We start from the raw sequence: 51324 nt of genomic DNA on the forward strand, positions 1-51324 counted from the left end.
CTCCCCGGGCGACGGACGGAGAATCCCTTCGACCCAAACTATGTGGATGTGACGTATGACTTTATCATTAAGAGGAAGCCTCTCTTTTATACCATCAACCTCATCATCCCTTGTGTGCTTATCACCTCCTTAGCCATCCTGGTGTTCTACCTGCCGTCGGACTGCGGGGAAAAGATGACGCTGTGCATTTCTGTCCTGCTCGCTTTGACCGTGTTCTTGCTGCTGATCTCAAAAATTGTCCCCCCGACATCGCTCGACGTCCCTCTGATTGGAAAGTACCTGATGTTTACAATGATACTGGTGACATTCTCCATTGTCACCAGCGTCTGTGTGTTGAATGTCCACCACAGATCTCCCAGCACACACGCAATGCCACCGTGGGTGAAGCTGGTCTTCCTCCAAAGGCTGCCAAGCTTTCTGTTCATGAGGCGCCCCGAGAATAACTCAGCCAGACAACGGCTGCACAGCCATAAGAGGAATAAAACAGAGACTGTTTGTCCTGATCAGTCCAACCTGTACAAGGGCTCTACCTACTTTGTGAACACAGCCTCGGCCAAAAAGTATGACCTGAACCTGACCGATAACCCCGATCCTGTCAGCAGCCATCAAGATGTCAGACTACGAGCGTCAGTAAAGTTTTCTCCCGAAGTCCAAGAGGCTATCGACGGCGTCAGTTTCATTGCAGAACATATGAGAAGTGAGGACAACAATGAGAGTGTAAGTGCCACCAAAAGCCTTTTCTGTTTGTCACCCAGTCTCACAGTTATCCATCTTTCCCCCCTGGAAATCTGAGGCGCTTGTGAAGAAGAGAAATAAGGTTCTGTTCCCACAGCCATTTCAGAGTAGTGGTTATTCATTCACTTAGTTCTAAGATCTCTGTCATTATTTTATTTATTTTATTTTATCTGTTATCACATTTATATCCTGCCTTTTTTCCTCTAAGGAACCCAAGGCAGCATACATGATCCCCCTCCTCTCCATTTTATCCTCACAACAACCCTGTGAGGTAGGTTAGACTGAGAATCAGTGACTGGCCTGAAGTCACCGAAAAACTACTAAAACGGGGTGTGTGTGTGGGGGAGGAACCTCTTTCAGCCTGAGGGACGAATTCAGATTCGGAGGGGCGGGGGCAAAGCCAAAGGGGGTGAGGCCAAAAGAGGGTGAGGCCAAAAATAAAAAAGGGGGTGAGGCTGAAAATCAACAAACGAAACATACCAGCATATTTTAGCTTGAAGCTCTCACTGCCTGTAACAAAGCCTTAGGAGAGGCATTTCAACCTTATAGAATGGGTGGGAAACCTCACAGGAGCTGGGAAACCACCAAATGACTGACAGTTGGGGGAAAGGGGCATGGCCATCTGGGGAACCCCAGATGACTGGATGGAGACCCTAGGCAGGCCGCATGTGGCCCCTGGGCCTCAGGTTCCACACTCCTGCACTAAAAGAAATCTCACAATGAAGTTTATGGGGCCACGACTGCAACCCTGTGCATAGTTACCTGGGAAGTAAACGCAGCTGAACTCAGTGGCAATTGTTCTAAGGTCAGCTTGTAAAACACACTGAGCTGAAACAAGAGTCGTCTCTGCTCCTGCTCTGAAAAACATCCTGGAGTCGTGCTCCCCTGTGTCCCCCACGACACCATTGCTGCTTGGCCACTCTGGGAGGCCAGATGCCAGATTAGATGGGCCTTTGGTCTGATCCAGCAGGGCTCTTCTTTTGTCCTTCTGGGACCGTCCCTGGTAAATAGAGCCCTTTCTGACTTCGAAGCCTCGGGTTGCTTCTTTGGCAATTTCTTTGCTGGCATGTAAAATGTCTGAGAATGAACTAAGAAACTATAAATTCTGTAAAAGCCATGCAAGGAGAGACCATTAAGAAATCAGGGCAGGCGAGTGGAGTGGGGGGCGGGCGGGAAGGAGAAGTACTTTATTAAATTGGTGCTTTATTAAATGTATTTAATTTGTTTATTCTTCCAGGTCATTGAAGACTGGAAATACGTTGCCATGGTAGTGGACAGGCTGTTTCTCTGGATATTTGTCTTCGTTTGCGTTGTGGGGACTGTTGGGTTATTCCTGCAGCCGCTTTTTCAAAACCACTCGCCTGCCGTGAGCCCTTAAACCGGCTCAATCCAAGACCAGCGAGGGCTTACTCACAGACTGGGCTGGATTCTGCTTTGAGTTCCACAAATGTAGTTTCAAAGTCCAGTCATTTACTCAGAATTTTTTACTGGGGGGTGGGGAATCTGTACTGGATTTAATTGACGTCTTTAAAACGGGCTTATATCCATCCTTATCCTGGAGGCACAAGGCGAGCGACATCTTGAGCAAAAAATAACAATGAAATCATTGTCCATTTAATAATGCGCTATTTAACTCCAGTCACCAAATGTCCAAACAGATTCTTGTCTTACATCGCTTGCCAATTATAGTCAGGCTAGGACTTTGGTGAACCTTGAGTGCCATACATGCCGAGGAGCTTCGGAGAAAATGTCTCTGTTTATGCGCCCCTTTAAGCTGGAACTTCTTGAACTGTTTAGCCGTTTTGTTTATTTGGCCTTTTCAGCACAATACAGATGTTGAGGGGTTACATCTTCATTAAGGTCATTAAACATTTGTCTTCAGCTGCTTGTTCAAGATCCAAACTGGGTCATGATGGGCCATCCTCGAAGGTGGGTCGCACCAAGGACATAACGATGATGTTCATTTGTATTTTTAAGCTATTTTTTTAAGGGAAGGGGAAAGAGTACAGTACTATTCAGCTGTTACTCTGAATGCGCATGGGGGAACAGGACCGGAACTGTTCCCCCCTGCAAAACCTACTAAGGGCGCAATCCTACAGGAATAGGAGGCTGCCTCCGAACTCGGAGGTGACCTCCTATCCAAAGCAAGGAAGGGGAAGCACGGGGGGATTGTTCCCTCTGCGCCTCTCCTGCCCTGCGATGTTCTGCTAGATAGCCATTTTCGGCTGTCTAGCAGCAGGGAGGCCGACCGGGAGAGGAGGGTGCTGTATGACACATTGGATGTGTTGTACACGCAGCTCCGCTCTCCCTGCCCCAGAACACCCCCAGCCCCACCCCTTTTCAGCCACTCCACGCTCCTCTTCCGAGCGTGGAGGACCGGGCTTCTCCACGCTGCCTCCGAGGCAGCACGGACATGGGGGGAGGTTGGTTTTCTGGGAACCAACCTTGGAGCACGGGCTCCAAGGTCGGTTCCCAGAAAACAGCATATCCTATGGCCATCTAGCCGCTGTCTAGCGGCCATAGGATTGCTCCCTCCATGTGTTTGGCATAATATCTGAAAGAGCCCTATGAACATCTGATTAAAGTTCAGAACAATTTCAACCGGAGCATATGAGCATACAAATTGTACATGCCTAGGCGGTGTATACGTGACTGGGGACCCTTTCATAGGCAGTGTGCCTAGTTTGTACACTCATATGCCTGGGTTGAACATAATGCTTATCCATAGTTCAGCATTACGGGAACAAGCATAGGCATGCCTTGGGGTTGCAGGCTCTCTTCTTCCCTCTCCTACTCCAGTGTGGCTGCAAAGAGGAGCTTGGAGGCTTTCACACCTGACAAACTGTGGCTAATCTGAACTATGGTTTGTTGGAATGAGCCAACTTCAAACCACAGTTGTAGAAGCTGGCTTGTTTCAACAAACCATAGTTAAACTTACCCGCAGTTTAGGGTTCAGACTTAACACCAAACTGTGGTTAATCTAAAGTAGAAGCAGAAGCTTCTGATCTCCTCCTTGTGATCATGCCAGAGTGTCCTGTTCCTGCCATCCCTGCCACACAGGTAAATTTCTGCCTTATCAGGAGCAGTTCAGGGATCTGTCTAGCAGGGCAGCCAGCAGGGCAGCTGTCCAGCACAGAACACAGAAAGAAAGATGTTGCTTCAGCAAGGGCTAGGCTCCAACTGAGCAGCTTGAGAGGAGAATCTGATGCCCCACCCCTTCCCGGCTTATCATTAAAGCCCCGATCCAGAGCACAGTTCCTTCTCTTGAGCAGGACTCAGGGATATTTGACCTGCTGCCGGACAGAGAGTGTGCCTCTGGCTCTGGGTGCACATCCAGTTACGCTACTGCCTTTGTCCCTGCAGTCCAGGGGTGATCCTGGTGGGCCTAGAGCAAGGCGATGGGACCAGGTCAAGTGCTTTGGTTCTTCTACTGCCACGGCCTCCTCTGACCCTCACAACCACTAGGACCAGCGACAGGATCCTCCTCCAAGGTCTCATCAAGTTCCAGAGTTATCCTGCAAGGAAGATGGTGGGATATGATGCAGAGGAGGAGAGGACAAGAGCATGGAGGTGCACACAAGGCCTATGCTCTCTGCAGCCCTGTCCTTGTAGTACTAAACCATGGTTTGGCATTACAGGCGGGCCAGGCTTCTGGCTATTTCAGAAACGATGGTGAGCAGGTGTAAGGGTCAGGGGCAGTGGACATGTTCCTCTTCTGCATGCATTCAGAGTAATGTCTGAAGCTAGGGCTGCTTTCCCCAACCCGATGCCCTTCCGATGTGTTGGCCGTGTTGGCTGGGGATGATGGGAGGTGCAGTCCAAGAAATCTGGAGAGCACCATGTTGGAGAATGCTGTCCTAGGGTAAGGCATCAATATCGAGGGGGCATGGAGAGAAATAGGGAAACACTGGGAGGCACAGAGAAAAATAAGCAGAAAGGTGGAGAGAGAGGGCTCCTTCACACAGAGCGTTCATCCTGCTATTGAGATTGCTCACTCACAGACGTTTGAGGGTCCTTTTCATGATGTCGTCAACCTCCAGGCACATCCAGAGGTACTTCCTGGTTATTCCATCTCAAACAGGTCTGGAACTGATGAACTATCTTCTTAAGTCGGAATGTTAATGAGATTAAAACAGCCACTCGATGGTGCTGTTTCACTGAGTTCTATGGAACCTTGAAAATGAAACACTTCCCCTCTCAGCAATCGCATGGTCACTGTCTGGGAGCCTCTGTAAATGCGGAAAGGATCCACAGCGGGAGGACCGCAGGTTTTTTCTTTAATGTAAAGGCAGCCAGAGAGAGAGAGCTGTAAAAAAGGGAAGTGGACACATAACGAGTTGGAGCTAGAGATGGTTTTCAGGTCTGAAAAGGTCGCAACTACTGCATTAAAATGCTTTATTTTAATCTTTTAAAGGAATGGGAGGAGGTACGTGTGCAGTGTGCTGACTTTGATCTGAGTGCACAAGGATTGCCTATTAAAAATAGTTTTTTACTTAAACACTTCCCTTATTTCACACGTTAGTCCAGTATTTGTTTCCATAAACAGCATCTCACCTGACTGATCATCCAAATGCGTTACTTTTGCAAAAAAGCGATCGCCCAAAGACAATTGGGCCATGGCAAAGAGAAACATGCACAAACATGCTCATATCCCAGGCACCGTCATAATACAGTTACACACTCCTGGCTTCCCCAAGCGGTGAGAGGTTCAAGAGGGAGGCACTACCAGGGATGCACGTGAACTGGGAAGCAAATCTCCCTGTGTTCGGTGGTGCTTACTCCCAGGCAAGTGTTCTTTGGACTGCAGTGGGTTGGATGACAGAGCACTGGAGACCTAAGCTGTCTTTGTAATCTTTACATTTCGTATCACATTTGTATCCCACCTTTTTTCTTCTTGCAAGGAACGCAAGGTAGCTTACTTGGTCCTCCTCTCCATTTCATCCTCACAACAACCCTGTGAGGTAGGTTGGGCTGAGAGTCGGTGACTGGCCCGAAGTCACCCAGTGAGCTTCATGGGCAAGTGGGGACTAGAACCCGGGTCTCCAGAGTCCCAGTCCAACGCTCGAACCGCTACACCGCACTTACTTTATTTACAAATATATACAAACATATATACAAAAATATAACAAATGTATTTGCTTCTAAGAATTCCAGTCCGTAGGATTGCACTGGCCAGCTGCAGCAGGCAAAGAGGTACTCCTGCCAATAGATTCCCACCCCACACAAGTATAAATTGGGCAGCTTCTTCAAGGCTGTACCCTCATTTGAGCAAAGTCCAGATATAAACGAAACACTCTCCCACTCTCTCGTCCATCTCCAAGCCAAGCTAGATATTACCTAGGACAGGGGTATTGAACCTCAGGCCTGCAGTCCCAACCTGGCCATCTGGGGTTCGCTTCTGTTTTTTCAGAGCACTGTCCCAGTTTTTCTTAGAATGGGGAAAATGGGGTATTAATTTAGAACGGGGAAAATGGCACTATTTCTCCTTGTGTATCTGATCATTTCTTGAGCACACTCCGGGAGAGAGCGGAGGACAGGAAGGCTGGCGTGCTATGGTCCATGGGGTCACAAAGAGTCGGACACAACTTAATGACTGAACAACAACATCTGATCATTTGGTGGTTTCCTGGCTTTTGTGCAGTTTTTCCCCATTCTAAAAGGTTGACATGCCTCTTGTAAAGCTTAGTTACTGGCAGTAAGAAGTTCAAGCTAAAGTATGCTGATACTTTTTGGTATTTTGGTCTGCTCCTTTTGCCTTTGGCTCCACCCACCAATGGAATATGGGCCCCGAGAGCTCTCTGAAAATGGAATTTGACCGTCAGACTGAAAGATGATAAACACCCCTGACATAGGAGATCTGTTGCTGGATCTCCCCCACATACTTTTCCTAAAAGCAGCTGTGATATGAGCAGCAACACAGGAGGAAAGGGTTAACTCCCCCCCCCCCGCTCACTGCAGTCCAAATCCAAATTTCCCCACCAACACCACCAGCTGTTTTTAGGAGAAGAAAATTAGGTGGGGCAAACAATCACAGATCTCTTACTTCATCATAGCAATCTTAATTTTCCCACATGCCAGCTTTTAGGAAGCCAAAACAGCACCACCCAGACACAAGAGTGAAGATAGCAGCAGGCTCCTGGAAACCCCAAGGTTTGCAAATGTATGAAAAATCTTTTTAAGAAAAAAAAAAAAGCGGGAGGGGGAATACCACAAACAGCCCAGTTAAGACAAAAGGGCTTTTCTACACAATCGCTGTATCTACTTTTGGTTTCATCGCAGCATTGAGATCTGAGCTCTACACAAAGAGCTTTTCCTTTCCTGCTTTTCTGCTACATAACCTCTAGGTGGAGCAGTGCTAAAGTGGAATAGCTCAGATACACAAGGAGAAACAGTGCCATTTTCTCTGTTCTAAATTAATACCCCATTTTCCCCATTCTAAAAAAACCCGGGACAGCGCTCTGAAAAAACACAAGCAAAACTGGAGGATCATGACATTGTCTAAAGAGCCCAGAAACAAGTGTGAATAAGGACTCATGAGCATACAATACATGCCTTGTGTAGAAAAGCTCTAAGTTTGTTATGTGGCCGCAGAATGCTGGCTATCCCATTCAAAAACACAGAGATCTTCAAAACCTTCAGGAGACATCCAATCCCACTGGTGAAACACCAACTGACCATCCTGGACTATTGATCCACAATCTGCCTAACAAAGAAATTGTTGGGAACAGCCATAACAATACAATTTTTGATATGCTGGCATTATCATACCATTTCTTCCTAACAGCGATTTATTTATTTGTTGATTTAAAACATTTTTACTCCACCCTCTGGCCAGAAAGCCTCCTAGAGTGGCTGACATATCAACAATTTTTGTTTTATTTTTTAATTTTTAAGATAGTCTCTGTCCTCAGGTTTACAATCTAAAAGACTTGACGCAAAAGGAAAATGGGTGGGGAGGAGAGAGGCAAACAAATCAACTAAGGTACTAATTCCAGGTACAAAGTTCTTATCACAACCAGCTGGAATGGAACCAGTTCAAAGACTGAGGGAGCCAAACGTTGCTGGTCCTTCAGCTGGGCTATGGAGTCACTCTGGTCTGCACCTCCCTCTCTTCTCTCCGCAAAGCCTGATGAAATCGCAATTGACAATAGCAAGAGAGGCCAAGTTGGAGGCAACTATAGGAAACAGGATGCTCAACTCAATCAGCCTTTGGTCTGATCCAACAGTTCATGTTCTTAAATGAGCAGTTTCAGGAAGGACAAGAGGTTTGTCAACCAGATGGGATGCTAGAGAGAAAAACACAGTGGCATAGTGGTAAATTTAGAAGTGCAGGCCCTCATCATGACAATCCCCAGCTGGGACCAACTGCTCTTTGACTCTCCTCCCCTTCCAGAAGTGCTTCCATTGCTACATTTCCCAATGGTCCTGTTGCCCAGCTTACATTCATAGTCACCAATGGTATAGTGGTAATTTTTGAAGTGCAGGCACTCATTACAGTCCCTGTAGCCATGCTCCCAGGAGGACCCAAAAATGCAGGCAGCTCTGTTGATCCATATCAACAAGCAAGCTCTAGGGCTTTCTTCACACAGAGCTTTTATTTTGCTATTGAGATGGCTCTCTCACAGACATTTGCAGGCTCTTTACACGACGCCATGACCCTCCAGGGCATTTCCTGCACTAAATGCCCTTTCTCCCGCTTTTAAATAGATCGCAGATAATGAGCTATCAAATTGCCCCGTTGTGTTCCGCTTGAGTTCCCTCCGTGAAAAGAGGAAAAGCGGCAAGAAGAGGAGCGAGATCAATGAAAGATAATGGAAGACTCAGATACAGGGAGAAGGAGAAGGAGGGGGAAGGGGGTGGGGGAGAAGGAAGCACATGAAAAAGGGAGTCGTTGTGATCCTGCATTTAAAATGGAAGCAGAAAGCCCCATTGTAAATGCAGTATTTTAGGCTGGTATAGAGATGCCCTAGGAGTTTGCATCTGCTAGGAGAAGGTCTTTTCTAAGGGGAATGGGTCTGAATTGCCCATTCAAAGCCAAGCTGCCCCAAAATACTTTGCAATACAACAGGGAACAATATTTCCCTGTTGTATTCCCAGTTGCCAGGGAAATTCATCCCAAGTGCAAAACTGCAGATCTTTAACCAAAACAGCTAACAGCCAGCCAAAAACTGGGGTCACCACAGACCGCCTCTAGCCTGGGCCGTCACATCGCGTTTCAGAAGTGCTGTAAGCACTGTTGTAGGCATCCCTTAAGGTCCAGTGCATTGGCCCTTCTCTTCTTTGGAGACTGTTGCCCTAAAGTGAAGAGGAGAAAATTGGGCATTTAGTTGTTTGTTTGTTTGTTTGTTTGTTTGTTTGAAGAAGAGCTGTGCGCAGATGGCCTCTCAAAATTCTCCACCTCGTTTGTGGGCAGAGAAATTTGGGAGACGATTTCACCCAATTTCTCCAGGGGAAGGAGAAATTCTCAACAGTTTCTCCAAGGCAGGGCTCCCCATTGGCAGGGCTTTTGGCGGAAAAGCTTCTTTCTTTTTTGGCAAAGGCTTCTGGGTTTTTGGTGCTGCAACAGCATCAACTGTCTTGGCAGGCTGGCCCCCATTTCACATCCCCTGCAATGTTTGGCTCCCTCCGTCTTTGAACTGGTTCCATTCCAGCTGGTTGTAATAAGAACTTCGTACCTGGAATTAGTACAAGGAGTGTTGTGTCCAGCTCCAGGGATGAGGTGGAGTTAGTGCTCTGCCATAATCTGTCCTCCAATTTCCTGAAAGTTTTGTGTCCCCCCACCCCCCAGAAAGGGGTTTCCATTGTTTGGCCTCATTCTCAGGGTGTTTTATTTTTGTGATATTTTTTAGTGTACCTAATCACAACTAGCCTCCCAGGCTGCCTGCACGACATCCTGATCTGAGAAAGCCCTGAGGAATTACCTCATGTTGTCTCCACAGGGCTTTAGTTGAAGTGTAGGAAGTAGAGGAGGCTACAGGCTGCCAGAGAGATGACTGCACAATGAAAAATAGGACACTTGCGCTCACACCTCGGCCACCTCCTAAGTGAGGTAAGCCCAAGAAACCCAAACCCAACCCCTGAGAATTTCTCTGAAATTTCTTCAGTATTGAACTTCTTATTGAAAGCCATTTCTCTTCCATCAAATTGAATGAGAAAGGTAGAAAAAAATGTGGGAGAAATTTTTGCCACAATGCCAGTTTGAAGCATTTCCCACTCTCCCTGTTCTTCAGCTGTCAAGGCTCTCACAAAATAATCGCAAATCATTAATAAATAATACAATAATAAAAATAAGAGCAAATCATTAAAACAGTCAAAAGTACAGAGGTTGTGATTTTATTTATGCATGTATGTATGTATGTATTTATTTATTTCATTTCTATACTGCCCAATAGCCGAAGCTCTCTGGGCGGTTCACAAAAATTAAAACCACCACCATTGGGATGATGACAGTTCCCCTTGCCAGCTTCTCCTTCTCATCCTCCTCCTCCTCTGTGAGGGGTAGATGGGCCTTGTAGTAAAAGTACTCATATGGGAACAAAATTTGAAATGGCCCCCCTGGTGCCACTTGGTTCCTGGCTCTGAAAGGCTGAAGATGACCATCCCAGGTTCCAAGCTTCAGCCAATGACCCAGATTCCACTCTCTCGCCCTTTCCGCTTCTGTCCTGCCCATAAAACGGAAATCCATAACCATCCAGGACCTGTGGTGGCTCATTCATTAACGGTGTCCAATTCTCCGCCCTGCTCCAAAGTGCTTCCTTTTCGAGGGCCACACGAAGTCAATCATCTCCCTTAGGTCAATGTCCATTTCATCTGCAATTCAATTATCCCGTTTTCATTAAGTTGGAAAAAGAGCTCTTGCTGGCATGAAGTTCAGAGGAAGGTTCTGATCCTGCCCATGCAGCCGACTGCAAGAGCTCCTTGCATTATCAGATTACCAGCATCGCTTATGCATCAGTGAACGGCCTTTTTCTTTTTTGCCTGTGCAACGGTGGCGGGGAGCATTTTGCGCCTACAGTAGCTAGCTACATCTCTTTGGCCGACAAGACAATTCTCATCTCTTGCTGTGGGCAGCCAGAAAAGGGGCAGGGCTGTAATTACAGAGCGAGAGAGACATAGAGAGAGAGACAGCGCGCTCCCTAGTACAGAACTATGGTTCAGGGTCCTTCTCAGTGCCCATAGACTGCATCCACCAGAAGCTAGGTGGTCTATTTTGCAAGTCTGTCTGTACGATGCTGCCAGCTGACTGTATCTCCAGAAGGCTCTGTGGATGAGTGACAAATTCATAGCAAAATGGGGAGGACTCAGAAGCTGCTTCTGGTTATTGCTATTTTCTTCTTCCTTCAAGGTGAGTGAGCTTTCTTCCGCCTTTTGGAGAACAAGGGAGAGGATGGGCGGTTGTCACAGGAGGCACTTCCTACTGGTCTCAGCTTTGAACAGAACCGGGGTTTGGCTTGGTGGATGTCTCTAGCAGCACGCCCTAAGATTCGTCTTCATTTTGGAGATTGTGCAGGGTTGTTGCTGCTGTTGTTTTTTCTTAGTTTCTCCTTCGAAAAGCAGACAGCTGGTTTGGAATGCTAAACAGTTCTTGTAATTTTCCAGGAATCAATCTAAGAAAGGGTGGGGAAATGTCTGTCCATATTTAAATTCTACAGTGTGGTGGAGGCCAGAAAGAGCAAAATCTTTGAAATAAGTGCACCTCGTCTCTGCTAAGCCTGGAATTTCAGCTTCAAGATGTTTGTTATGGCAGCTGAGTGGTTAATAGAGTTCCATGGCAATGTGGGTTGGCACTGGGGTAAACTTAATAGGAGAATACTCCAAGAAAGGAGAGCAGGGTGGGAAGAAGAGAGATGATCAAATAGGCTGAGTATGAAAACTACAAGTATTTTATGCCAAGGAAGCTGTTCAGCACAAATGCAAATGAGAGCTATGAACAAAAAGATCTAAGTGCTAAAATGATCATCTTCTAGGAGGGTAGAATGTTCTCTCCCTTAAAACAACCATCTCTGAAGATATTCAATATTTATACATACATTTACTCAGGATGAATAATTCCCTGCTTTTTTTTTTTGCAAACCAAGAGCGAGTTGCAACCATCTATTTTCCAAGCGAGGAGTTAGTTTTTAAAATATCTTGTACAGTCTGAACTTTTGAAGACTGAGTGCTAAATGCAAAAATCTACTGAGAATAAGTATATTTTTGATTTTTTTTATAGATCAGGCTTGGAGGCATATTGATTTCCCCTTTTTTCCTTAAGGGTGGAATATAAGGTGTGAAACTTTTACTGCCCAAATGCAGAGTGCACTTTCATGTTTCTGTTATATAATACAGAACAGTTGCTGACCCAGGGGAACTGCTACAGGTTCTCCTAAGTGCAAAATGTTGAGCCAAAATGCTACATGTGGGAAGAATAAATAGCACTGAAAATTCTGAAAGTGAGGTTCATAGGAAGGCAGCCTACTCCTAGGTTGGCCTCTGCTGACACAGTGGTAGTAGTTCAGTGGTAGAGCACCTGCTTTGCATGCAGAAGGTCCCAGGTTCGATCCCCGGCATCTCCAGGTAGGGCTGGAAAAATCCCTGCCTGAAATCCTGGAGAGCTGCTGCCAGTCAGTGTGCTGACAATCCTGGCCTAGATAGACTAATGCTTTGACTCAGTATAAGGCAGCTTCCTATGTTCCTATGGCCCAAATCTTTAGGTCCGTCACACACTGAATCTGCCTAGATGTACAATGAAACTGCATTATATTGCTTGAGTTGGTGGTGCATCAGATACACAACAAAAATGCATGTGGTCAGAGGACCACAACCAGGGGGCAAATGTAAGTTCAGAGTCTACACTGCATTGCAAATGATGTTGGGAGTTTGTCTGACTGTCTCTCTCCGCAGCCACCCCCACCCCAAATTCCACCGGTTTAGAGAGAGCGCCGAAACATGCACTTCCAATCTAACTCCACATGGTAGCAACCTCAGTACAACTACTTACACTGTTGTAAGCAACCTCAAGCTTACAACAACCACTCATTGTAGCTCTGAGGCCCTCTGCCTACGACTGGATTTTACATCTGGGGAGTTTATTTGATGGAGGATTTATCCAGGAGGGGGATTCTGTTGCCATTTATACTTGTGATGCACAGTTGCAAGGAAAAATGTGTGTTTCAAAAAGATCAATAAAAACAGAGTTTAAAAAAGAATAGCAAAGAACAACAAAACTGGTTTAGATCATGTAATACAATTCTCAGCAACTTATCCGTATGCAAATATTGCAGAATGAGAGGAACATAAGAAGCTGCCTTATACCGAGTCACTGGGTGTCAAGCTTGGTCCATCTAGGTTAGTGCTGTTTATACCAGCCTTCCTCAACTTGGCACCCTCCAGATGTGTTGGACTACATCTCCCATCATGCTGCAGGGTGCCAGATTGGGGAAGGCTGGTCTATACTGATCGGTAATGGCTGTCTGGGATTTCAGACATGAGCTTTTCCCAGCCCCACCTGGATTGTACCTGGGACCTTTGCATGCATCAAAAGGCATCTCTGCACCAGCATTTAAAACAGGGCTTTCTGCTTCCATTTTAAATGCAGGATCACGACGACTCCCTTTTTCACCTGCTTCCTTTCCCCCCTCCCCTTTCCCCCTCCTTCTCCCCATATCTGAGTCTTCCATTATCTTTTGCAGCTTTCCCTCTTTTCACGGAGGGAACTGATGCGGAACACAATGGGGTAACTTGATAGCTCATTATCTGCAATCTATTTAAAAACAGAACACAGGGCATTTAGTGCAGGAGATGCCCTGGAGATTCACAGCCTCATGTAAAGAGCCCGCAAACTTCTGTGAAGGAGCAATCTCAATCGCAGGATAAAAGCTCGGTGTGAAGAAAGCCAAAGTTTGCCCAATATTGGTCTGGCTCCAGTGTGAGCCTGCTCCAGTTTGCACACAAGAGCTTTTCAGCTTCTGCTTTCTGGAAGCAGCCTTCATACCCCCCACCAAACGTTAGAGCTTCCCCTGAACAATGTCCAAAGGACTGATGTTTTACAGGAACATCAGCCACATCCAGTACCAGGAAGCACTTCGCATATGCTCATACTCTTCCCTGCATCTAACCCACCAGTGTCTGTTAGCTCCATCTTTACTTCATCATGAATTGAAAAATACCAAATATATTTTAATCAGTCTTCCCTCTGTGGCCTTAATAGAAAATGTCACCATACAGCTTCAGAGCTGGGCAAATGTACATCCTGATATCACCTCCCACATCTCTTCCCTTCCCTTCCCTTCCCTTCCCTTCCCTTCCCTTCCCTTCCCTTCCCTTCCCTTCCCTTCCCTTCCCTTCCCTTTTCTTGTGGTTAAACATATTTTGCTAATTCCTTCAGTGAATTTCTTCCATTTATGACCTTGCAGAGCCCAGGTTAACTATATGATCCTTGTCTCAAGCTTCTCCCTTTTGTGTGTGTGTGTGGGGGGGGGGGATGCCACAAAATAATTCAGTGTGTGTGTGTGTGTGTGTGTGCACAGTGTGTGTGCATGGCTGAACTGTTTTAACCACAGAAATTCAACATGGACCATATTTTTAAAAGTAGTAGACAACCTGATGGAGTTATTGAACGGATAGTTATCTGGTTGAGAAATGCACCTAGGATTAACAAGCAAGACAATTATCTTTATGGTATATAAATCATCATGTTTTATTTATTTATTTAATTACATTTCTATACTACCCAATAGCTGAAGCTCTCTGGGCAGTTCACAACCATTAAAACCGTAAAATACAACATGAGATACATTATTCATAATGGATTATGTGTCTTCAGTTGATGTAATTATTTTTAAGGTGATACGTTATATCCTGGCATGTTTTTAATAAAATGTGTTTAAAAAACCCAAACCTAATAACAAGCCCCCACTCTGGAGAAGGAGAAGCAGTTTGCAAACATTAACATTAAACATGGACTAACTGAAATACGTCCAAGAAGTCTTGGAACCACATGCCCTAATAGGCCAATTTAGCCAGCACAGCGCAATGCAGGGACGTTCCTTCCTTTCACTCGCCTTCCCTGTTTTGTAGCAGCAGCTAATGTAAAAATGATTCATTTCCCCCATCTGCATTTCTCTTGATTGAATTTAGCAAGGAAAGGAAACACACACAGCCCCACCCTTCCCAGTTCATTGTATTGCCACTGGCTCGCATTAATTATATCATTTAAACGTATGCTGCATCTTGTACCTTTCTTCAGTTGCCACATGGGCATTAAAGAAATTAAACTGGGTACTTCTCTGCATCTGAATAATGAACCCCAAACTACCCTTCTCTGGTTTAATTTGCTGTCTGTTTCCTGCATCTGCAGAAGAGAGGAGGGGGGAACCCTACAGGATAAGGACAGCTGCAGAACAATTGTTGTTCAGTCGTTAAGTCATGTCCGACTCTTCGTGACCCCATGGACCATAGCATGCCAGGCCTTCCTGTCCTGCGCTCTCTCCCGGAGCGTGCTCAAGTTCATATCCATTGCATCAGTGATGCTATCTAGCCATCTCATCCTCTGCCGTCCCCTTCTCCTTTTGCCTTCAATCTTTCCCAGCATCAGGGTCTTTTCCAGTGACTTTTCTCTTCGCATTAGGTGGCCAAAATATCTGAGCTTCAGCTTCAGTATCTGTCCTTCCAATGAGCAGTCAGGGTTGATTTCCTTTAGGATGGGCTGATTGGACCTCCTTGCAGTCCAAGGGACTTGTAGGAGTCTTCTCCAGCACCATAGTTCGAAGGCATCAATTCTTCGGCGCTCAGCCTTCCTTATAGTCCAGTTCTCACAGCCATACGTTGCTACTGGGAAAACCATAGCTTTGATTATACGGACCTTTGTCGGCAAGGGGATGTCTCTGCTTCTTACTATGCTGTCTAGGTTTGCCATAGCTTTCCTCCCAAGGAACAAGCATTTTAATTTCATGGCTACAGTCACCGTCTGTGGTGATCTTGGAGCCCAAGAAAGTAAAATCTGTCACTGCTTGCAGAACAATAATAGCCTGTTATTTAGTTTTCCAAGAAAATGATAGTTGTGGACATGAAGCACCCCCCGCAGAGGAATGGGAAGGACCAAAACACAGTGGAACACAATGTGGTTTGTATAGAGAAGGTTGCAGGTTCAATCCCTGGCATCTACACTGAGCTAGGGGGCAAGGGGGAGCCCAGTCTGAAACCCTGGAGAGCTGCGGTCAGTCAGCATGGACAATACTGGGTTAGATCAGGGATGGGCTGAATGTAGACTGTTGTTAAAGTTTTAAAACAGTTTTAAGTTTTAATTGCAAGTTGCCATTGGGGAGCCTATTTGGGCCAAAGAGTGACTCATACATGTATAAATAATAAATTATAGATCAGCAAGGACAGATGAAATGGAGGACTTCTTCACACAACACATAGTTAGACTATGGAATTCGCTACCACAAGATGTAGTGATGGCCACCAATTTGGATGGCTTTAAAAGGAGGTTAGACAAATTCCTGGAAGATAAGGCCATCAATGGCTACTAGTCCTGATGGCTACATGCTGCCTCCAATATTAGAGGCCGCCGTATGACTATGGACAACAGTTGCAGGGGAACATGGGTGGGAGGGTGCTGGTGCACTCATGTCCTGCTTGTGGGTTTCCCTGTGGGCAGCTGATTGGCCACTGTGTGAACAGAATGCCGGACTAGATGGACCCTTGGTCTGATCCAGCAGGGCTTTTCTTACGTTCTTATGGTCTTAAGGGTCTCCAACTCCCAGAGAGCTTTGGCTATTGGGAGGTATAGAAGTGTAATGAATGAATGAATAGTTTAATAATAGCCATTTCAAGGTCTAATTTAGACTGTTAGAATCCCTGATCTGTAGTGGCCCAGATGTAGATTTGTGTATGCTCAGTGCAGTCTCAGTGCAGGAGACAGATCCATCCTGAGCTACCACTTTGCATCTGGGCTACAATTGATGGGCCTTGGGCTACTGTAAAAATTGAAGGAGATCATGCAAGGCAACTCTGTAGTCTGTTCACCCTTGAATTAGATGCACCAATAATCTGAAATGGCCTAAGTCAACTTCCAATGTTCCTAGAATATTTCAGAATCCCAAGCCAAAATGCTGGGAGGTGTGTGTGTGTGTGTGTGTGTGTGTGAGAACAGTGGTGCAGCTAGGGCTGGTGATCGGGGCCAAAGCCTGCCCCCAACCACAGCCTAGAGGCCTCCCAAATGACCAAGAACAGCAGATGGTGATGAGCTTTTCTACATGAGACTGTTAACTGGCTGTTAATTCGCTGTATCTACTTTCAATTTGGTCACAGATCAGATCAGTTTTGTCGCAGATAAGATCAGAGCACTATGGGAGGAGTGTTTCCTTTCTTCCTTTTCCACTACATAACCTCTAGGTGGCACTGTGGTATAGTGGAACAGCGCAAATACACAAGAAGCAGTCACACTTCTTTCACTTTCACAATTAAATGTTGCATTTTCCCTGCTCTAAAAAAGCTCGCCAAAAGTGCTGCTTAGATACAAAAGCAAAACTGGAGGGTCACAACATCATCTAAAGAACCTGTAAACAACCGTAAGGAATGACAAACACACAATAAATGCCTTGTGTAGAAAAGCCCAAGGGCAGTGGCTAACAGGCCCTGTGTCAGCATCCGGGCTTGAAAACCCTTGAGGGCTGAGGCAGCTTGCTGCAGCATCCTTTCTTATTTTTCAACAATTTAGAGTTTAGGATCAGCCAACCGGGCATGTACATTTTGCTCATTTCATTATTTTTTCTTTAAAAATATATTACCCTTTCTACAGCAAAGTGATGCTTATTTCCAAAGAAATGTATTTAGAATCGGAGCAGCAGAAGCAGATGTCATTTTATTCTGGTAGTCATGATAGTGCTGTGATTTAAGGGAGTTCAAAATACAAAATTGCACATGCTCAGAGTATTACTTCTACAAAATCAGGATTGGCAAGCAGGTTTTTGTTTTGTTTGTTGCTCTAACTTACCAGGAACATAGAACCAGTTGTGAAGCATGGAATGGCAGTTGGAGGGACGGAAGAGAAATGTTAGTTGTTTGATTTACAGCTGAAGTAATGCACATCTAAGCCGCCCCCCCATCCCCGACTGTTGTCTAGGGTCTAAAATTACCTAGCTATACCACTGGGGCAGGCATGGTCAGCCAGCTGGCAAAGGCCTATGCTCCAGCAGGGGCCCACTGACAAAATCCCCCTGGATTTGCTGCTCCTCCTCACCACTGCAATCTGCTTGTTCACCTGCCTCTTGCTCTGGCCCAGTCAATGGAGGTGGTGGTGGGAAGCAGTAGATGCCACTGCCTGCTCTCTCCCAGGCTCTCTGTCTGTCCAGCCAGCAAGTGGTCAGGGCTGGCCCTAACCTTAGGTAAAGTGAAGCAATTGCCCCAGGCGGCAGATATTGGGAGATGGCAGCAAGGTACTGGAGGAGAGACCTGTGTGACATGCAGCCTGCCCTGTGCCCCCTAGGTGAAACTCCTGCCTTCAGGCGCAGTGGAAGATGCTGTCCCACTGTCAGTGTGGCAGTAAGATTGAACTGCCAGTCCAGCAGGCTTTTGTACATGGGATGGGAGGGGGCGCTATCTTGTCCTTTGCCTCAGGCAGCAAAATGTCTTGGGCTGCTGCTGCAAGTGGTAGCAGTGATGGGAAACAGGATGAGGAGCAAGAGCGGCTGGTGATAATGGCAGTAAGGAGATAGATTCACTGAGGGAGAGGACCGCTGAGGGTGTCTTGCCCCAGGAAGGGCCCTCCAAAACCTGGAGCCAGCCCTGCGTGCATCTTTTCTAACTCTGCCCTCTTTTAGGCTCTTATTGTTCCGAAGACGAGCACCGGCTTTACGATGAATTGTTCGCCAATTACAACAACATCATCAGGCCTGTGGAAAATGTATCTGACCCGGTCATGATTTGGTTTGAGGTGTCCCTCTCACAGCTAGTAAAGGTGGTGAGTAGACTAGAGGCTGCCTTCGTCACAATGCCGTTTGCGAAATACCAATTTGTGTCTGGTTGTCCGCTAGCTCCTGAAATCAAACATGCTGGTATCTGGGTCTGAAACAAAACCCTTCGGGTCAAAGGGTGGAGCCAAGAACAGCTCCCAGAGTGGAGCTTAGCCAGTTCCAGGTGGCCTTGTTTTCTAAAAAAGATGGTTTCGCGGGATGGGGCCTGGTGCAAAAGGGGCAGGCAGGGGGAGGAACTGATAACTGGCCTGAAAGAAAAAAAAATCCACCTGGACCAGTTTTTTCCTGGTTGCTTAGCAATCCTACAACTGGGCCCAAGAAAAAGACTTAACTCCTCCCCTTCACCCCCAATATAATGAAGGGCTTTGAACACAGCTACAATTTTTCTTTCCCCAGGATGAAGTGAACCAGATAATGGAGACCAATTTATGGCTGCGACATGTAAGTATACCTCCACCAGATAAAAATAAAATAAAATACACAGGAACCCGCAGGTGTTTTTTTCAAATCGTTAAGTATTTTTTAATTTTATATGTAGATGTATTGGGTGGAGCAGGGAGGAAAAATGAAAGGAAGCCCTAGGGGGGAAATAGATTCCAAATTCCTAGCAGCTAGGATTTTTAGCTGCTAGGAATTTAGCTGCTCTCTCTCTCTCATGCACCCACCCCAAAGGAAATCCCAAAAGTGACCTCCTTGATGCCAGGCATAAGGAAGAGCAGACACAAGAACATTTTTTATGCACTTCTGACACCTAGTGGTCATCTGTCTTGTTTCAATGAAACAAAATCACAGATCTTGAGCCCTGAAGGAATTCCATGGTCACAGTTGAGAGATCTTCGGGATCTCAGAGATTTCCTCATTGGGTACCCCGTCCCCATCTTGAAGAAATAGAAAATTAAGGGCAAGAGGTTACGTCCTAAGCTACAGCAATTGTGTTTTGCAGTGCCTGGTGACAGTCTCAGGCAGATTTAGCCAGCCACTGAAAAAGGTAGCGCCTGGGACCACAGAAGAAAGTGATTGTCTGTAAATTCTGTCCATACAGTTACACCCAGCATTGCCAGTTACCTGGAGCTCCAAGGGTATAGCAGCAGCTAGATGGTATTTATTTGTAATACTTACATACCACTTAATATAATAACATCTCTAAGTGATTATAGTAATGTTAGATTTTATCATTCTTCTCGGAGCCTACACAACCACCTCTCCATGAAGTTACAGACACCATGTGGCAAGTTTTTCAGGACTACCAATCAGCTTTCCAGTTGTTTCATTTCATTTCTTACATTTCTATACAGCCCAATAGCCAAAGCTCTCTGGGTAGTTTACAGAGATTAAAAACCTTAAAAATACAGTATTATGCATAATATAAAAACAGTGTAGCTACACACATATAAACAGCGCGCGCACACCCCCCCAAACAATATCTCATGACCTGATTAAAAATCTATCATATGCTGCCAAATGCCTGGGAGCAGGGGAAGGTTTTAACCTGGCACCAAAAAGATAACAATGTTGGTGCCAGGCAGGCCTCACTGGGGAGATAATTCCATAACCAGGCGGCCACCATTAAGAAGGCCCTCTCCCTTGTTGCCACCTTCTGAGCCTCCCTCAAAGGAGGCACCTGGAGGAGGGCCTTAGATTATGAGTGGTGTACAGGTAGGTTCATGCCAAGAGAGACACTCTATTAGGTATTGTGGTCCCGAGCCGTGTAAGGTTTTATAGGTCAAAACCAGGCCCTTGAATCGGGCTTGGAAACATACAGCCAGCCAGTGCAAATGGGCCAGAATAGATGTTATATGTTTGGCTTTATTGCGTGGAGCACATTGGACATGGTTGAGAGAGACATCACTTCCTCTGGTGCTTGGAGAGATTTCTTTCACCTCGCTGCCACCTCAAGATCAAACAGGTTTTTGGAAAAATAGAAAAATCTGCAAAACCTATATTGCCAAAGAGCGATGAACACATGTAGCAATTTAAAAGAAGTCATTTTTGTACACCTGGGCAGGTGCAAGAGATAAGCTCTTTTGTAGCAACACATGAGGCCCCTGAAAGAAAACATCAGATGCATTCATTTGTACGGGGCCAGAATAGGGTGCTCCAAGAGATTTGCTGGTAATGAATAACAAAACAGAGATGCATGACTTATTGGGTCAAGAATGATGGAGTAGTGGCAGCAGCAGGGGGAGGGTGTCTATGCTTCAAAAGATACTGCCATTAGTTCCCACTTTCTATATTTTAAAGACTCTTTTTATGGACCTTATACTTTTTAGCCTATACTTTTTATACATGTTATTTCTTTTGCCTCTTATTGTTTTTATTGTAAGCTGCCCTGATAAGTTATTTGAAGGACAGGACATACATTCAAACAAGCAAACTAATCTGTGTGGTGCTGGACATCCTCCTTGGCAAAGGTTTGCTGAAACATCACTCCCTGCAATGCACAAGGCGCATGTTCCAGCTGCCATTTCTGGGTTAAGACGAGAAATCATTGCATTTCCAAAGTATTAAATGTTGTCTCAAAGGTGAGCAAAACCAAGAAAAAGGGAAACCCCCACCAGAACTGCCAGAAAAGTCAAGGGCAATGGGGTAGAAAAAAGGATGTTTAATGCAATAGAAGAACTCCAGTGCATTTTGGACCCTCAGGTCCTTCTTCTGGGTACTTTGCTAGAATGCAATGGATAGCATAGGACACTGGAAATATGGAGTAAATAATATCAATTGCATTCTAACAAAGTACCTTGAAGAAGGACCTGAGGGTCCAAAATGTGTTGGAGGTGAGACCACGTTCCAACACGGCCCAGCATTTTGCCAGCCCCACACCAGGTATGAGTTGGCAGCCAAATGAAGGATGGATTCAGTATGTACTAGAAACTTGAGCATAGTGAGAAAATGGCTACTTAACAGGCACAGTTTTCATGGTACTTATAACTCTAAACACTGCTTGCTTTTTTTTCTTTTTCTTTGATTAGATTTGGAATGATTACAAACTCAAGTGGAATCCTGACAAGTATGGGGGTGTTCGGTGTATTCGAGTGCCATCGCAAAAGATCTGGAAACCAGACATTGTGTTATATAACAAGTAAGATGACAATATCTGATCTACTCTTGATACAATTTGCACTACATGCGAGCACACATCCTTTTAAAAAGGTGCAGTTAAATCCATGGCTTGTACCAGCTTTTCTCAACCTGGTGCTCTCCAGATGTTTTGAATGGCAACTCCCAGCATTCCTGACCATTGGCTATGCTGGGTGAGGCTGGTGGGAATTGTAGTCCAACACATCTGGAGGGCTCCAGGTTGGGGGACAGCTGATCAACTCTGCATGGCTCTCCAAGGTTTCAGGCAGATATTTCCCAGCCTTGCTACTAGAGACTGGAGTCTATCTAAATGCTAACCACATGATCCAACCCAGAGGCACCGCAGAAAGAAACAATCCCACATGCAACAGTTCATACCATTTCTTCAGGAAATTGAATGTTTCCTTGCTCTTTACTGTGTCATCTCCCCATCCCCACCCCTTCATGCAGCAAATTTGGTCAGTTTTCAATGTATTTGATCAAATTCCCCACCCCCCATCACATTTTCCCCAGGGAGGGCCCATGGCTCAGTGGTAGAACATATGCTTTTCATGCAGAAGTTCAGAGTTTGATCCCCAGCATCTCCAGGTAAGGCAGGAAAAATTCCTGCCTGAAACCTGGGAGAGCTGCTGCCAGTCAGTGTCAGCAATACTGGGCTAGATGGACCCATGATCTGACTCAACATAAGGCAGCTTCCTATGTACCCTGCAATCTTCGGCATATTCAAGCAGAGGCAAGTTGCATTCTACCTAATCGGGTTTATTCCTTAGTAAACATGTTTAGGACTGTAGACTTAATGTGGCTTAAACATTATATTCAATAGTAAAATGCAAAGCTTTGTTTAGAAACTATGTTTAAGGGAATACATGTAAATAAGATCTGACAAGCCACTAACATACAATTCCATTGTTTTATTTATGTGGGTTTTAAAAAATATATAGAGGTAGTTAGTTATCTGTTAACATACTAATTTTTGCAAGCCCTGAAAAGTGTGTGTGTATGTGTGTTTATGCACATGCCATGCATGTGTGTACACACACACACACACACTCTCTCTCTCTCTTCCTAGGGTTAGCCACCTGAAAAAAGTTAAAATTACAACCATGAATCTTCCTAATTTTACTAGTATCATATCAAATTATTATGTTACTAATTCATTTTATGAAGTACATTTTTAGGACAGGAAAATTTCTCAGAAAGATGTAGCTGCAGAAAAATGTCTGCCTCTGATGTCACTGATCCAGGTGACAACTTCTGGATTAGTGACAGAATGTAACTGATCCAGGTGGCAACTTCTCAGTGACCAGGTTTGCACAATTATGGAAGAGGAAATAAGTCACAGTGGCTTATTTCCCCCTGCTCACACCCCCAGTCATGGGCCAGTGGGATTTGCATAATTACCTTCAGCAGTGCAGCTTGTCATGTTGTGCAAACCTGAGTAACAAGCCACCCAGAACTCTACAACAACCCATGGTTTCTGGGTGGCTTGTTACCCACGGCACAACCCGACACTGCCGAGGGCAATTATGCAAATCCCCCTGGCATGCGACCGGGGTGGGGTGGTGAGTTAGCTGTCATGGCGGATTTCTCCTCTGTGGTTGTGTGAACCAGGCCAGTGACTATAGCACTAAAAAAAAGTGGATGAAAGGAACAATTGCAAGAATATTAACCAGTGCAGGAATTAGGGCTACAGTTGCAATTTGGGCAGTGCTACTTGCACAGACCCTACTAGTTCCTTTGGGGAAACTGTGACCAATATGGTGATCAGTAATTCCTACATGAGTGTTAGGTGTGCTGAATCCGTCTCCCAGCTCCCTCCATCTGGATGACCCCTGCTTGTTGTTTATAGCATTCTGTTGCACAGCTGCAGTTGAATAATCTAATGGCTGCACTTCAGTGCAGAGCAATCTCCTTGATGACCTTCCAGTCCCATTTGGCTCTCTCATGTTCTGATTCACCAGAATTAGTACTTTTCCTACGTGCCTGCATAGGTGGGCAACTTGTGGCCCTCCAGATGTTTTGGCCCATAACTCTCATCATCCCTCACCATTGGCTATGCTGGTGGGAGCTGTAGGCCAAAACATCTGGAGGGCCACAAGTTGCCCTGCCTGTGAGCACATGATTATTTGACCAAAGGAACAGCATGATGTTCATTGTTTTTTTACAGTGCCGTCGGGGACTTCCAGGTAGATGACAAAACCAAGGCATTGCTGAATTATACCGGAAATGTCACTTGGATGCCGCCAGCTATATTTAAGAGCTCGTGTAAAATAGATGTGACCTACTTCCCATTTGATTACCAGAATTGCACCATGAAGTTTGGCTCCTGGTCTTACGACAAAGCCGAGATTGACTTGGTTCTAGTTGGCTCCACTATGAACCTCAAGGACTACTGGGAAAGTGGAGAGTGGGCCATTATTAAAGCACCAGGCTATAAGCATGACATCAAGTACAACTGTTGTGAAGCTGTCTATCCAGATATCACCTATTCCCTTTATATCAGGCGGCTGCCCTTGTTTTATACCATCAATATGATTATCCCATGTCTCCTGATCTCTTTTTTAACAGTCTTGGTATTTTACCTCCCTTCAGACTGTGGGGAGAAAGTAACGCTGTGCATATCGGTCCTTTTATCCTTAACTGTTTTCCTTCTGGTGATCACGGAGACCATTCCTTCCACCTCCCTGGTGATCCCACTGATTGGAGAATACCTCCTCTTCACCATGATCTTTGTCACTCTCTCTATAGTCATCACAGTCTTTGTGCTCAATGTGCACTACAGAACTCCCAGGACCCACACCATGCCTGAGTGGGTGAAAACCATCTTCCTAAACTTTCTCCCCAGGATCATGTTTATGACCAGGCCGGCCAGCAAAGATGACAACGATGAGAGCCAGAAGCCAAAGTCACCTTACAGTACTGAGCTCTCCCACTTAAACTGCTTCAGTGCCCCAGAAACCAGGTACTACAAAGACGACTTCCTGTGTCAAGATGTGGTATGCAGCTACTGCCAGCATCAACATATAAAGTATGTCAAAGTGAACAGCAACCTGACCCAGAGCTCGAGTTCTGAATCCATAGATGCTCTGCTTTCATCTTCAGTTATAACGCCAGAAATGAGAGATGCAATCGAGAGCGTTAAATACATTGCAGAAAATATGAGACTACAGAATGAAGCCAAGGAGGTATGGGGAAGTTTCGTTATTCAAAGTACATGCACCACACTTCATGTTGTGAGGCCTGGTGCTGAATGAGTGCACGCAGGGTCAGACCATTTGTCCACCTGGCCCAGTATTGTCTGCTCTGACTGCCAGGGGCTTTCCCATCACCTACTACCTGAGCCTTTTAGGAGATACCAAGGCTGGCAGCAGACTTCAGGGGGCCCACAGGCATGGTGCTGCCAATGCCCCACCTGCTTCCTCATCCCACTCCTGCTGGCCACCTCCTCCTCCATTTCCTTTGCCCACCTGCCTCCACCTTCCCAGTTTCCCTGGGGGGCAGCAGCACTTTTGAATGGGAGGAAGACCAGCACACAGCTTTGCACCTGCCACCTTAGACTACCCCAAATGCAATGCCAAACCTGTCAACTTTGGGCATTGCATTCTGGTGGTGGACCTTCTTAGGGAGTTCCACAGATTTTGTGTCAGTATTGTGAAGGCTCTGTTCTGCAGAGCTTTCTGCCAGACCTGAGCCACCACACCTCAGATTGTGAAGGCATACAGAGCAAGGCCTCCAAGGAAGATCTGAACATGCAAATTGCCCAGAGAGCTTGGGCTATTGGGCAGTATAGAAATATGGTGGTTTTTTTTCTTAAACTAGGCACAAATGGGAGAGGTGGTTCTTCAAGATGCTGGAAAGTCATTTACAACCTGAGCATGACACAAAAACTACTAACAAAATATTTCCAGAATCAAAATTTATTGGAGTGTGGTATGTAAATTGTATGCAGCATGACCAATTGAGAATGTTCCATTTGATTGTTGCTTTGTGCACAATTCAAGAACAGAGCTGGGTGTTCAAATCAGATTGCATATTCAATAGAAATAATCAATAATGAAGTACTCCAAGACATTATGAGAATTCCAGAAGCAAATTTAGGACATGTGTATAATATCACACCCTCTTTGTTCTTGAATAATTATTCTGGAGTAACAGACCAGGTCAGTTAGGACAATCCTACACATGTGTACACAGAAGTAAGTCCTACTATGTTCACTGGTGAAACATTCTCTTAGAAGGTGTTCTGTAAAACAGTTAATTTATTCTGGAATAATCATTCCTTTAAGATGCCAGCTAGGTTCCTGGCAGTACATTAGAAACTCTGCCCATGAAAGTAAATATTCTCCTACCTTTTAAGGCAACACTTCAAATATTTTTCCAATAAACCTCTGAGGATATATTCAATATATCTGTAAGTTTCTTCTTCCAGTCCAGACTCTAGTGCACCCATGGAAATCTCTGAAAGGATCTTCCCAATTATTTTTAGTGTTGGGGAAAACCCCGTACTCAGTGAGGGTACACCTGGATAGAAATCCCTGCCTACAATTTTTGCTTACAATATACACAAGCTGCACACCTCATGCTGTCAAGACCCTCTTACTGTATTTAGCCATAGGCCATCACAATACAGTACAACACTGACCCTGCCTAAAAATGGCAGACCTAATCCTGTCATGATTAGTACATTGCAACTTTCCCCTTCAAAATACCAGGAAAAGGTGTTTCTGGAATTTCAGTGTTAATATGTGCTACTAGAGGATTTTAATTTTTTCTTGGAGAGTGTTAAATTTTCAAATAACCTTCCACACAAGGGTTGATCAAGAGATACGGGGACCCACAGTATCAATTTGAGTCCTCATATGTGGCTGGTACACATGGTATGCACACTGACATTCAATGTGCATATCCATCAAGAAAACAAACCCCCAAGGTGTCTCACAACTTCTGCATGCTCACAGAAACACCTGAGTCAACATTAGAGCAAAAGGTATAAACTTCCTTTCCCTTCTATTCCACATCTGAAACTCTTCACATTTCAGAGGTGGCAGCCAATCTACTCTTCAAAACAACAATGGCCTGCAATTTTGAACTTGGCATCTGAGAATACTGCCACTGCTTTGAAATCATGTAATGAGAAAAGAGCCACCATTGCAACAAGAAATCTTACAGAAGGCAAGCTCAAGAAGCTGAAGAGGAATATAGAGATCCCAGTCATAGGCTTGCTATGGATTTTAGCATTAATGAACAGTTTAAATTGTTTTGTTTTAATGGGATGCTGTTTTGAGTGCCATTAGGCAGTTTGCAGCTTAAATCTGAAATAATTAGCAGAGAGGTTAATGGAAGAGCACTTTAGCTATAGCCTTGCATTACAACCTACTAAGCATGTCTGTTAAACCAATAATATTGATAAAGTATACAAAATACAGACTATACTGGCTTTGATGCCATTGTACAAGTTCTCAAAAAGAAGTTTTTTAAAAGTGGGGGGGAAGAGGAGGGTGTATATGAAGGAAAGAAGATGTATATATATGCAGATGCATTTGTGTACTTCCATGAAACCTGAACAAAAGCACAATAAAATTAAGTACATGGAGATGGTGAGGGATGACCATTTACAGCCGATTCTTTATCAGCCTGATGGAAAAGAAGAAATAGTGATCACACACTACTATATCAGTCCATCCACGAAGTCCCATCACAAGGTTGATTTTGTGCTGTATGCAAGGCAAATTGCTTCAACTGTTTCTTGCTTCCACTGTAGGCTTATAAAATAGATGTACCTAAATTGATATAATTTGTCTGCTTTTTTCCAGGCTCAAGATGATTGGAAATATGTTGCCATGGTAATTGACCGCATCTTCCTGTGGGTATTTATTCTTGTGTGTATTCTGGGGACAGCAGGATTATTTTTGCAACCGCTGATGGTTGGAGATGAAGTGTAGATGATACTACCCTGAAAAAAGCTATTTCCTGTTTGCTGTCCAAACGTCTTAAATGCTTTCTCTCTTTATGTTAAAGTACTTATTTCTGCGACGTTGTGTAGTGAAATAAGGCTATCCAAACATTAATTAGGCTAGATTCAGCCACCTTCCATATAAATGTGAAAATAACTGAGTGTTAGATACATTATTCTGAAGTATTATTGAATGAAACTGAAAATTTTTAATTTCTAAGAAGACTGCCAGTTTTCTCCTAATTTTCTTCCAGAAGTGAATGTAAGATTTCAATATCTGTGTTTAAATGGTTTGTAGTAAGTGGCTGTTAGCGGAGCCTGAAAGCAACACAGATTTACACTTCTGAAAAGTTTGTTCTATTGTCACAAACCAACCAAAGGCATTGCGTTAGTACAGCAATGGGAGTCACTGCAAGAACTCCAACAATATGACATTAAGATGCTGTTGTACTGTCTACAGTGCAGCAAGAATATGCTAAGGGGAGTTATGGAAAGGGCAGGATAGGGATTAGTCAATTGCACAGCATCTGGAAGGCTTTTCAGCCACCATAGACCTGAAAGGTATCAGACACAGTACAATCCTAAAAGCTAACATTTGGTAGCTATCTGCTGGAATAGGTTTGTACTTGGCAGACAGTTTAGCAGGCAAGGTTTACAGCACAGGGCACTATTTTAATGATGCCAGCAAAAGACTATTGAATGTGTTACCACAGCTACAAAAACACTCTGACCTAAGCCATCTACAGAAATACCATCACCCGTGGAACGGGAACTGTTTTGATGTGTTACTGGTCTGCTTTGAAGTACCTCCAACAAAATGTACATTTGTTAAATGGCTAGTGAATAGGCTATAAATAGATCATGAGGAATAGACACGTGCCATATGCATTTTATTTCATAACTTACACTTTCACTACCAATGATGAAAATACTCAGGGCCTTTCCAATTTTTTACAATCCCAGATTTTGCTATCGTTACTACACTTTTTAGCCCCATCCCTCCCAATAGCATATGATGGACTGAGGGTGGGGAGAAGTGCTTTGCCTATGTGGAATAGCATACGCATGTTTGCTACTTTAAAAATATATGAAGAATTATGTGCTGGAGAAGAAAACAGTGCACAGCCTTTAAAGAACTATAATGAAGCACCAAGAGGTTTTCATTTTTGTTTTGGACTGAGCAGAGTTTAGAATTCAACATTGTTATGACTGAGTCCTCATGATTAAAATAGTAATTTTGAAAAATATATTGTTTTAATATTATCTAGAGAAGCCCAAAGGCATAAGGAGAATAAAAGAACAGCAGTATGTCAAATAGGAGCTGCAATTATAATAAGGCAAAAGGTGAGTTTTAGAAGGGATGTGAAGCAAGTAAGAAAGATGGGAGAGGGAGGAAACAATTTCAAGAGTTTGCAGAACTATTTATCTCCTTGGTGCATTGCAGCAGTCAAGAGACAAATGGAAAGTCAGTATTATTAGGGATAGCCTTAGAAAACAGAAACAAGATTGATGCAACTTAAATCCACAGTGCAGCCTTATATAAAAGCTGGGTGCTGAGCTTCCCATCTTAAAGAAACTTAACAAAATGAAATGGGAATATGGAATTACCTCCCCACTAAGAACAAATAATCTCAATAGTTTATATTAAAAAAAGCAGATGAATTACCATCGGGTGACGGGAAACATGACAAGTGTATAAAATTACAAGCTGTAGAGAGAAATGAAGAAGAATGCTTAGTTAACCCAGTTTACAACATTTTGTTGCTTAATAAAAATGCAATATTTCAAGTCAGATTTAAAAACATTTTTTCAGACAACTAATAAAAGACAGCATTAAGTGCAAGATTTACTTTATTATCATTGATAAAGTGCATTAATATAGCTGCTAACTTTAAAATCCTTTAAAAAAAACTTTGAAGTTAAAACTGGATCTTTCCAGATATTTTTTTTAAAAACTCCTCTGCTCATAAGATAGACCCACCAATGACCAAGTATTTATTTTTAATTTTTATTTTATTTAAAACATTTGTATCACGCCCTGTATCATTAAGATCTCAGGGCAGCGTACAGATAAAATCAATTTGATTTTATGTCATCTTATACCAACCACAAACATGGTCTTTTTAATTACTACAGCCCACACTTGACATAAGAATTTTCCAACTTTGTACCATCTCTCTAAAGTGCATTTAAATAGTATTACAGTCATATGTGTTCCTTTGCAATAATATATGTGCAAGTGTTGGAAGAGACCTTTTTAATTTCAGGATTTTTTTTTTTATAGTATGCTAATGAAAAGCCTGTTTTTCTCTACATGTTTTTCTCCACAAAAGCAGTGGAAGGTATCATGCACGTTGGGAAATAATGCATGAGCCAACAGTTCATAGACACAGTCAGCAACAACTTCGGTAACAAAAACACCTTACAATCACAGAAATTGCTGCTGGATGACTATATAAATGATCTGTCAGTTAACATATTCAGTTTCCACATCCACAAAAACTGGGATTATTTCGGGGAAATGTCTTGTGTTAGGTAGCCTGACATTTCCCTGTCTATAATTCATGGAATCTACTGATGAAATATTAACTTGTCTACCCGCATATTTCTCCCTGGGCCTTGTACTGGCCTTGTTGGACTGAAGATAATGGGAGCCTCCCATCTGAGAACTCGTGGCTCTCTGACCCACACGCCTCATTCTCATTTTTGTTTGTACTTAAGCAGAAGTAATCACATGTTAATAATAGGTAGACAACCCCCTCACCCCAAATTTAATACCTGAAATCTGCTTTAATATAAAGGGGGGGGGGAGACCTGACAAATACAGAGTCAAGGTCCAACAGCAGCACCATGAGATGGTGTGATGTAGTTTGCTGAGGCACACCATGAGAATTAATAAGTATAGTGACTAAGGAGTACAAGTTGTGAACTGGGCAGTCCCCATTTTCAAGTCAACGACAAATGGACTTGATTGTTTCAAGAAAGTCACTGTTCTCTCAGCCTCAGCCCCCATCTGAGGATAATAATACTGTCCTGCCTTACAGAAGCCTTGGAAGGAATTACTGAGATAACACATATGAACTGATGTGAGTATCTGAAATGCTTTCTATTTTTTGTATGCTTCCATAATAATTTTACTGAAGGGCATTAAAAAAACTTTAATTTTAAAATGCCATATTATTACTACTACTAGATTTGGAGTGGCTATTATTCTCTACGCTGCCCCATACATAGGGCAGCTGTGTCATTCTGCTAGCGCAAACCGCCCAGAGAACCGCCCAGAGAGCTTAGGCTATTAGGTGGTATAGAAATGAAATAAATAAATAAATAAATAAATATGCTAATGGAAACTAGGTTCCGAACTGTGTGCAAGAGGAGAATCCAACTGAAGTTAGGTTTGTGCAAGCACAGTTCTGCAAGCTTAATGTGTAATGGAAAGATCCCGTGGAGCTCCGTTAGTGCTATCTGAGTTTGCAGAATGACACCATTGGATACTGCCCATATTCTGCAGGAGGATTTAGGACACATAAAGGCAGCGATGGGACACTGCTAAGTTCTGACCTCCACAAAGGAATGCAATGAACTAACACTTAAAGAAAAATATCCTGTATGTGTCATAAGATATTCATGCTTAACTACAAGCACAAATTTCCCCTCCCAACCCCATTCCTTCAAATATTTCATAATTAGATATTAAAGTGTGCCAGATCATTTCACTACTATATCTCTGAGATTAATACTCCTAGAAATATTGATACAACTTGACCCCCACCTACACATTTATTTATTAACATTTCCAATATGAACTGGTACTATTATGCTTGCCCATTTATGAATTACAGGAATAAATAGTGCCAGCGATCCAATAATTGAAACCAGAAGGAATGTCCACAAGAACACACGATCAAGCACCTGAGCTATAAATTTCCAGTCTTCAACAACCTAAAAAGAGAAGGACAAAAAGTTAGTACTTTTTCTTAAACACACTTCAGCACAATATGTGTAGTTCCTGTTAACAAGACACAAGCTGTACTGCCTCTCTTAGGTCAGAGAAACTAAAAAAAAAGAAGCAAATTCTAGAGGAAAGGCTTTCAGCTCTCACTGCCCACACATATCCAGGAGGTGGAAATAGCTTGCGTTATTGTGTTTATTTTAAAAAGTCTGCTGCATACTCAAGACATGTGACCATACACTAACAAAGAATATCTGGGACTGCAGAGGAGAAGAAAAGCACACTCTGGCTTCTGTCATCACCCAGGGGACATAAGAACCTCCTGCTTCTCAGGAATACCAGCAACCCAAGGGGGAGACCCACCTGGCCCATCTATCGTCCAGAGGAGGAACAGTCGCAGGAAGCTCACTTCCCCATCCCTGCCAGAAAGAACACCCAGCTCCAACTGACAGTTGCCTGGGCCTTGCAGAAGCGAGGGAACACTCTGAACAAAGAACCCTCTGGCCCCATCCATTGGCCAAGGGAACAAGAGCCACCAACTGCTATTCAAGTAAGGAAGTTTTGCCTGACCCAAAGTGCATTTAAATGCCTATTTATAGCTCACCACCTTTTTGTGGCCTTGAAAAACTGATCTTTGGGAGGCAATTAACTGTCTGAAAAGCAGGATAAAAATGCAGTAAATCCAAAAAAAGAAAAAAAGGAGCCAAAAGAAAACCTCAATACAATACTGCACCCAGAACAGTGCATTTTAGTAAGCGTTCAAGTATTACTTTGCTTCTGAGCACCAGATTCTTCAAACCATTTGAGGGCTTTATTTTTTGTTTTTGGAAGTACTAAGATGGTAAATGAGACAGGTTACATTGGCCACTGAAAAAAGATAGTCAGCTGTTCAGGGCACTGAAGAGCCTTCTACACAATGCTTTTATTGTGCACTCGTGATTGCTCACTCACGGTAGTTTACGGGTCCTTTACACAACATTTTCATCCTCTGGGTCTCTCCTGTGCTTTGCGACTGTTATTTGGGGGGGGGGGGTTTCGTTCAAGGACAGTCTGGTATATCCTGAATGGTGCCATCAAAGGCTTCGTGAATTTGCACAATTCTGCTATACCTCAATGCCATCTTGAGGCTGTATAATGAAAGAAACCCCCCAGAAAAAGAACGTGTAAAGGAGCCAGTCTTAATCCCACAAAGAATCCAGAAGCAGAAACCCTGGTAAAGGTGCAGGATAAAAGCCTTTTGTAGAAGTGCCCAAAGTCACACCCACTGCACCATGGTAGCCCTAGCTGGTTTCAGAGACTTCAGCTGCCACTGGCCAGATGTTTTCAGGGAAAAGCTTAAAATCACAAGGGGCAAAAACTTGCCTTTAATAAAAACTGAAATCCCAGAACACCAAGCTCAGTGCCTGTATACTCAGGAGCCTTTATATACATTCAATTCTGAAAAAGGGACTGAGGTGGCTACCTTAAATAAGAGGAAAACAATCTCAAATATTTCCAACCTGGTACAAAATCCAGAAAGCAATTCATAAGTTGCACTCCCACAAATTCAGCAGGTGTCTTTAAGCAAGCCACTTTATCCCCACATTTCAAATGTGGGGATAATAATGCTGGTCTGCCATAGACAGGATTACTAAGAAATGTGTGTGAAGCACTCTAAATTTAGGTGCACTCTAAAGCACTCCAAAGGTGCACTCTAAAGCACCTTTAAATTCATTATATTTATGCTATTATGTTAAAAAAGAGTTACTTTGAAACAAGTAAATCTTTATGATGCAGACATGACAATGGATAGAAATGTTGACTAATGAAATGTTGGCTAATGTTACCAACATTTGGGGAAGGGCTGTAGCTCAGAAGCAAGTCGATTGACATTTCTGAAGCCTGTGTAAATAACGGTCAGCTTCTTTCCATTCTGGCTTGCTTACAAAGAGAACCACTATATAATGGTTCTCATGTAAAGCTACATTATTACTTCTGTTAGAGATTGTGGCATCTGAAAATGTTGCTTCAAACAACAGATCAGGATTTTACTTATACTCTACTACACAGTTGTGTGTGGTACCATTCCAGACTTTCAACTTCAACAGTTGAATATAGCATGACTAATACACAAACCTCACGTATGTCATTCTCCTTGACAATGTGCCTCGTAATGTATCGGATAGAATTTAAAGCTGCTTCCAAGGTATTCCTAGAGGCCTCAGATCCATTGGTATTGTTGGTCTCCTCCTGAGCAAAGTACCTATCTACATGGCTTCTCATACAGAGCAGTTTAGGAAGTTTGTGAAGAAATATCTTGCGGATCCAAGGTGCCATCGCATTGTGTGTAGATGAGGATCGATGATGAACATTAATAGCAAAGACAGTTATTACAATAGATAGCGTCACAAAAATCATTGTGAATACCAAATACTCGCCAATAAGTGGTATAACTTTAGAAGACGATGGTATGATTTCTTCGATGACAAGAAGAAAGACAGTTAAAGACACTAGCACTGATGTGCACAGAGAGATTTTCTCGCCTTCATAGGATGGAAGATAGAAGACAAGGACAGTTAAGAATGACAACCCAATACAGGGAATAATGAGGAACAGTGTATAAAAGAGAGGCAAGCGTCTAATTATAAATGAGTATGTAATAAATGGATACCAGCAACATCCATCAGTTCTGTTCCCTCTGATCCCAGTTGCAGTTACTATTTCCCATTCTCCGTTGTCAAAGAAGTCCCTCTTGTCAACTTCTTCATCTACCAGAATTATGTCAACTTGCGAACCATCATATGTCCAGGAGCCAAATTTCATAGTGCAGTTTTGGAGGTCAAATGGAAAATAAGTGACATCTATGGTACAGGAACTTTTGAAATTTGCTGGAGGAGTCCAAGCAATAGTACCATCATGTTTCACTACTGTTTTTGTAGATGTTCCTTCAAAACGGCCATCTGCACTAAAAGAATATTCAGTGAAGAGTTATTAAATATGTAACATGCTGCTTTCCATAAATAGCTTACCACAAAGAGCTTACATTTTATTCAGTTTTTTTTCACCTTATATTTTATTCAGTTATTTTCAGATGTTTACTGTGACATTCTTAGCTTTTAAGCTAATTGTATACACTTTCAACTTTCTCAAGTGGAAAGATGTTTTGAAAGTGAATAATATTGCTTAGCCATTTTACAATAGTATAAACATTCACAACAATGAAAAACTGAGCAATTTTAACTCTATATTGAACAGAGAAATTCCTTAGCAGTTGAGCCTAATGAACAAGTAAAAACATTATGACACCAGTATAAATATGGCCAAAGTTACGGTGCAATCCTACAGGTTGGGCCCTCGTTGGATGTAAGCCTCCAATCTCAGAGGCTTCCTGGTATCCCATGCCATGCTGGCCTGCTGCTGGCAGGGCAGGGGGAACATCGGAGGTGATTTTCACCTCTCTGTCCTCCTCCCCCACCCCCTTTTCCTCTAGGTGAGCCTCTGAGCCTGTCTAGAGTAGTTACACTGCCATGGGCAGGGCTAGGGCTGGAGAGGCCATAGGAAACATCGTATCCTGCCCTCTCCTTTCCCTGCCCACTGGGAAGCCTCCTTTCAGACCTCTTTGAGGTCCTCCAACACCACTTGCAACCTTGGAAAGAAGCCAGCCTGGTTCTTTCTGCAGCTATGAGGGGGTGGGGGCAGGATTGGATTCCCAAGTCCCCCTTCAGAGGTCATAGCAGTGTGTATGGCCTCAGATGGAGGACTCTGAAGAATCTTATGGTCCCTGGGATGCTTTCCTGGGACTACAGGATTGCTCTCCTAATTGTTTTTTTTATTTGGTGAGAAACCAACAAGCAATGTTTTCTACTAATATAGTTTTAAAGGCAAGTTTTCAAGCTGGAGAGAATAGCCACTAGAATTCCTCTCTACCCACTTTTTTTTGCTGATGTGTTTATTTGTGTATTTAAGATCAATAACAACAATAAAGTAAAGGAAGCCATGTTGGTCCATAAGAAATCATAAGGATCAGTAACACAACCTTTTTATTATATCCTGCAAACATATATAAGAGTTTATTCTAGGGGTTTGATTATGATCAGATTAAAATGGAGCTACCTATATGACACAGCTGCAAAAATAGTAAACACAAGTCTGTATTGCATAAGTAGTAGCATTTCCAGCAGGAACCAGAAAGCTTAGGTCTGAAACTTCACTGGGGACATCTCCTATTTCTATGAGTAATTACCCCCTCAGCTTACACCCACAGTAACTACTGTTTTGCCTGCATTTCATTGTCTCTTGTAGCATTCCAATTTTGCTCCTATATTCCTCTTTCAAAATTATAGTTAAAGGGTCCCTTTTCCTTTTTCCTTCTTTATCTACCAAACAAATTGCTATTAAACTTCTGTGCCATTCAGAAAAATGTAGATTGCTTAGGTGGTGATCCATATGACATCTGTTTCACCATTCAATACTCATAACTGCGGGACACTATTCTGAAACTATTTGCCAGACAGATTAAAACAATGAAATATATTCTATCAGGCTTTCTTCTGAAAAATATGATTAAGATTTGTTAAACTTTGTACCAACAGCATGCTATATTATATCAGATAAATAATTTAAGAAGAAATTATTATTATTTATTTAATTTCTATACCGCTCCATAGCTGAAGCTCTCTGGGCAGTTTACAACAATGGTAATCATTACATAGAAAAACATTAAATGCTTACTTGTCATATAAAACAATGTCTGGAATCCATATTGAATCTGAAGGGACACGAATAGATGTTATTCCAGCATAGTCTTTAGGGTCCCATTTCAGTTTTACATCAACCCATTCCTACATAAAGATGAAGGTTTTTTAAAAAATAAAGTTCATCCTAAGTTAAGAAGAATTAACTTGAAACAGCTAGTATAGAAGACAACTTTATGTATGTATGTATGTATGTATTTATTTACAATATTTATATACCGCTCCTCATCAGAAGATTTCGGAGCGGTGACAACATGATAAAAGAATAAAACAATGGTTAAAAGAGTTAAAACATTTTTTTAAAAAAGACAAATCCCAATGAAGTGGGATCTAACATGACCAGTACTACATTAAAGTTAACTTGAGCACGCTCCGGGAGAGAGCGCAGGACAGGAAGGCCTGGCGTGCTATGGTCCATGGGGTCATGAAGAGTCGGACACGACTGAACGACAACAACACTATATTAAAGTTACTGACTCCCAAAACGGCTTGTACTTAGAAAACATATTCCTGCGATACAGTCACAATATGACACATATTTTTGTTTGCTGTTTCAGATGGAATTTTAATAGCCTTCATAAAGCCAAAGAAAAACTATACAAGAAATTATTTTATCACTTCAAATTATATAAACAGAATTAGACATACTTTCTTCCAATTTAAAATGAAAAAATGTTTATATTAACAATTTGATCCAAGAATCTCTTCATTTTTTATCTCTTTGTTGTATATAACTAGGTATCTTTTAATACAAACTGAACATACAAGTCAGATACATCAATGTAGTTTGCCTTTTAGTTCATATCCGGGCTGCAATCTCTACACTGTACTTCCTTTACAGTGCAAAAGTATACATGTCAACTGAGAAGTAAGCCCCACTGAGTTCAATGGGGCTTACTCCCAGGTAAATGTGTATAGGATTGCAGTCTTCATATAGCAAGATGGGCATTCTCTTAATGGAGAGTTGACACTGAATAATCCACTTCAGTGATGCAACTCAGTGGTATGATTCAACATCTCCCCCAACATTATGATGTGTTCCAGTCAAACCTTTTAACAGTATACTGTGCTTACCTGCTTCAACCAAACATTTGTTGTCATCAATTGATTTTTCTCATCCTATTGAAAAAAAAGAAGTGTTATATGTGTGCCATATAATTTTACAAGCTTCTCCCATTTCTGGACTGTGGTTCATAACATATGGCATATATTCTACAGCCACACCTGGGACAACTCCACGTTTGAGTGGGATCTTGGCATAATGTTCTCTGGTGGGCCTCTTCCTACATTAATGCTCCCCCATGAACCTTGGCGAGCTTACCACGAGGGGAGCAGTGGCAGGGGCTGACATCTTAATTTCCCACAATGTCCCAGTCGGCAGGTGTTGCAAAGCATTGTAGGAAATTTATATAATATCTCTAGGCCACCCAGTATCCAGAGTGCCAGAAAAGGGCATCACTCAGCAGGTATCAGAAGTGGGCCCTGCTGTAACTCTGGGGCCCTGGCAGGTGCCCAAGGATGTCAGGTGTTGCGGCTGGTCCTGGTTTGCTAAATATCCTATCTTGACCAAAGGTCAAAGTCACAGGTCTCTTTAAACACGTACGACCAGACCACTTATGTTCACGCACTATATGAACAGATGAAGCACTACAGACAATTGCATACTGCATTACTCCTGCCCCCCAGCACAGAAGTGACCAGTGACTTTCACACACTGTCGTCACAGCTTCACCATGCTGTATGAAGCTCTGGCATCCTTTGCATATGAAAAGGAGGCTCCAAGAAAAAGCAAGTGCTGCTCTTCAGACCATGTGCCTCTGACGATCAACTACTTTGTGCTAAAATGTTTATTTAAAAGTTAGAAAAGCAGCAGAACTTTCTAACATACCACATCCACCAACTGGGTAATTGCAAGGCCAAATTTCACTTTTATTGTATCGTTCAAGCATTCCACTGGGCGAACCCATCTTTCATAGTCTTCAAATAAGTGTTTAAACAAACGGTCTTCACTTTTAGCAATAAAAGAAGGTTCAGATGTACCTGCAGAAAAGACAAAGAGGATAATGTAATTATATGTAAAAAAAAATTCTACACATTCTTATAACTGGTACTGTAAAGATGAAAGCAAAGAAGAAAGCAAGTGGCTGAGAAGGTAGTTATGCTATCAGACTCACACATTTGCAAAGGGTGAAAGAGATTTGGCAGAAAGTTAAGCATAGTGGAAAGTGACTATTCTACAGAAATTATTGCTTCCTCTTTCCTGCTATCTATCTATCTATCTATCTAGGGGATAGCAGGAAGAGGAAGCAACAATTTCTGTTCTCTTCTGAAGATTTTGCTCTCAACTCAATATCAGCAAAATGAAATAGAATCATAATCCACTGGAGACCATGCTTAAGACTTTAGGATTCTGCACTTCAACGTGTGCGCATGTCAGCACGAGAGATCTGTTTACTATACAAAATGGGGCATTTGTCCCAGGAACTTACCCTGGAGGAGTTGCCAAGCACCCTGGCAACTACTTCTGCTACCAGAAGCAGAGAACAGCACCTGGCACCTGGCTGGCTGCCACTACATTCAGCTGTGTTTTCTCTCTCAATCCCGCAAATTAGCCTGGCTCCAATGGAAGTGTGCAAATGAAAGTGAGAAGATAATGGGGAAGAGGCAAGTTAAGTGACAGAATATACCCAGGAGGCAAAAAAAGATTGCTCAGCCACCTGAGTTGTGAGAGAGGCTGCAGGAGCGGGGGTTGGAGAGAAAGATAGCCAAAGTTCTATGCAGCATATTTCAAAGGCTAAGGTTTTCCCCTGCCATTTAGTCTTACCAGTTCAAACAGCACCTAGTGCCATGACTGTGGCTCCACTAAGGGTGCTCAGATTGTCTTTCTATGGGAATATTTGTTACCAACTCCCAATGTCACCATGTAGGAGCAAAAGTAGGAGCTACAGCCTGGTTCACACATACTTCATTTGATTGGCAGGTAAACATATGGACCAACTCCACTGAAAGGTATTGTGTTTGAGGTGTTATTGCATGATATGAGAATTCCGAGATGTTAGATATGTGAAGTCTCATTCATACATGCAAGCCACTGCTTAATGTTATAGCAAACAAGTGATGACATGCGTGCATGAACCAGTGTCACAACCTGCCTGCCCCCATTATTCTAGAAAAAGCCTACAATTTGTGTCTCTGGATATCTTTGCCTCAAAGCAATGAATTCTCTATCTCTCCAGTAAAGGGCTATTTATGTAGACTTGATAAAGTAAAAGGGAGAATTTTTTTTAAAAAATCCAAGAAATATAAAAACCTATATTCAATAACACATTCTGTGCAAAGCCAAAAATGTAACACATGCTTTCCCCATTGCCGGTTGGACCATCTACTGAAAGTTCTGACAATGCGAATTCTAAACAGAATAAACCCAACATGGAACTCGACAAATGCAAGAATAAGGTGCAGTCAACGTAAACTTGAGAATACAGTGTAGTGTGTTGTTACTATCTTGGAAGACTGTGGTGTGTTTTATTGCTCTGAAGACTTACCAGAAATGCCTGAAATGAAGTAATTTCTTCATAACACCAAAAATGCCCTAGCCTGCCTTAGTATATGTCAATAATTCCCAGATTCATATTAAATATTCACAATAGAACTGAGAAATTTGTTTTTAAGAACAGGACCCTTAGTGTTTGGCTTAGGTAGCTCCGAAGATGTCTGTTGATTTTGTAATTCTAATACTAATTTTCGATAATGACTTTCTCTAGAAAAACCTCCTGCATTTTTACATTTTTCACATGTTTTTCTCCTGCCCAAACTCCATTCCATGCTATATTGCTTAAAATTAGCATCTAAAACAATCACTTAATTACATCTGCTTTTCAAGTTTCCCTCAATTAGCACAGCCTTATAAATAAGCCAACAAAAGTTAGCAGCCTTATTTTCATCCAGGCCACAGAAGAAGGGAAGCACCATCCTCCACAGCCCACATGGAAATGCAGGCTTCTAGCCTCTTGGCAGGCTAGTAAAAAAATGCTTTCTACCAAGCAATCCCTCTCTCCCCTGCAAGCCCTCTATATTTCTATGGTGGTTATGGCAAAAGAGCTAGCACAGAAACCAAGTGGGCTGCTGGAGGATGGATGCAGCAATCCATCCCTTCTCTACCAGCCCTATCATTTGCCTGTATGGAACTACCTATGGTGACCAGGTGAGCTGTTAAATAAAAGGCTGAATTAGCTTCACTAAGCACTAGATAGCCCAGTGCAGGTGTAACACTGCCCTAACTATGGCTAATGGTTAGAAGAACACCCTGTGGGCTCAGACACTCCTCCCTTTCAGTTTTGGAGGTAGCTATGGTCAGCATTATATATGTACTGGCAGTGTTAACCATAGCTAGCACCACTTTTCATTCCAGTGTTTTAATTTGTCACTCTTCCTCTGAGGAGCTCAAGGCAGCATGTGAGGATAAAATGAGAACATACATAGCAAGCTGGTATAGTACTATATGCCAAGATAGCAACTTGTCCAAAGCTACCCAGTAAGATTCAGGGCTAAGGAAGGATCTGAATCTAGGTTTCCAACATCCAAAGCCCAAACTATAGCCACTAGTCCACACCATCTCTGTACATATTGGTGTACATATTGGCATAGCAGTTCTTTTTTTCTGCTTTTCCATTTCAGCCAATCTCAGCTCCAGAATTAAGAGGCTGGCAACATGATCCTAAAGACATACCTCATAACCGTGTGACTGTATGTAGAGTGCCTGCATTAACATTAATACAGTGACATCTGTGAGCCATTTTTGGTGGGCATAACTGAGTGCCATTTTTGGCAGAAAGGTGAAATATAAATTTAATAAATAAATACATGAATACATCTTGTGCAAATTCATCCTGACAGCTGCATCTTGGATGAAGCTGGTGAGAGCTAGATTCCTAAGTCACACCAATTACAGTATCCAGGGTGTTCCTATCCTATATCTAATACCATAATCAACTGAATTTCTCTCAGCAGCATGAAAGCTGCATGGTTCTTACTTCTCTTTACCGTATGCTGATTTTGAGCAAGTAGTGTGAAACTGACCTGGTGCTACTTGAGAAAGCTTGGAGCAGCAGCAGATACAGAAAATATGGCAACTGACACAAGAAAATTCTGTTAAGTTTGGCTCACAAGCAAAATTTATCATGGCAGTGTTCAGACAGGTAGAAAACTTTAAAGATGAAAACAGAATGTTTATGTACATATCAGCAGCAGCTACGTACATCTGTCAAGTGGATTTTGCAAGCTTAGCAATGAACCAGTGGAAAATTCAAGTAGTACCTGGCCGTTTAAGGAATGTAATTGGCTTGTATACCAACTGCCTATAATAGTATTCCTTCCACTCTGTGCACTGGTATCCTCAGATTAAGAGCTTAACAGAGGAGAGAAATGTTCCCTTCTGAATTATTTGGAAAGTGCTCAACATTTTGTAGACATTAATGTAGGTAAGTATAATTAATGAAGTTGTGGCCTCACAAGCTGTCTGGCAGTCAGTGGCAATAACAATAATGCTCCAGACAGCTGTCATATAGGAGAGTCCTCTTGTGGATTTCACCAGCCATCTCTTAAGAGGAGCAAAAAGCATGCCTCTGTAAACAGACTGATCCTACACATGTTGACTCTGAAGTCAGTCCTACTAAATTCATAGGGCTTCATTCCAAGTGCGGATGTAAGATTACAGCCTTAAAATGGTAAAACAAAATTATTAAACTAAAAACCCTGGGTTTTAGTCACTGTGCCCAGAAGTCAGAATCACGACAGTTAATGATGGGAGAAAAGGCACAAAGAGGCCAAGGGAAAGAGGAAGAATTGCATATAAATCAGTGAAAGACATGGAAGGAAAAAATAACATGAAAGAAATCAGAAAAGAAGAAGGAACTATGGGAGGTAAAGACAGATGGTTCTAACATTTATTAATATTATATTCATATAGTTTGTTTTTTTTCTGTAGATTTATGGATATGAATTCAAATTGAGTTTATGTAAATATGTATGTAAATTAGGCACAGCCTTCAGATTCCTTGCAAGTTGCAGATGCAGCCTTATGCTACAGGGTTCTGTGTGCAGGTACATTTTGTCTTTAGCTGCATTGTGCTATAACTACTAGTTTCTAGACCCAGTACCAGTTACACAGCACTGTATTGCCAAACAGCTAGCTTGTTCCATTGTAAAGGCATGATACTGGCTTTCACTATGATAATTGTTAACATATCTACTTAAGTGTTTTCATTTCTGGAGAGTCTGGATTTATATAAGCACCTCTCTCTAATTTATACACAGCTAGAAGCTACATTTCCTTTCCCTAAACCATTTAAAGTGTGGCGGTGGGGGGAGGGGAAAACCACATTCACTGATGGTTAAGTTAAACAGTTAATAAATTGCATTTCATAGCAGATAATTTGTGAAGTGATTCTGGAGTATCCCAACAAGTAATCCCTCTTGAACATTATTTTTCAGCCTTAATCAGCATGCACCCCAACCCTATGCATACTCAGTTGAAAGGAAGTCCTACTGAGCTCAACGGGGCTTAACCTCAAGTAAGCATGGATATGACTGCAGTTTAAATTTAACAGCCTTAATGTTCGCATTGTTAAAAAAGCAATTCAAAGGCATTTTTACATTGTTTACTGAAGTACAGAGAAACTTCTCAGCACTTATGCTAGGGCAATAACATTCACTTAGCATTTCATATTTGCTTGTACCCCTCTTAGTGTACATACTATGCAAACTTATTCATTCTCATATTCACTGTGTATGGTGTTAATAACTATATTCCAAATGTGGGAACTAAGGATGAGAGATTCAGCCTCATTCAGTTCATACCTGAACAGATACTGGAGCCCTAGTCAAATAGCTGGTCCACACGACCATACCAATTCTTAGCTCAGTGAAGCACAAATGTCTAATCTGTTTTCTTATTGTTTAAGACAGTTATTTAAACTGAATGATGAAACAAAATTAGTGATTCAAACTAACTGCATTAGTCAAACAGCTGCCCACTTATTTTGAGAACAAAATATGACTTTTTGTTAAGTGCCTGACTGTCCCCATGTAGACAACCAGCTTTATACAACTGTTCTTGATGCAATGAAATAGAACTATTACTGGAAGCATCACTGCATTTCTTACCAGTACTTCAGTTGCAATTCACAATCTGCCTAGGTCTGTGTTATTTAAAATTAAGATGTTTTTATTTTTTTTAATTTATTTATTGCATTTATATCCCGCCTTTTTTCCTCTTGCAAGGAACCCAAGGCGGCTTACATTATCCTTCTCCTCTCCATTTTATCCTCACAACAATCCTGTGAGCTAGGTTGGGCTGAGAGTCTGTGACTGGCCCAAAGTCACCCAGTGAGCTTCCATGGCTGAGTGGGGACTAGAACCCGGATCTCACGGCTCCCAGTCCAACACTCTAGCCACTACACCACCATACTTCTAAATCTGGATAGGATTGTGGTGTTATTTAAGAAATGTATATCCTGCCCTTCCACTGTAAACATAATGCTCTCTCAGTCTTCATTGAAACATATTTTTGTTTCTGTTTTGCCACATAATGCATATTTAAACCCCTTCATGGATCACTGCCTTGCTGTGGCGAAGGGGCTTGCGTAACTCAGTGAAGCCATAAGCTATGCTGTGCAGGGCCACCCAAGACGGACAGGTCATGGCAGAGAGTTCTGACAAAATGTGGTCCACTGGAGAAGGAAATGGCAACCCACTCCAGTATTCTTGCCAAGAAAACCCCATGGAACGTATCACAAGCTAACTTCTGCTTCAGAAGGTACGCAACACTAACCTCTGAATGACTAGCTTTCCAGAACCAAGCAAAGCAGAATTTTTCTGTAAATATGTAGGAAGTGGCTTCAGAATTAATAGTATAAATAGCTCATTTGTAAGAGAAGAGTAAAATGTGTATAACTATGCAAGTAAATACTACAATCTACCATTTTATTAGTGAAAAATATGTTACTGAACAAAAGGTAACACCTATATGGAGACAGCAAAATTGCTTGACTGTGTTTAACAAGCTAAAACGAGGGGGTATAAATATGTATCAAGTACAGGGAAAATTCAGTATATGAACATATATGAATAAAATGAGTTAAGGATGAATTAAAAAATGCACTCTTGTCACAACACCCTCAATATTCTTTCTACAAAACAGCTGCAAATATGTTTAATCTGATTTTATTAAAACCATTTTCATTATTTTTTTAAAAAATAAAAAGCTTCTGAAGACTTTCTGCTAATCTCTGCTTCTGCCCTATATCCCCAGGGTTGCAATGCTGATGTTTAAAACCCTGAGTTGTCCTTCAAATCTGATTTAAGCCATCCAAAATCTCCCCAAGGCAAGTAAACATTTATGCCACAGCCACACAGACATGCCAAATGCCCTTATCCATTTAAATCCCTACAGGATTCCCCCTCCTCAGCGAAACACTATTTGTTTTAAACTCCAAAATCTAGCCTCATCCCTTCCTAAGACAGAAACAGTCTTCTGCTTCCTCCTTATCTGCGCAGCTCACTGCACCAGAGTTAGCCTAGAAAAGATGAAGCCAGGGATGAACTCTTTGCAAGGCAGCCAGAGATGGGGATCAGCAGGCTACATGTAGAGATGGGATTAAGTCAGTAGGAGATCAAATTCCCCCCCCATAAAAATCCTATTTTGTTCATCCTTGGCAAACTGACCCTCGCTTACTGAGTGCGTATGTGGAAACCTCACCAGACCCTTCGTTTAAGATGCATTCACATTTTTTCCTTCCATCCCACTAGCTAGCAACCAACGTGCGGCACAATCCTGTGGATGTTTACCCAGATGGCTAGATAGCATCACCGATGCAATGAATATGGACTTCAGCACACTCTGGGAGAGAGCGGAGGACAGGAAGGCCTGGCGTGCTGTGGTCCATGGGGTCACGAAGAGTCGGACGACTGAACAACAACGAAGTCCCACTGTGTTTGATGGGAGTTACTCCCAGGTAAGCACACACTACAACTGCAGTGTTAATGGTAGAGGCTGCAATCCAATGAACACTTATATCTAATAAAAACATATTACACTACTGTTACTTGTTTTTACCTTTTAGTTGCGGACCAACTTATTGGGGGAGGGGTGTTACAATATTAATGCTGCACTCCTATACCCAGTTACCTGGGAGTAAGCCGCACTGAACTCAATGTGACTTCTGAGTAGACAGGTATAGGACTGCACTCTTAACCTGGGAGTCAGCCCTTTCGAAACACAGAGGGACTTCCTTCCCAGTAGACTAACCTAGGACAGGACTGTGAAGCATTCACTACTTGGGTTGGGGGTATTTTTAATGAGTATCTTCCTCAAACTGCTCTCCTCCACAAAAGAAAACCCAGTAAAAGATAAGCTACTTTATCTGCATTTAACATGATCATGTGCTCTGTAAAGTGCAATGCACACTGGATCGAACCCATCAAACTTAGCCATACTTAAGAGTCGACCCACAGAAACCAAATGGGACTTTAGTCGTGGCCAGTGGCGGCTGGCGGCTCCGATGTCGGTGGGGCTGTGCAGCCATTCTGGGTTTCAGTCAGAACCGGCAGAAACTGTAACGGAGCAATCCAAAGTGCGGAATCCAATCTCCAAAACAGGCTCCGCGCCGTGGATCGGTTCAGAAACCAGGGATGCACTCGCAGCCCCACCGAAACCGGAGCCACCGGCCTCCACTGCTCATGGCCAACTTAAGCCCCACTGATTTCAAGGGGTCTCATCCCAGCATGACTAAGCCTGAATGCGACCCTACAGACACAATTCTTTCTTACTCTTTTAAGTAAATACGAGTCCCGCTAAGAAAGACCAGCAGCGCCTACACCGCTTTAGCCGTAGCCGGTGGGCAATGCCGCCCTGACACAGGTCAACACGCACTCGCGCGAGCCCATCAACCGCCTCCCTGTCAGCCCCCACCCCACAACTCTGGGGGCACCAGCAAGCGACGGCTCTCCCGTTACCCGGATAGGGATCGCCGCCCGCGTCGCTCTCGGGGTCGGCTCCCTCCAGGAGGGGCGGCATGAGGAGGAGGAGGAGGAGGAGGAGGAGGAGGAGGAGGAGGCGGAGGCAGGTGGGCACGAGCAGCGGGTGGCCGCTCAGGGCAAGGGCGGCTCGCCGCCGAGCCTCCGCCATGGCTCCGCGCGGCAAAGCTTCCCAGCGCCTCAGAAAAGGGGAGCCGCGCGCGGGCGGCGACGCCACCGGGAGCATCTCGCGACGCGGCGTCCCGCCGCCCAATGGCTGAGGCGGGGGAGGCCCCGCCCACTGGCGGGAGGAGGGAAAAGGGCGGGAATCCGACCGAGGCAAGCAACCCCTCCCCCCCTCACACACACACGCACTGCACAACAGCCTTCCAGAGGTGTCGGACTACAACGCCCATCGGCCCCCTCCCACGGCCGCGCTGGCTGGGGATGCTGGGAGTTGTAGTCCGACACACCTGGAGGGCTCCCCGGATGGGGAAGGCCGTTCTGCAGGGCCACAGAAGTGGTCGACGTGCCCTCTTGAGGGCGGTGTAACAGGGAGGTGCTGGGCCGCTTCAGGCGGCTGCTGAGGGGGAGGCCATTTGTGAACGTTACCTCACGTCAACAACAACAGCAACAACAAAAGTTGGAGGGAAGCCCCTCAAGCCCCTTACAAGGAAAAGCTAACAAAATTAGCACAATTAGGAGGGGGGGGGAACAAACCTGTCAAAAATGCCTAAGTGTAGGCAAGCAATGGGCAAATCACTCCCTGTTGTGCTAGTTTTCTGCTTGTAGGGAGGCGTGTGCTTAATTTATTTAATTTATTTATTTATTGCATTTATACCCCGCCTTTTTTCCTCTTGCAAGGAACCCAAGGCGGCTTACGTTATCCTCCTCCTCTCCATTTTATCCTCACAACAACAACCCTGTGAGGTGGGTTGGGCTGAGAGTGTGTGACTAGCCCAAAGTCACCAGGTGAGCTTCCATGGCTGAGTGGGGACTAGAACTAGAAACCAGATCTCCCAGCTCCTAGTCCAACACTCTTGCCACTACACCACACTGGTTAACATAACAGAGCATTTAAAAAGCAACATATTGGTTTTATGGTTGTTATCTTTTATCATAGGACTTAAGAGTACAATCCTATGCTCAGAACTAAGTCCTTTTGAGTGCAGTGGCACTTATTCCTAGGTAAGAGAGAGGGTGCATGTAGGTGTAGGACTGCACACAATCTTTTGCTTTCTGTTTTGAACAGCTCTGTAGACTAGGAAAGTGAGAAAGTGGCACATACATTCTATCACCAAGCGAACAATCCTATGCATGTTTAGACAGGAAAAAAAGTCCTACAACTCCCAGCATTCCCCAGCCAGCATGGTTGGTGGGAGAATGCTGGGAGTTGTAGGACATTTTTTCTGTCTAAACATGCACAGGATTGTGCCCTAAATGTGCGGTCCTTCCTTTATAATCTGAAGTGGAACCGTCCATTTTATCCCCTCATAATTCCTGTACCCTCATTCTGCCACATCTTGTATATACACACAGGACTAGAGCAATATCTTGTCATTGGTGCAAGCATGCAGAAATTTGCTGTTGGTTTATAATATAGTGGGACTATGGGAGGCTGCCAAAGCTACCCCTCCACCCTGATCTGTGAGGATTTGGGAACTATTGTGTCTTTGCTGCTTTTTTTCAGACCATATCTCCCAGCTATTATTTATTTTTATTTATTTATTGCATTTATACCCCTCATTTTTTCCTCTTGCAAGGAACCCAAGGCGGCTTACGTTATCCTCCTCCTCTCCATTTTATCCTCACAACAACAACCCTGTGAGGTGGGTTGGGCTGAGAGTGTGTGACTGGCCCAAAGTCACCCAGTGAGGTCCCACAGCCGAGTGGGGACTAGAACCCGGATCTCCCAGCTCCTAGTCCAACACTCTTGCCACTACACCACACTGGCTACTGGCTACTGTCCTGAAAGTTTGGAGGTCAGGAGAAACAGGTCAAGAGGCCTGAAGGACAATTAATCACTGCAGAGTTGAAGATATTACTTCACTCAACTGTATCTGAGGAACCAAGATAACAGTAAGAACATCTGACTTGCTTACATATTCAAGGGATGAAGCAAAGTTTCAAATGAACTTGAAAGCTGGAGACAGAAAATAATTTAAAAAGAATCAGTGGTATGAGGAAAGCACTGTTTCCTGTGGCGTATGCACACATGTCAAGACAATAGTGACATAAGGATGTACACCCCAGGCAAGGATGTCTCTACCAAAATTTGGGGGAACTGCAGACAATAAGCAAATTCTGCCCCTTTCCAGAACATAATAGAAGTTCATTTATGCAATCATGATGGCAGGTTGTTACAGGCCTAATATAAGCCAGCTTCCTATGTTCCTATTGCAATAACACCTAGAAAGCAGAAAACAATGAGTCAAGAATCTTCATGTTGTGCTGATTAGGAAAGGGTGAGAAGTCTGACCTATTAAAATAAAGACCCCAAAGACAAAGAACTGAAAAACTATCAATATGCTAATTTATGCCAATGGCAATTACAGCAGGTAATGAGAGCCGCTTGTTCATATAGGCAAAGTCATAAACAGTACTGGCTCCACATTTTTCAGGGCCCTTATTATTAATTATATTTTTAATTGCCCAGTAACCAATGCGCTCTGGGAGGAGTGGGCAAGACACCCTCAATGGGCCCCCTTCCTCACAGTTTAACTTTCTCACCAGCTCCCAGTGCACCTTGTCTTCCTTATCATTGCTACCACCAGCTTGCTTGGCAGGCGGAGAACCAGCAAACAAGAAGATAGTGGCATCTACTGCTCATCCTTCTCACTGTCACTTTTATCTGGCCGACAGCGAGAGGCAGGTGAATAAGCAGGATGCAGTGGTAAAGAGGAGGAGAAGGTCCAGGGAGCTCTTGTCAGTGGGTCCTTGCTGAGGTATGAACTCTCAACAGGAGCCCAACCATGCTGGCTCCAGTCCTAAATCTGGAACCTTAGACCTGACTTACAAAAATGTAGTGCTGAGCGATCTTCTGGTTTGCTCAGGAAATTGTTGGCTCCACAAATAAAGCTTTTTTCTTTTTTTTTTCTTTTGTTTTTCCTATATCAGACAGGTAGCAATACAACATTTCTATCTGTAATAAGAAATTATATTTCTCTGTCTAATACTTTGAGTTCTTTGTGTCACCCACAAATTATAAAATGGGAGATGAAAACGTGCTTATGTGATATTCTTTGTAAATTGCCTAGGTGTACAATACAGAATTTTGGTATATATGAAGCCAGAGACCCTGAAGTCAAGAAAACTGTCATTAAATGTCAAATATATAAAGTGCCTGCGGTTTATTGCAGAGCATTTGAATCAATATTGCAAGCCAGTGTACGATTATATGGAGGAAAAAGTACTGTGTAAGCAGCTTCCTCAAAATGGTTTGTCTGTCTGCATTGTATTTACACACTCACAAACCCCCCAAATATTTTTATTATTATTTTTTAAATGAATTAAAGGTTTTGAATTACGGAAAACAATATGTTTGGAGATTTTACATATATATATAATTAAATGGCCAATCAGCTCTCTGTACATGGAACAGAGATCATAGAATCATAGAATGGTAGGGTTGGAAGGGGCCTACAAGGCCATCAGGTCCAACTCCCTGCTTAATGCAGGAATCCAAGTCAGAGCATCCCTGACAGATAGCTGTCCAGCCTTGTCTTGAATGCCTCCAGTGTGGGAGAGCCCACCACCTCCCTAGGTAATTGGTTCCATTGTCGTATTGCTCTAACAGTCAGGAAGTTTTTCCTGATGTTCAGCTGGAATCTGGCTTCCTGTAACTTGAGCCCATTCCGTGTCCTGCACTCTGGGATGATAGAGAAGAGATCCTGGCCTTCCTCTCTGTGACAACCTTTCAAGTACTTGAAGAGCGCTATCATATCTCCCCTCAATCTTCTCTTCTCAAGGCTAAACATGCCCAGTTCTTTCCGTCTCTCCTCATAAGGGGAGGAGATGACTTTGTTTCCAGTCCCCTGATCATCTTTGTTGCCCTCCTCTGAACCCTCTCCAGTTTGTCTGCATCCTTCTTAAAGTGTGGTGCCCAGAACTGGACACAGTACTCCAGATGAGGCCTAACCAGTGCTGAGTAGAGGGGAACTAGTACTTCCTGGGATTTGGAAGCTATGCTTCTATTAATGCAACCCAAAACAGCATTTGCCTTTTTTGCAGCCACATCACATTGTTGGCTGATATTCAGCTTGTGATCGACAATTCCAAGATCCTTCTCGCTTGTAGTTTTGTTGAGCCACATATCCCCCATCTTGTAACTGTGCATTTGGTTTCTTTTTCCTAGGTGCAGAACTTGGCATTTATCCCTATTAAATGTCATTCTGTTGTTTTCTGCCCAGTGCTCCAGTCTATCCAGATCACTTTGAATTTTGTTTCTGTCTTCCAAAGTATTAGCTATCCCGCCCAATTTTGTGTCATCTGCAAATGTGATCAGCATTCCCTGCACCTCCTCCTCCAAGTCATTCATAAAAATGTTGAAGAGCACTGGGCCCAGGACTGAGCCCTGCAGTGCCCCGCTCATTACGTCTCCCCAGTTTGAGAAGGTCCCGTTGTTAAGCACTCTTTGAGTCCGATTCTGTAGCCAACTGTGGATCCACCAGATCATTGTTTCATCTAGCCCACTTTGAGCTAGTTTGCTCATCGGAATATCATGGGGCACTTTGTCGAAAGCTTTGCTGAAGTCGAGGTATATGATGTCTACAGCATTCCCACGGTCCACAAGGGAGGTTACTTGATCAAAAAATGAGATCAGATTTGTCTGGAAGGATTTGTTCTTGACAAATCCATGTTGGCTTCGAGTCATCACTGCATTGTTTTCAAGGTGCTTACAGA

General features: G+C 43.3%; 3 protein-coding genes across 5 annotated transcripts in view; 2 read left to right on the forward strand and 1 right to left on the reverse strand.

Annotated features, from left to right (window-relative positions):
* The window catches only part of CHRNB4 (cholinergic receptor nicotinic beta 4 subunit), a 14739-nt gene extending 12124 nt beyond the window's left edge, over positions 1-2615 (forward strand). Inside the window, exons 5-6 of the mRNA XM_084816406.1 lie at positions 1-717; positions 1973-2615. The exon at positions 1-717 is cut by the window's left edge and continues 256 nt beyond it. Of these exons, the coding sequence (XP_084672532.1) occupies positions 1-717; positions 1973-2113 (858 nt within the window). The 3' untranslated portion in view covers positions 2114-2615. The remainder of the gene's footprint in view (positions 718-1972) is intronic.
* An 8216-nt stretch (positions 2616-10831) lies between these two features.
* Positions 10832-29510, forward strand: CHRNA3 (cholinergic receptor nicotinic alpha 3 subunit). Its single transcript, XM_084816841.1, has 6 exons — positions 10832-11080; positions 18540-18679; positions 19089-19133; positions 21662-21771; positions 23938-24955; positions 27584-29510. Exons 1-6 carry the CDS (start codon positions 11026-11028, stop codon positions 27710-27712), a joined length of 1497 nt encoding a protein of 498 aa, XP_084672967.1. The 5' UTR covers positions 10832-11025; the 3' UTR covers positions 27713-29510.
* Positions 25675-46625, reverse strand: CHRNA5 (cholinergic receptor nicotinic alpha 5 subunit). Of its 3 annotated transcripts, none has more exons than XM_084816840.1 (8): positions 46423-46625; positions 38297-38448; positions 37483-37527; positions 36386-36495; positions 33791-34619; positions 31636-31665; positions 29390-29431; positions 25675-27404 (listed from the first exon to the last, which is right to left on the reverse strand). In XM_084816840.1, the coding sequence occupies exons 1-8, from the start codon at positions 46592-46594 to the stop codon at positions 27351-27353; spliced, it is 1434 nt and encodes a 477-aa protein (XP_084672966.1). In that variant the 5' UTR covers positions 46595-46625; the 3' UTR covers positions 25675-27350. The 3 variants fall into 3 exon arrangements, with proteins under 3 accessions (XP_084672966.1, XP_084672964.1, XP_084672965.1); XM_084816838.1 differs by having other exon boundaries at positions 25676-27404; positions 31564-31665; XM_084816839.1 differs by lacking the exons at positions 25675-27404; positions 29390-29431 and having other exon boundaries at positions 29559-31665.
* Positions 46626-51324: the final 4699 nt, after the last annotated feature.

The sequence above is a fragment of the Heloderma suspectum genome, chromosome 11 (genome assembly GCF_057233095.1).
Source record: "Heloderma suspectum isolate Gila_16-S chromosome 11, 16-S_ref, whole genome shotgun sequence".
Lineage (NCBI taxonomy): Eukaryota > Metazoa > Chordata > Lepidosauria > Squamata > Helodermatidae > Heloderma > Heloderma suspectum.

Bases quoted from the DNA above. Each gene is read 5' to 3' on its own strand.
- CHRNA3 (XM_084816841.1), top strand. From the start codon at position 11,026: ATGGGGAGGACTCAGAAGCTGCTTCTGGTTATTGCTATTTTCTTCTTC. The intron at 18,680-19,088 runs GTGAGTAGACTA...TTCTTTCCCCAG, and splicing joins TCTCACAGCTAGTAAAGGTG to GATGAAGTGAACCAGATAAT. The intron at 21,772-23,937 runs GTAAGATGACAA...GTTTTTTTACAG, and splicing joins GACATTGTGTTATATAACAA to TGCCGTCGGGGACTTCCAGG.
- CHRNA5 (XM_084816838.1), bottom strand. From the start codon at position 46,594: ATGGCGGAGGCTCGGCGGCGAGCCGCCCTTGCCCTGAGCGGCCACCCG. The intron at 36,496-37,482 runs GTAAGCACAGTA...ATCTTTATGTAG, and splicing joins CAAATGTTTGGTTGAAGCAG to GAATGGGTTGATGTAAAACT. The intron at 31,666-33,790 runs GTTTGTGTATTA...TTCTCTTTTTAG, and splicing joins AGGAGAATGACATACGTGAG to GTTGTTGAAGACTGGAAATT.